Source organism: Neovison vison, chromosome 2 (assembly GCF_020171115.1).
Source record: "Neovison vison isolate M4711 chromosome 2, ASM_NN_V1, whole genome shotgun sequence".
Taxonomy (NCBI): domain Eukaryota; kingdom Metazoa; phylum Chordata; class Mammalia; order Carnivora; family Mustelidae; genus Neogale; species Neogale vison.
The window spans coordinates 227,995,520-228,067,608 of NC_058092.1; the positions used below are offsets into that span (position 1 = coordinate 227,995,520).

Below are 72,089 nucleotides of genomic sequence, written 5' to 3' on the forward strand. Positions count from 1 at the left end.
AAAATGTGTTATTTCTGCAACAAAAATGTTGTTTATATAAAAAAGGAAATATAGATTTTAAACTTCATATTATCTGTCCAGAAAAACGAGATTTTTTTCCCTGATTACCAGACGCAGGAGTTTATAGGTGTCATCTGTGAACACAGGAAATGTGCTTCTTGACCATCAGCAACTATTGATCGTAGGCAACCAGCGCCTTGACTCTATTTTGGTAGTTAGACGGCCCTACGGCTTCACTTGGGGCGTTTCTGCTAAGAAGGGATTGGTTGTGTGGAGGGGTGTGGCACAAAGAGCCCTCAGGAATATAGGCCTCAGAGCTAATGAAGTGCCCGGAGGAAAGAAAGTCTTACCTATCAGCTATGAATTCTCTCCCCCTCCCACCAAGGCCAGAGACCTGAGGGCACGTGACCTAGGAATGTGCATCCCAAGATAATACTACCTTCAGAGAACTCTACTTATAGGTAAGTAACTCTCCTTTATAGGAGGTATCTTTGTGTGGCAGACTGTTTATGGGAGCAATTTGAATTGAACTTTAAATGAAAAAGGCATATCTCTGTAAGTGGTAATAATTTTAGTCATCTCGCTGTGGCTAGGGGTTGTGGAATTCATTAGCACAGATTAACATATAAAGTGGGTGAGATATCTAATAGCAAACGGAGAGGTTTAGGGGCCTTAATTCATCACTGAATGAACAGCGTGTACAGTATTAGGGACTATGAAATTTTTAATTTACACAAAGTGTCCAAGAATATAGGGAATAAATTTAAACCCAAAACAGATAATGGAGCTATGCCCTGCCTGGCTGGCAAGTTGAATTGTTTTTACACTGAGTGAAGAAAGCTAATTATCCCAAGCACAAGGAGACTGCTAAAAATAATAAGATTATAAGGAATAATTTGCTGATATAATTACAACAAAATTGGGTACACACAATCGTCAGATACATGTATTGCTTGACCTGGGTGAGAAAGTGAAATAAATCCTTCTTCTATAGCCTTCGTAAATTTGTTTTTATCATCTCCAAGTGCTGTTTGCACAGGCAGCACAATTTGCATGTGTAATGTGGCTGTACAAATTGACAACAAGTAAATTATTCAAGGAAATAGGCTGGTCGCGGGTCTGAACTATCTCGCAAAGCCTATTCATTTTGAAGAATCACTGAGACGTGAAGCTCATACATCAACCGTTTTCTGACAATCCTCAGACTTATTGTCTCCTAAAATGTCATTATGGCTATTATTTATGAAGCTAATTCATTTATTAATATATATTTAACTCTGACTTGTCATGCACCTTAGCAGACATTCTGTGCACTGCATATTTTTGAATAGATGAAAGACTTTTGCATGCTTTAATGATTACTGTAAGCTGCTACAGATTTATAGAATGCAGCTTTATTATCTCCTTGCATTAATACCTTTTTATAACTTTTTTTTGCTTAAGGCCATCAAATATAAAAGGCAAATGACATATTCAAAAGATTGTATGGAATAAGATTTTCCAAGAGTTTGTTGAATTTTAGAACAAAATGGGTTATCTGTCAGTTAAGGCCTAATTCACCTAAAAAGATGGGTATACACCAATTATGTTGAATTTTCCTGAAAAATATAGGCAGTGGTTTTTCAAGAAAAAAGGAAGAGACGCATAATTCTTTGAGCTATTTCCTTCTCAGAAGACAGCTCCCCCTTTTATGTGCTGAGGTTGGGCAACTCTTCCCAAGAAAGCTGATTTTTAGGCATCCCTTATTACCTGGGGCCCTGCCTACGTACTTTACATTGTCTTTAGTCAATAAATATGTGTTGCAAGAATGAGTGAGTAGATGAATGCCCTCCAGGTTTTCTGATAATGCCATGAATAATATCAGTAGAAACAAGCATCGACCTAGAATTGTATTTTATACATTTCTGCTTTCTGTGTTAGCACTTCCAACCTCTAGAGAATGTGACTCCCACTCTGATTTGGGAATAGACCATATGTATATGCAGTCAAAATACACGTTATTTTTATAGCATGCATAAGAATATATCAATACTGGACGTGTATTACTACTTTGGGTTGTCACTGAATAAAGTCACTAGCGTCTTCCACCATATGTGACCATGGCTACTTGCGTGTGTGTGTGTTGTGTGTGTGTGTGTGTTGGGGAGGGACTGAAGAATGGAAAGGAAGAAAAATACAGTAGTTTGAGATATTCTTCTCTGACTGTGCTTCATGCTGACCATTTAACTATTTACCATTTTTTTTCTAACTTAGCATTTCTACATTGGTGTAGACAGAGACATGAAGCTCTACAGCACCAGCCAAGAGGAAGGGCAGTGCAGGTAAAATACCAGCAGATCTGAATCACCTCAAACCAGACAGATGCTTCATTTTAAAGATAAAGATGATAAGAAGGCAAAGAAAAATGCCATTAGCTAAGGATAGCGTTGACTGTACAAGCTTTAATAATGTCTCAAAATCACCAACATTTTTAGATAATTACAAGTTGTTCTAAAAAGTGCTACATAATCTACGGAGAGAGAAAATAGATTAGTGGTTGCCTAGGGTTCAGGTGAGCTGGGGGAAAGAAGGAGTGACTGGCAGTGAACACAGGATTTCTTTTGGGGGAGAGGAAAATGTTTTAAAATTGCACAAGTCTGTGAATTGACTAAAAACCACTAGGTTGTGCACTTCAGATGGGCAAACTGTGTGGCATATAAATCAAATTTCACTAAAAGTATTTAAAAACTACTGTTTGACATATGCCCAAAATAAATATTTTACCATATACAAACAATATCATGAACTATAAGTAAGAGGAAGTATCTACTTAGGAGAGTCGCTCACAAATGAAACTAAACGGAAACATAAAATTGGTAATCTATCCACAAAAGTGTGGGAGAGAGGTCTGCCTTTCAGATCTGTAGCCTTCAACAAGAATGGTATTTATGTCAAGTCATCTGACCGGAGGGAAATATTCCCTGCATCTCACATGCTGACCTAAGCCGCCGAAGGGAGTCAGGAAAAATCTTTAGTAAACACATAGGGAGATGCTATATGACATTTAGAATTATTGTATAAGACTAACAAAGCATCAAGGACCTACTTTTAAAAGTAATTTTCTTATCTTAAGCATTCTCTTAAAATATCCTGTTAGATATGGAAACCAAACCACACTCATCTATACAAAATATCTTTCTAACTGTGTGACCCTGGCAGGGAAAGTTGATGACGTTTTTATTAGTCATATTAATCACATGCTTAAAAGAAAAAAGTCTCACTTTTCCAGCAACCATAATATTTACCTATTTATACCTTTTAAAATTTCAGTAACTCTAACTTAGAAACTTTAACCCCCATAACCTTCAAAAAACGAGGAAAATGAATAAATGTTCCCTAGTGTGCTATGAACCATTAATTGTACAGACTGAAAAGCTTTAGCCTAATAAGAAACATGCCTTCAGCAGAAATGTGAAAGTCATCTGTGATGCTCATGATTTAATGATAAAAATGTGCAGTCAATTTTCAATGAAGTTAAGACCTATAACCCAAGAATATTTTCACTCACAAATTCTCACAGATACCTGAGGAACTTTGAAAGGTGAACAACCCAAAGTACTGAAATGTCCTCAGCATGAATTAAATAATTCATCTCAAAAGTGGTCTGAAGATAGAGGCAATAGAATTTCTAGCAATAACAGATGATCAGAGATGGATTCAGCCCATGCTCCAAGAAAGCAAAGACATATCGCGACTCTAGCAACAAAATGATTTTATTAGCAAATTTTGAAGAAGTATTGTAATATTAGGAATAAAGACATGTTAATAACATCATTGACCATAAATCTCACCTAAGTTTTGAAAATCAGCTCTTAGTTTAGCTATTAAAGTCCTAAGCATAGGAGTAATCGCTCAAATAAACACATACTTTGTTCTTACTGTGAATCAAGCCTGGGGTAGGCATTCTGAAAGATTCTGGGGGAATATAAAGATGACTAAAACACAGTCCTTGTCCCTAAGGAACTTAAAACCATAAGAAGATTGTAATATGTTTATAAAAAATTTGCCATTATTCTTTGAGTTATTTACAATGAGCTATGTCTTATTTTTGGAATCAGGACTGAGAACATTAATATGGGGTTTTTAAAGGCATTTAAATGCTATCAAATAAGGATAAAGTTTCATTGGTGTTTATAAGAGAGATCCTTCCCAAAGAAAATTTTCAAGGAAGGGTTAACATGAAAGCTAGGCCTGGAAGGATGGCCAGCATTCTGATAGACTGAGTTGGAAAAGGCAATCCAGGTGGAAAAGATTATGCAAGGTAAAGCTGGAAATAAAAACGATATAAAGTAATGTGTTATGGCTTCAGATAAGGGCACATGGAGAGGAGAAAAAAAATGGAACCTTATATTGGGGCTGCATCATGAGAAGCCTCTACCAGGCACTTGGAAATTCAGATTTGGTTGTAAGGTCATGTGTGTAAGGTACTTAGCACACAGTACCAGGTACATTGTGAGTGCTCAGTATATATGAGCTGCTATTATTATCATCCAGGGTCTCCAAAGGAGCTGTGGCTGAGCAAGGGTTGATGGTCTCCTAGATAATCAGTTTAGTGTCCTTTCCATTCTATACATAGACTCTAGATGAGTGTTCTTCAAAGGGTATGTCCATATTGGGTCCAACCCACTTTCAGATGGCCCTTGACCCATCTCCACCCCACAATCCTCACATCCTTGAGAGGCATGTGCGACCACTCAGAAAATTCATTTAGGCAAAAGCCAGGTCCTCTTTCCTACCTCTGCTTCTGAGGCTTTGACCATGTTGGATATTCAAGAAGTGATTGTTGAATCAACTTTTCTCCCCATTGGGTATGGACACTCCCAGATAAGTGAATAAACTGACAGCTCAGCCTATGTTTATAAGTGAATAAACAGGCAAATGGCCTATTCATTTAGTGGCTGACTTTGTCGTCCCAGGACGTACTACTGATATCCTGTTTCTAGACCTGCCAGGTTCCCAGGCAAGGTATTGTCCTGAGAGACCCTTGCCTGTAACCATCTGTGTTTTAACAACCAAGTGTTCTCCTCCTCCACCCCAGAATACCACACTTACCCACAAATGGGTATTGTTAGTGAAAGAAGCCTTGCCAAGTGCCTAACATCGCACCTATACACACTAACATTTAGAATTCCCCAAATGTCAGAATTTTTCACTTCTCCACCCATTGGCTCTGGGTGGTTCTAGCCACTCCTTGTAGCTGTGCTCAGTTCTTGAAAACCCAGAATATAGATTTCAGAGCCACATCATCAGTCAAATTTTTCTTTTCCTGCAAAGAACCAAGGGATTGAGGCCCAGAGTCGTCAAGCAATATGACTTTGATGAACACCATAGTGAAGAAGGAGAGAGGCTTCCGGTTTTCATCTAAATCTTTGCCATCACAAAGGTAGCGAAGCCTGGGGATTAAGAGTAGGGACAGGTCAACTATGGCCTGTAGGCCAAATCCTGCCCAAATCCCAATTTTATTAAGTTTATCAGAAGAGAGTCAAACCCATGTGTTTATTTCTTGTCTCTGCTTTCACACTGCAATAGAAGAGTTGAGCAGTAGCAACACAGGCTGTATGGCCCACAAAGCCTAAAATATTTGCTATGTGGCCCTTTTCAGAGAAAGTTTAATGATTCTGGTTAGAAAAAAATGGCTTTGTCAGTCAAAACTGACAAAATCCTTATTCCTGGGACAACTGGGTGGCTCAGTCAGTTAAGTGTCTGATTCTTGGTTTCCACTTAAGTCATGATCTCAGACTTGGGAGATCGATCCCCACGTTGGGTTCCATGCTCAGCAAGGAGTCTGCTTGAAATTCTCACTCTCTATCCCTCTCTCCCAGCTTGCATGAACACATGTGCACGCACTCTTTCAAATAAATAAATAAATCTTTAAAAAAAAATCCTATTCCCAACTTGGGTGAGTTAACCTCTTTACACCTCAGCTTCCTTATCTATAAAATGGGAATAATGAAAACATCTACTTTATAGGGTTATTGTATTACATACCCAAATATAATGTAGGACCTGTAACATGGTAAGCTTATTAAATGTGAGCAACGATGATGGTGATGGTGAATATATGGGTAAAATCACCATTCATGGGACATGATGTCCCAAAAAGACTTTTAAGAGCGGCTTATTGAAGGCCTATGACATAATATGATAAAATATATATATTATATACTATATATACTATTATACATTATATATAATATATAGATTATATATGTATAAAATGTACACACATATGATGAATATATAAAATATATACATTTAGGTACTAGTGCAAGTAGAACACATATGCACATACACATGTATATATTACATATAATATATGTAAAAATAAAATAAAATACATATACATACATACACATACACACACATATAAAATCCAGTGCCAAAAAAACCCAACTCTTTCTCAGTTTCTAGACACCAAACAACCACCCTCTGATAAAACTGTTTCACCTGATTGTATGACCTTTGCCCTAAAGGTAAAAGAGCCATCTCATGGAGAGTGAGATTAGGTGGAATTTAGCAATTATCGAACAATTGTTCTTCTTTTGCCATCTGTCCCTTTGCAATCACTCCCTGGCTCCTTTCCTTTTTTCCCACCCAATGGTGAAAAGGAATCATTGCAGTAGCTGGCTCCCAGTGCTTTCCCTTCAGGGCTCACTGCCTAATTCTGAGTTCTGGGCAAACAGCTCGAACAAGTCCATAAAGTTAAGGGAAATGAAGATGTTGAAATGATTGTGATTCCCAAGAGCCAAAACTGCTTAAGGATGAGAAGTGGGGTGGCCACTTACCACCTGCTAACATACTATCCTGCTTATTTATTACATCTATATTGCTTATTGTCTGTGTCCCTGTTCATAATCTTACTCCCCCAAGGGTAAGGTTATTTGACTGTTTTGTTTATCAATATATCCAAAAGGTCAAAAACAGAACCCTGCACCTTATAGACACTCAGTAAATATTTGCTGTGTTGAATAAACAGCTCTAGGTTTATAGTCTATGCTGAAGTATGGTCTAAGACAAGGTCACTGATAGCTTATCCTCATCCCATGCCTGGCCCTTGAATTGGATTTGAGCCTCTGGAACTCAAAAGATGAGGCCTTTTGGAACTGTTTCAGGAAAGACTGTGAGACTTTGGGCACCAGAAGAGCTGCCCTGGGTCCCAGAGGGAAAAGTGATAAATAATAATAAAAAGAAATAACCCATGAGATACAAGCAAACTCAAAGAAATGGAATGGGCTTCTGGTTTCTGGTAATCCTCCTGCACATAACAGCTATAAATCTGGAAAAAATATAAAAGTAACTGCCTAAAGTCACTAGAGAGCAACCAAGCATGCAAATACAGGAGTATAGTCTGCATTTGGAAGATGGCAAGACAATGGGCAAGTTTCCCATTGTTACTTTTTTTGTTTGTCTGTTTGTTTGTTTGTTTTTACCAGAAAGCAGGACTCAAACTGTGCCAAATAGAAGTGACTAAAATTTGGATAGAAACCCCGTTGTCTCACTGGCATTAACAGCCAGGAGATAGAGTTCAAGGTAATTCTAGTAACTGGAAAGTGAGGGGGAATAGTGCAAAGAAGAGATCCAAAGAAGGGAGACAATGTGCTCTGAGTATAAACTCTACACAAATCAGTGCTGACACCCCAACCATGAGTACAAGCAGCCAGCCCTGCTAAGGCTAAAGGAACAGAGATTTCTGTTGCTGCTAAATACAAGGGAGACAATTTGGAATGTAAGGTCAGTTAAGATAGCCGATTCCTTAAAAAAAAAAAAAAAAAAAATCAGTGCTCTTCAGAGGAACACAACAGAATCCAGAGGCTCTGCAATGTATCATTCGCAATTTCTTGGATATCATCCAAAACATTTCAGCTCAGGTCATGATCTCAGGATTGTGAGATCAAGCCCTGCATCAGGCTCTGCACTCAGTGGGGTACTTGCTTGAGATTCTCTCCCTCTCCCTCTGCCCCTCACCCCCTTCTCCCAAATAAAGAAATAAATCTTTAAAAAAAATAAATTTAAAGGAAATTTGGTATATGTAGATGTAATATATGTGACAAATGCCATGGGAATATGGGTATATTCTAAAATATAATTTTAGATTTCATATATATTACATATGAATGTATTTATTAAATTATAGATTATACATATGTATATTAAGTAAGGAATAACTAATCATTGTCAACATATGTGTATCTTAAAATAAAGTTTCAAAATATATTAAAAAAAATTAACAAGTTAAAGGGGAAAATAGACAAATCCACAATCATAGTTGGAAATTTTAGCCCTCTTTTCTCAATAATTCATTTTTAAAAACTGATTTTAAAAATTAACAAAAATAGGACACCTGGGTGGCTCAGTTGGTTAAGTGGCTGCCTTCGGCTCAGGACATGATCCTGGATTCCCGGGATGGAGTCCCACATCAGGGTCCCTGATCAGCAGGGAGTCTGCTTCTCCCACTGACCTCTCTCCTCTCATTCTCTCTCTCTCTCCCTGTCAAATAAATAAAATCTTTTAAAAAATTAATAAAAATATAGGTAACTGAAACAACATTATCAACCATCTTGACCTAATTGATGGTTACAGAATATTATCCCCAATATTAGCAGAATGCACAATTTTTAAGTGTATATACAAAATTGAGTAAGCAGACCATATGTGGATTATGCAAGTCCAAATCAATAAAAAAATTTGAAGGTAGAGCATATATTCTGACCACAATAAAATTAAATTAGAAATCAATAGCAAAAATACATCTAGATCACTTCCATCTGATATTTTAGAATTAAGTAACACAGTATGTAATTCATAGATTAAAGAAGAAAATATAGGGAATATAAGAAACATACAGGGAATTAGAAAATATTTTAAACCGAATTATAGTGAGATATTTTAAATTGAATGATAGTGAAAATATAACACATCAGGGGCGCCTGGGTGGCTCAGTGGGTTAAGCCGCTGCCTTTGGCTCAGGTCATGATCTCAGGGTCCTGGGATCGAGTCCCGCATCGGGCTCTCTGCTCAGCAGGGAGCCTGCTTCCCTCTCTCTCTCTCTGCCTGCCTCTCCATCTACTTGTAATTTCACTCTGTCAAATAAATAAATAAAATCTTAAAAAATATATATATATAACACATCAAAATTTGTGGGCTGTAACTAAAGCAGTGCTTGCAAGGAAATTTATAGCTTGAAATGCTTTAATTAGGAAAAAAAAGGATAAAAATATGATTAATGGCCTATGTTTTGGGCTATACAAACAAGAGCAAATTAAGCCCAAATTAATTAGAAAAATAAGAGGGAGTGAAAGAGCAGAAATTAGTGAAATTTTAAAAAAACAACACACACATACAAACAATATAGGAAGTTAATAAGGCCAAAAGTTAGTTCCTTGAAAGGCTTGACATTCTTGCAGACTTTACTGATGGTCTTGTCTTTGCTATGCTGCCTTTTTTTAATATTTTTTAAACCCTAAATCACTTTTTTCTCCTATCCCTACCCATCTGCAGGCTCAGGGTGAGTGTCAGCCTCTCTAACACATTTCCCCAAATTCTGGAAACTGGAAATAACCTCTTCCTTTCAAACAAATACTTCTGTATTCACTTAATGTCATTTTGTATGATAACAATGAAGAACATTTGATATCTTATCATGCACCTGAAATCCCAGCCCGATTCACAGTAACTATGATCAGGAATTAATTTTTAGCCTTTAATTTTTCTTTTCTCAGTGGAACAAAAATATCTGGATATTAATCAAAATCTAAACCAAGAAATTAATCTGTGATACCTTGTTAGGGTAACTGCAAAATAAAATAAGATTCTTGTCAATAAGGAAAAATTTTAAATATAAGGAAGGAAAATGTGAGGAAGTGAACAAGTAGAAATTAACAGGAAAATGATGAGACAAATTTTCTTCAGCATTAAAAGAACAGAGTAGTTCTTAGAATCAAACATTTTTCTGTCACAGTCCACTTTAAGAAATCCAATAAAATTCTAGATTTTCTCCCTGGATTAAAAAAATGAAATCATAAGCATGAGTTTTGTATGTGATTTAAGATGTTTCATGGGTCTCAGTTAAAAATCCCTGGCTTAGAAGTAAAACTAATGTCTGCCATAGATTTTTTTTTTCATAGTAAAACAAAATTCAAACAGATCAAATCCAGTTGTAAATAAGTTGAAAATTCTTATGAGAGGGATGAGGCTAGAAAGTAGAACAAAGATACAAAAGATAAACTTAAGAAATATATCTGGAATATGATAGAAAAGAAAAACTCAAGAAAAGATGACTGATACGGAAAAGATCCTAACGTGGAGACCCAAACAGTGTGAAAAATAGATGTTTGCAGATCAAACAATAGTAAAGGCCCAAAAGATAAGCTAAGTCACACAAGAGTAAAACTATCCCCAATTAAAAAAACAATTAAGTCATAAAATAAGAAATATTCTCATACCCACTTATAATTAAGATACCAGATTTTTCCACTTTCAAAGAGAAAGATAAGGGGCGCCTGGGTGACTCAGTGGGTTAAGCCTCTGCCTTCGGCTCAGGTCATGATCTCAGGGTCCTGGGATCGAGTCCCGCATCGGGCTATCTGCTCTGCGGGGAGCCTGCTTCCTCCTCTCTCTCTCTGCCTGCCTCTCTGCCTACTTGTGATCTGTCTCTGTCAAATAAATAAATAAATAATCTTAAAAAAAAAAGAGAGAGAGAAAGATAAGGCTTGGATTCCTTTTAAAATGTAATATAATTGTTATTTCAGATTTATTTTGAAATTTTTCATATATCAAGAAAAATTTCAAAATAATGTGGCAAACTTTTGCATACTCTCCACTTCATTTAAGGAATAAAATCTTACCAAATGTTCCACCATCCGCCGCACCTCTTTGAATGTATTTCTATATACACATTCCCAGTAGTAATGACTATATTGAGTTTTATCAACACCTTGACTTTCTAAGATAAGTGCACTTACTGTTAGGCAATATATAGTTTAATTTTGCATGCTTTTGAATTCTAATAAATTGTATTGCACTGTATGCTTTCTTCTTCAACTTACATTTTTTACTCAACGTTGTGTTTTCGGATACTCATTCAAGTGGATGAACATCCCTGCTGTTCATTCACTTTCCTTCCTCCAGAGTATTCTAGAAACACATTGCACTTCACTTTTTCATTCTCTCTTCTATGACTATTTGGATTGTTATCGTTTTTTGCTATTACCAAACCATGCTTCTGGGAACAGTCTCATATGTAAATTCATATTCGCACGCTTGAGAGTTGCTCTAGAACAGTGGTCCTAAAAGTGTTGTCCTGCCTCACAACTTGCGCATCAGAATTTCCTGGAGAGTTCAGTAAATGTCTGTGAAGGGGTCCAAATATTTGCATTGCTAACAAGATCCCAGGGGATACTGAAGCCGCTAGAGCAGGACCTCTGTAACTGTAACAAAAAATTCTGTGAAGTTTCAAATAACTTTTGATGAATTTATTCCTAGATATCTTATGCATTTAGTTACTTTGTCAATCATATCTTTTAAAAATAAGATTACAGGGAGCCTGGGTGGCTCAGTGTGTTAAAGCCTCTGCCTTCAGCTCAGGTCATGATGCCAGGGTCCTGGGGTCAAGCTCTCATCAGGCTCTCTGCTCAGAAAGGAGCGTGCTCCCCCCTTTCCCGCCTGCCTCTCTCCCTGTCAAATAAATAAATAAAATCTTTTAAAAAAAATAAGATTAGATATTTTTTCAAATGATTGCTGCTGGAGTAGAAAAACACAATTGATTTTTGTAAGGCAGTCTTCTAGACAGCAACTTTGCTTAATTTCAAATTGGTAAAGGCAGACTACCTCCCTATTTCTCGACTACAGCAAGTATTGAAAGATGCCGGAGTAACATCTAGAGAACCCTTAGAAAAAGATTTGGGCCCCTTGGTCAAGTTTTCACTTAGATATAAAAGCCAAAGGAAGGATATTCTCAGATCACAAAGTTTCAGACTCTTCTGCAGCTTGCTGGAGGCCATACTCCATAATATTAGGATCTGAGTTAGAATTTAAAAAAAAATTGAATGGAGATGGTACTGCTGAGATGAATCTGAGACAACCTCCGTTCACTAAGAAGTAAATCGGAGCTCAAACAAGAAGGCTGCTTCTGCTATCTGGTTCAAGTGACTTAAAAATAGCAATGCACAAAATAGATACATATTCTAGAACATTTCGAACCTTAGATCTAAGAAATGAAGGAGGGGATGGGGCACCTGGGAGGCTCAGTCGGTTAAGCATCTGACTCTTGATTTTGCCTCGGGTCATGATCTCAGGGTCTTCGGTTGGAGCCTAGGTTGGGCGGGCTCTGAGCTCAGTGGAAAGCACCTTGAGAGTCTCTCTCTCTCCCCCCTTCTTCTTCATTCTCTGCCCCACCCACCCCCACCGACTTTCTCCCTAAAAAAGAAAGAAAGAAAGAAAGGGAAAAAAAAGGAAGGGAAGTGGAATCCAGTATACAAAACCTTGTATCTCTCACACAAAGAAGTAACGAGACTATTATTTGTAAGAGATACACTTGGAATCCTAGAAACCAGGGAATGGTGTTACATTTAACCAATGGCGTAGAAATTCAACTTGTTTGAAAAGCATCAAAGGAGATAATATTGTACATGGAATAAAAGGTGTATAGAGAAGACACCACAAAGAGTATTAAAAGAAAGGGGAACATAACTATAGGTAATGATTATAATGAGTATAGTTATATAAATTCCCCATAGGCTTGTATGGAATTAAAAACCTTAATAATATTTTACTTAGGATTTTTTAAACCAAAGCACTACAAACATGATTAGAAATAAAACGATGGTGACATGATGCACAGAAAGTCTCCCGAAGGGAACAGTGCTGCTTGTGGGAGAATGTTTCTGAAGATTTTGCTTTGTATGGCAGAGACCACAGAAAGATATGTTAAAATTGACTACAAAAAAAAAAAGTTTCTAAATCTCATTTATTTTATTTATCTATCAAATACTTATATAGTGCTTATCCTGGGCTAGCTATTATTTTAAGTGCTTTACAAAGGGGAACTCACTCTATTAGGCAGGGTCCTGGCAGGAAACAGATGGCACACTCAAATGGGGTAAATCAAAGTGAATTGAACAAAAGGAATATTTACAAAGGTGTGAGTGGGATTTAGAAAAATGCAGCCGGGACTGTGCAGCCCGCTGCCCTAGCTCACAGCAGCAGGGAGCCTCTCCACCCCTAGGCCTGCCTGAAGGCGCAAGCAGAGAGCACCGTTAGAGATATCCAGAGAGGGGCCCCCACCCCCAACCCCCATGGGCAGGTGGCAGACAATCCTAGCAACCTGGCAGGGAGGGATCAAGAAGAAAACCCCAGCCTCATGTTCCTCCTGCCTCCCATCAGCCAAACAGGTCAGAAAACCAGAGGGGAAAGAGCTCAATGTTTCCAACTTTATGGGTCAGCCTCCAGCGGTCCAGAAGCAGGATGGAGAAGAGTCAGAAGAGGATCAGGGGAGGCAAAGAGAAGATCCTCAGAACATTCATAATAACCCTATGCAGTAGCTACTATTGATGCTATATATATATATACATATATATATATCAATGCTATATATATATATAGCAACTGATGCATAGAGAGGTTAAGTAACTTGCTCAAGATTGCACAGCTGGGAAAGGATAGATCCAGGATTTTAACCCAGGCAGTCTGGCCCCACCGTACAAGGCCTCTCTCTTATCATTATTATACTGTAAGCTTATATATCTTATTATAGTCATGCTCTATTTTTTTTTATTTCTCCTAATACTGTCTGATATACTGGCATTTAAAAGGATGAAAAAAAGACCATTGTAAGAGTCACTTCTGACTTTTTTCTACCACCTGTTAAAGGGCTGGGAGGCATTTTTATGTTATTGTAGACACTTAACTACCAAGACTCCCATTATGATTCATAGATCATTTTGAAAATTGAGCAATTTTCATGATAGGCATACTTCCCAGCAGCTTTTTAGTATACTTGGGAAGATTATAGCCAGAGGAAACACAGGAGGTGAAAATTTGGTCTCATTTATAAGTATTCAGTTATAAATGTGGATTGTGGTTTCGTTAAATTCATATACTTGAAGTCTTTTTAATTTTCCAATAGAATTGTGAGAATCTGGCAATTCTTAATAATCAAGGTATAAATCCTTTCTACTTTTTTTGGTAAATAATTTCAAATATGAAAATAACAATCATGAGTTTAATATAAAAGAAATGTGTTCCAGCAAATAAACTAAAGCATTTTTCTAGAGAGAAAAACATGTTTTCCTGCTGATTTTTATCATCAGCTTGACATTCTCTTGAAGAAACTACCTACTAGGAGGTTCAGAATTAGGAACAAGCACAAGGCTAAAATGAATGTCAAATCCAACACTAGTTTTTTGAAGGTTTTTGTGCTGTCAATGCTTTTTTTATTTTTCCCTAAAATTTTAGCCCTTCTTTATCTACTCTGCTGCCATTTCATACAGCTGCCTTTTCCCCCACTTGTATGCCACATGCTCTATGTCCGGGGGCTCTAGCCATTTCCCTCCTCCCTGGAGCACACCTTTTCATACCCCCATTTCTTTTCATTTTGCTCTTCCTTCTGCCTTGAGCAACCTTCTCTTAAATGTGGTAATTCTGCTTTCCCTTTGGGAGTGCAAATGCTACCTTCTACGGGACAGCTTTCCCACCTCAAGAGCAAAGAGATATTCACTCCCTTCTAAGAGCTTCTAGGGTCTTGCATCCATCTCTCTTCAGAAGCCCTTACTAAATCTTGTTAACTTTACTTGTTTGTATCTCTTTGTATCCACTGAACTGTGACTTCTTGAAAGCCAAGGCTATAGACTGCTAAAGAGTTTTCAAAAAGTTATTGAATGATCAATTGTTACTGAACCAACTAAGAAGAGTTAAGCTCTATGAATCTTGACCATCATACAAGGACCAGAAATCCCTTCAGAATCTATTTATGCTTTTCTTTGTCTGCCACCTGCAGGAAGAAATTTAGAGGCTAGCCAAATAGCATGAAAAATCACATCCACCCTGCTTTGCTTTTAACAATACTAGACTCTATGAGTTAAATACATCTGGTATAGTTCTTCAGTAGGTACATTTTACACTTCTTATAAGAACCAAATTATTAATAGCTTTTTTCGTGTTCAATTTCTTATAACGATGCCCTCAGTAAGTTCACTTAACTTTAAATATACAAAAAAATTATATCCGTACCCAAAATATTAAAAATGTCTAGGTATCGTTTCTCATTACCTTCCTCTGAATGAGTTGTAAAACTAGAATATGAGATGAGCCCATATCATCACAAATGGGGATGAAATTTTGATTTAAAAAATATTCTTCCACACCGTAAGTGTTGTAACAAGCACATCTGTGTTTTAAATTTGTGTGTGAGAACTCATCTTTTTAAAAGAGTGAATCTCTTCCTGGATCTCTTTTTGGGTCTCGGGTGCTTTGTCCATAGGTGTTAATTTCAAAATGCTCCAATCTGAGCTTTCTGTGGGGTCCACTCCACTGCCCACCCAGTTTCTCCAATTATCATTACCAAACTGCTTTAAGTTCCCATTTATACTGAAGCAATCATTTCTTTCCTTTTATCGCCTCTACCACTGACTCCTGACTGTTCCTCCCTTAGTTTATCTCAGAGAAGAACAAAGTGAGGCCAAGTTTACAGATCACTTAGCTTCTGCATGTGGTGTTGGAGCTGGAGAAGTAACAGAAAGTAACAACCTTCCCTTTTCCCAACTTCCCAAGTGAATCTTGGTGGATATGAACACTCAGTAGGGAAGTGTAACCTTAGTCTACTTGAGATGTAGTTCAGTGAAGATCTCTCACGGAGAGAGTCTTTTCATTTTTCCTCTCTGTGGCCAGACTGCTTCCCCACATTACTCAGCAGCTGAGATACTGTATATGGATGGGAGTGTTTTATAATCTACGAAGCACAGGAGGAAAGCACTGTCCTTACCAAAACTACGAGAGAGCAAGGATGTGTGTAAATGTTTTTGAAACTAGATTTAGCTCATGTAAAGAAAAGCATTTCATCAAGACAGCTCAAAATGCAATTTGAGGACTTAAAACTCAGTCATGTTTTTCTTGGTTTCCAGAACTATATTCTTCTTTCCAGAGAAACTGTGGCTTAAAACGGGTTATCTAAATCCTCACTTAAGTGAGCTAAAGAGTTGGAATCTTTTGCTAAGTTATGAGTTTGACTTTCTAGAATGTTCTTTCCCTTCATCTGCCATGTGGTATACATTAATTTTTAATATTAATGTGAATTAAAATTAATTTTGCTTTGGCAAGTTGGAACAATTTTATATCATCCCTTGAGGTTGTTGGAAATGCCTTGCAGCAGAACAAACTAGGGCGGGGAGACACTAATCTAGACTAATGTTGAAAGATACCAAGTCAGGAGGTAGCTGGGTGGTGCAGATGGTTAAACATCCGACCTTTGATTTTGGATCAGGTCATGATCTCAGGGTCCTAAGATCGAGCTCCGTGGAGGGCTCCGCACTCAGTGTAGAGTCTGCTTGAGATTTTCTGTCCCTCTCTTTCTGTGCCTCCCCCTGCTAGCACTCATTCCTTCTCAATCTCCCAAGTAAATAAATAAATATTTTTTTAAAAAAATCAATACCAGGTCAGGATTAATCATGTGATTCTGTGCTTTCTATCATAAAATAGAGTGCTACCAGTGGTTGAGTTGCAAATAATAGTTAATCCCAATGTACTGAAACTAATATTTCATTCCTTAATATAACTCTGAAGTTAATTCTTGTGATGCAACCATGACTCATTTTCTTCTTATGGCTTATAGTTTTTATTTGGATGTTAATAGTAAATGAATTATAGCTCATTTGCCGGCTTTTTAAATTACAGGCAAAAATCTACCTCATGGTTTACTCAAATGAACAGTCCTAATATTTTAAAGAAGTAATTTACAACTAACAATTTACAACAAGATAGGTTTTGCTCTTAAAGAAAAAAGCATGAGATGAATGATAAGTGCTTAGAGCTTTCCTTTGTTCTTAACGTGTTGGCAATTCTTGTCATTAATAGCAATTCTTGGCTTTAATGTGGCAAATTTCATTTTGGACGTTCAAAAGACTTTAGAAGCTTTTTTTTTTGGGGGGGGGGTTATTCTGCACAACATTCCAGAGCCCTGGGTGTTCCACCTCAGAAGAAGAAATGGAGTTTTATTAGGAGTTAAAAGTAGTTTTAGGACCTAACATAAGGCAGCAAACCTTTTGGAGGGGAAATAAAGATTACACCAAATTCCAACGGATTCTTCTCTATCAGCTCTCAGGGAAATACTTCTCTTTGAGCCTAGAGGTGAAAGAAGCAAAGATGACCCTTTCTTTACTGCTTAGGAACGAGATGAATTATTCTACCATATGCAAACCTCAAAATCCTTTTGTCTATGAGTCAAGGGTAGGTCAACATATGAACTATGAGTTGGAAATTGTTGCTCAATGAGTCATATTCTCAAAGTGGTCTTTTTTCCCCCTTGCTGATAACTTGTGTTCTTTAAGCAATAATTTTCTACTGAGAAAACTGTGGGCCCTCACCTCTGCTTGAATGAGGACTCCTTGGAGGCTGAAGTTTTGCTTTTTCATCTTTATGTATTCAAGATCTAGAACCTGGCACAGGGGAATTCCCTCTTTCTCGTTCTCTTTCTCCCTCTCTCAGGTACACGCGCGCACACACACACACACACACACACAGATTCCAGCTGAACCAAATGAATCAATGCCAGTAAATCATGGAGAAATATAAACCCTTCAACTCTATAAATAACATTATTTCTCAAAGTACAGCAATAAATTGAATCAGGGCTAATTACCCCTGTTTCTTACTAATGGTTAATGAATGATACTGCTTATCATCTCAAACAACCTAAGCCTTGCTATTACTTGGGAACCCACTGTAGTTTTCCCATACATCATCTGTTTCCTTAGCAAGAAAACAGTCTCTGCCATTTAAGGCACTGTCCCAGGGAGTATGTCTGTAGAGTCTTTACGCTGGGTTCAGCAAAGACGATTGCTACTATCTCAATTAATTCCCTTATAAATAGTCAACAGATACAGCAATTCTGTGGCTTTCCTATGGCCTTGGCAGACACGGACAAAATGCTCTAGGACAGGACCTAGTCTTATTTTTCCCTTTGCAGTTCGACATGATCTTGTCATTGTTAGTAACAGTTCTGAAAACATCAGGAATGTTGAAGACAAAGGACACATGTGGTGATGAAATGGAGAGTAGGGTTGATTCCACATCTTGTAAGTGGATTAGATGCGAAAGTCAGATGTTGCCAGATTATACTGGACGTCGAAGGCATTGAACTGGCCAAACAAAATAAAAAGAACCCTGCGTCGGCTCTTGCCTATGTAATTTATTCCTGTGTAGTTAACAGAAACATTGCTCTTCCAAATTTCCAGGTTAATCTTCAATTTTGTAATCACATTAATAATTAGTATAAATTACCATAATTAATTGAGAATTAATTAACACAGCTGAGTATTCTTTATTCAAGAATTTTAAATATTGGGTTGCCTGGGTGGCTCAGTTGGTTAAGCAGCCAACTCTTGATTTTGGCTTGGGTCATGATCTCAAGGTCATGAGATCGAGCCCAGCATGGAGCCTGCTTAAGATTTTCTTTCTCTCCTCTCTATTAAAAAGAGAGAGAGAGAGAGAATTTTAAATATTATAGTATTCTACATAAATAAGCTAAAGATGATGATTAGACCTGAAATATCACAAATTGTAGAAACCATTCATCCTTGGATATACCAAGGATACACTTTTATCTTTTATTCCTTTAAGGAGAGACAATAGAGAGGGCATTTCCAAGCATTATTTTGTCATTCTAAAGCTATATTTCTTTCCTAGATGATAGGACAATTATTAGTGATTAGAGTCATAACTAAAAATATTCCCCAAATCCTAAAAATACATAGAAATCATAACTATTGCCTTAATTACCTCAAGGAAATGAGACTGAGAATGGCTCTTCTTTACTAAGATATAATTCGGTGTCATAACTCCGTATCTGGGATATAACTCACATGCCTAGATTCAGGGTGTAATAGGGATGCAGGACATGAATTCCACTCATGACAACACAGTAAACTAGTAGATGTCACTATTTAGCCTCTGGATATGCCCCAGCTGGAATATAATTTATTTAGTCTTTCTAAATAGATTTCCTTCGGTTTGGCTATAAAAACCGTAGCTTATTAATGAGATACCTATCTAAAGAGAAACTCTCCTATATATTAGCACATTCTAGAATTGCATCGAGTTCCCTTGAAACCTAGGCTAAAGACCCATTCTCTTTTTTTGATCCATTTGAAAAAGTGGAAGGGACTGTGAGGTGCCGAATGCTGAGACTGGCTAGGGAAATGAGGAGTCCCTTCCTCATTGATCCAAGAAAGGTATGGTAGCATCCCAGAGAATGACATTAAGACAGAAATCACACTGATAGGATTATGGGGGAAAACCAGACCAGTAAGAGCCTTGTCATCCAACACAAAAGACTGTTCAGCTGCGCTAAGAGAACAAGGATGTGGGGGAAGTTCTAGTTGGGTCCACCTCCAGCGCCCTCCCACTCCCCCTCACCTTCCTCCCACCCATTCTTTAAATACACAATTTGGGAGGCTCTCAAATCCAGATAAGTTGAAGTGAGCAATATTAGGATACTCACGCCAGGCTCCTAGGCCCTCCAGAGCCACACAAAATCCAGTCAGGTGCCTAGTCCCCAAAACCAGAAGCTTTAGATCTTGTTTAGTTCTTGTCAACCAGAATGGAAGATGAAGGGGACAGTCAAGAGAGGGTGACGATTCAGGTTGTCACAGTTGTTTCCGATGAGGCTAATAGCTTGTTGTTGGGAGCCGGGTTTCCACCCTAGCTTCACGACGTACTAGCTCTGTAACTTCACCTCTGTAACTCTGAGTTTTACCATTGATACAGTGGGGCTAATAACAGCACCTAACTCGGAGTTATTCTCAGAATACAAATAACAACAGGTCACATTTACCAAGCATTTACTGTGTGCCTGGCATTGTGCTAGTGTTCTGATATTTGTTATCTGTGTTCATCCTGTTATTACACTCCTCTTACAGATGAGGAAGCTGCAGCTTGGAAAGACCAATGACCTTGACCTAAAAGGTGGCAAGGCCTCGTGGGGAAAAAAAATATCCCATGTAGTATGTGACAGTGCCAGCATTGCTAACCAGTCAAGACAACCATTGTCATGCCCACATATCTATCTATCTATCTATCTATCTATCTATAGATAATATCTATCATATTATCATGCCCACATATCTATCTAAAAGTGTTGTGCCATCAAATACTCCGGGAAGAGCAAAGGGAGGCATGGAACCTGCCATTATCGTTGGGACAGGATAGCCAGCAGCCCCAGCTGGGGCTAAGACAACACTAGCATTTTGTACTGTCCTGTAGAGATTAGTCCATGGGACCTCTTGAGCACAGACCTCAGGTTTCTGCCTTCTGCTCTCAAAAATAAAACACTGGACTGAGAGGGAGGAACATTGTGTTCTAGTCCCGTGGTTGAGTATATCTTGACTGCATACCCAAGCAGAGGCAGGTCAGTCGTGTGATACCCCAGAAGATCAACAATCAGTGCTTGTTCCTACTGATGACTTTTCTCTCAGGAGTGGGCATCACTGGAGAAGAGAATCTCTGCTCCAGGACTTGCGGGTGGGTGTCGGACATGATGGAGCTCTTCCGGTCCTCCCCTCAGCCAAGACGTTATCCAAACTGGTACAGACACGAAGGGAAAAACCGAGAATACTGATCTTATTTTTAAATTCTCTTCATTTCTTAGATTGAGATGAACGACCCATTCAGCTAAAACAGCCAGTGTAAAAAATAGATTGCTTTCATAAATTGAAATTCTCTTAAACAAATAAAGTGCAGAATGCTACAAATCCCAATATGTTATTTTTGCCATCATTTCTCCCTCAGGGGCCGGCCCCCAGAAATTTGAAGAGAAAAAAGCATTCTCGTGAAGATGGGTTGTCTCATATCTTCCATAAAATTACTAGAACCCTCTCTGAGCAATTCCATAGGTGAGCCTTTCATCAGTGACAAAGGAAATTCAGGACACCGAGAAGATGATATTTTCTTATAGAATCTAGCAAGACGATGTGTAAGGATTTCAGATGTGTAGTTCCCATTAAAGTTAACAAGAGTTGTGCTGTTAAAACCTCCTCATGACACTTTGCATTATATCCTGAGAAGTCTGAAGAAGGTGCCAAAGGATCATCAAAATACCAGCCTCACTTTGATAAACTTGTCACCAGGTAAAATAAAATACGTGTATGTTTGCTTCTTTTTCTCTGAAATATGAAGTAATTATGACTATATAAAAACCTTTTACCATAACTAATTAACTAGAAGCTCCTCATAAACTATGTGTCGACAGCACCGTATGTCTAATTATCTTTTTTCGCTTCAGAATTGTGATGTTGAATAATGAAGAAAACATTACCTGATGAAGTCTTTTATTTTATGATGATATCTCTGGAGACAGAGGAGACACAAAGGCTTAAATGCCAGCTTCAATTACATCTTGGCCTTGGCAAGCTTTCAGCTGGTTTTGATTTGCATGGAAACCACCTTATTTTTAAAAATCTCAGAGAGAGGGGATAGAGGAGAGAGGAGGAAGAAAAAGGAAGGAAGGAAGGAGGGAAGAAAGGAAGGAAAGAAAAGGAAGGAAAGAAGCCAGGGAAGAAGGAAGCGAGGGAGGAAGGGGGGGAGGGGAGGGGAGGGAAGGCTATGAGTAAGGAAGGGAGGAAAGGAGTGGGGAGAGGATTATAATAATTAAAAAGTGGCCTCTGTAGCCATTCAAGCACTCTCAATCCTAGGCCTGAGAAACCCTATTCAAATGTAGATAGTCAGGCCGTAGCTGTTTACTTCCAGTCTATTCTGTTGGGCATTGTGGCTTGGGTTTTGCCAATTCCATTAAAACGTCTCTTCTCCCCCTGCTCCATAATGCACCACTCTAATTCAAACCAGACAAGCATGAACTTATATGACAGAAACAGGAAGGTGGGCATTTTTTTCTTTTTGGCGTTGTGTATAATTTTTTTAATTTTTGAAAACCATGGCTCAAATCCATCCCCGCAGGCACTTCTGTGTAGGACTAGACATGCTAAAGGGGGCATTTTCAGTCCTTGCACATTTCCAAGCCTGTGTCCACCTTCCAAGTATTTCTTCATTTCTGTCAGAACTCGGGAATATATTTCAAGCCAAGGGTTGGCTATTAAGCCGCGCTTTCTTTGCACACGAGGCCAACCCTGTCTTTGGATAATCCAGGCAAGTCCATTAAAGTCTGGGAGATCTGCCGCAGGGCGGGATTTGAGGAGTTCTCAGCTACAACTGGGGTTCCCCACAGGCCTGATCTCTTCTCCCAGTGGTCCATTTGTTTGGTGTTTTCATGCTTGCGTAGTCTGGTTGGAGTCTTCTAAAACAGTGTTTCCTACACTACGATGTAAATATCAATCACCTGGAGTCTTGTTAAAATGCAGATTTTACAGTCTGAGGGGTCTGAAGTGGCGGGGGGGTGGGAGGTTGGGGTACCAGGTGGTGGGTATTATAGAGGGCACAGCTTGCATGGAGCACTGGGTGTGGTGAAAAAATAATGAATACTGTTTTTCTGAAAATAAATAAATTGGGAAAAAAAAATAAATAAATCTTTTTAAAAAAAAAAAAAAAAATGCAGATTTTGCTTCAGGATCTCTGAGAGGAGACCCGAAGTCCTGCACTTTTATCGAGCTTCCAAGTGATGCTGGTATTGCTGATCCATGACCAGTATTACTTCGAGTAGCGAGGGTTCCACCCCTGAAACCAAGCTCCAGGACTTCCTCCCCGCAAAATAAATCCTTTCTCTCCCTCCGCCATTCTTGTCTGAAATCTGGGAGCTCACAGGGTGACAATACTAACCAACAATACTCGGTATTGATCTTGGTACACAGGCAACCTCATTCTTGTCTGATGGTTAAATGCTTCCCGTGTGTAAGGCTCATCTTCCCAAGTAGATTCCAAGTTCTGCTTCCTCCTCCCTTCGCCTCCTCACGGCTGCAACAAGGATGAGACCAAGAGCACAGAGACCATTAACTACTTGTTGAAGGGAATTGGGCTTGGAGGGATTGCATTGGCTCTGACTTGTACCATCTCAAGGACACATTTATTTCCAAACAATGTTCATAGACCATGGCAGAGCTTTATGGGATATTTTGTATTTTAAAACGGTTAGAGCAGTAATTCTCAAATAAGCTATCGAGTTCTAGCACTGGATAGGAGACCTTACCCACCACCCCAAGCCCATCACCTAGTCCTCAAACAAGCCAAACAGGACAAAAATACAACCAGAAACTGATTCTTTTTTTTTTTTTTTTTTTTAGTATTTTTAAAAATTTTTTTAAAAAATTTATTTACTTATTGGAGAGAGAGAGAGAGAGAGAGAGCGCACACCTGCAAGCAGGGGGAGGAAAAGAAGGAGAACGAGAGAATCCAAGCTGACTCCATGCTCAACACGAAGCTGGACTCGGGGCTCAGTCCCATGTCCCAGAGATTGTGACCTGAGCTGAAACCACCAGCTGGACGCTTAGCTGACTGAGCCACCCGGGTGTTCCCTAGCAACTATGCTTTATTTTCCTCTTCCCTGAAGAACTCTACCAACTTCCCCATCATTGCCTACTCCATCACTCTGGTCCCAGCTAAACACCTTAATACCCTAAGAAAAAATAAAAAGTATCTTTTCCTCATTAAAAGAAAGTGGAAAATCTTATTTTGATGAATTTGTAATGGATCCCACTTATTATCTCTTATTATCCTCTTCCAGCCAAATGGGTTGAATTTAGATGTCCCTCATCCAACTTCAAAGAAAAATAAGTCATCTGGGTTTTTTTTCCTGCTATATTCCATCTTTGTGTAATACCTTCTGACCTTCCCACCTCTTCTTTGCTTGCCCATTTACACACACATACACACACACACACACACACACAGGTCAATGTAAACCCACTTCTCAGTCAGACTTCCAGCCTCACTACCATACCCTGAGAAGTGTCGCTCTCCCCACAGATCATAGAACTACAATTATATGAGGAATGTATTTGGCCACTCATTGTGTAGTATCGTGTCTCATATTTTTCTTGCTTTTCTTGGCCTGCTATTTAAAATTTTATTATTAGTTCATTTTAGACATATTTATACCTTATCAAAAGATGCTAGATTAAAATTTGCTAAAGAATCCCATAAGACCTATACCTCTGCCCCTCTTTGGGTCTAGCATTCATTCATCCAATCGACAATTTCAGAGCACCATAAAAGTGGAGTGATTGATTAATAACTGAAATAAGGTGACATATACACATACATAATTGAAGATAATACCGGATACTTCACAATCCAAGTACTTTCACATATAACATCTCATTGCCCTTGTGACACCCTTCTAAAGCAAATGGAAAAAGGTAATATATCATGCAAGGCATTTAATTAGTAAATTCACTTTGACAGGGTTTAAAGTTAAGATGTGGGGAAAAAATATAAAGTGGAATAATGTGAAATTTAACTATGACATGTCAAACAAACTCTTCAAGCAGATACATAAAAATACCAAAGAACAATGATTCAAAAACTAAACAACAGTGGGACAATTTATGGCTTATTTAACCAAATCAGCAATCTGGAAAGAGTACCTCTTAAATTTCAACTGAAAGCTTGACAGAGAGTAAGACAGCCTGGCCTCCATGGTTAATAAATTCCATAAGTAGAGAGCAAACATTAAAAATGCCCCGTAGCTCAATGTCTTCAGCCAAAAAGAACTAATCCAATTGACTGAGACCAAAGAAGACGACAGGGATGTATGGTTCCAGAATGTCTCTGAGGTATTCAAAACCAAGTCAATTTAAGGACTTGTAAGTTAATAACGAGGACTTTACACATAATCCTGTACTGTACAGGTAGCCAGTGAAGGTTTTTTACAACCAGAGTAATGGGATTTTCATGCTTAGTGTCAGTCAGAGTGTTAGTAACTGAGTTCCAGACCAAGAGACGTTCCTTGAGCAGTCAATTAGGAGAGTCCCCCAGAATCCCCGAATGTGGGTATAGCGCAGCACCCTAGAAAGTCGGGAGGTCATAAGCACATGTCGAGGGGTGAGAGCAGTGGATGACAGCTACAGGAAAGGCTGGTTTCTTGGGCCTTTAGAAGTGTATTTTGTAAATAATGAAATAGAAAGCCTAAAAGATATGTCAGGATCAAAGATGAAGTGCAAATTCATAATAGAAATCTTGGGAGCTAACAACCTTCAAAGCTACTGTTCTGGGCAATTTATGGGTTTGCAGTAATGGTGAGAACCCAGAAGCAATAAGAGTTTCTTCTTGGTGTGATTCGTCATCGGCTTCAATAGTTAGAGAATATCCGGAGGTTAGGTGGTCGGAGAATGAATTTAAGTTTCAAAGGGGTGAAGGTGACTACTTTTTTTTATACTACATAACGTTAGATGAATATTTTAAATGCACTGATTGAATTCCTTTTTTCAAAAAATTGGTCTAACAGCAGTGTGTGTGTGTGTGTGTGTGTATTTTCACTTCTAGCAGAACTAATATAATGTAATGTAAGAGCTTTACAAATTTGATACTGACAGGTTTCAAAAAATAAAATAGGACAAACAAGAAAACCATTAATTGGACATCTAAACTATACAAATAATGGGTACTTAACACACCTTTTTTCATTCTCATTTAATATTACCATTTAATATTTTAACATTTAATGGTATCAGCTGTAAGCCCAGACTAGGAAAGGGAAGCTCAGGGAGCAGAGTGCGCTGTGCTAGCTCCCGACCCCTCGAACCTCATCTATGGACCGGCAACGCCAACATCACTCAGAAAATTATTGGAAATGTAGAATCTACAGCCCCACCCCAGACATACTGAATCAGCATCTGTCTTTATCACTAACTGTAGCGTTCCAAAAGAGCCTGTCTATGTGTCACTTGAATGTGTTCCCATAGAAAACCTGGGGGAGGAGGCAGATCAGTGATGTGCCCAAGCTCGGGACTTGCCAGCCATCCCTGTCTCACAAAAGAGCAGCAGGCAAACAGCCCCAGGAAGCGTGTACATACCTCTGTGTAGCATAGAGAAGTGTCATACAGTGAAAAATGAAGAAATGAGATGTCTTTGGCTGGCTCTGGCAAAGAGCATGGGAGCTCGTGGGCTCTCAGGAAGATTCACTCCACAAAAATTTACTGAGGAACAATCGCCTATTATGAAAAGAGGACAAGACAGTAGGTTCTGGAGCCAGATTACCTGGGTTTAACTCCAGGCCTGCTTCATAAGCTTGAGTAACTTAATCTCTTTATCCCTTGGTTTCCCCACTTACAAAATGGGAGCACTAACTCAGATGTGGGGAGGCGTACAGAAAGCTCAGTGGATGCTAACGGTCTTCTTTACCCATGTTATGCTGTGGACCTTCTACCGAGTGGAACAAGACCCATGCGCCTTTGCCATCCTGTCAGAGAGCTCGGCTTGTAGAGGAGGAGGCAGACTGTTAGACACCCCCATGAGAAGGGCTATGCAAGGAAAGTTCAGAGAACTGTGGAAACACGGGTAAAAGAGGAGCCCGACTTTATCAAAGAAATCAGGGAACACTGCTATGTAATTGACTTCTCATCGTTATCTCCAGTTTTGGTCAGGAAGGTCTTCCCAGGGGCAAGAACAGTGTTAAACCCCCTACAAGGAAGTGAACACTGGAGACCCGAGAATGGCCCAGAGACCCAGTGTGGAGAGCCAGGTGCTTCTGGCACCAGGAGGTGTGGGCAACCTAGCATCACCCCACTAAAGCACCCAGAAGTGCTGGGTACAGAATAAATAGGTTCTCTTTCCTATAGAGCAGTAGTCATATGAGTGGGAAACCCTCAGCAGCTGGAATGGAAGATGAACCTGGGAAAAGCGGTGAGCTATGCAGTGGTTGCCCCTTTAGGAATTACTGATCTCAGTAACCCCAAAGTTTGGCCAAGAGATGATGAGAACTTGAGCCACAGAAGGTCAGCTATTGGAGCTCAAATGCCCTCTGTGAAGCTGAGACATGGAAAGAATGGTTAGGAAGACTCACAAGCACAGCAGCAGAATGAGGAAGTAGTCTGCCTTTTGGGGTGGAGAGAAAATGAGGGACCAATAGATTCGTATTTCAAAAAGATCAGCTGCAGACTAGTGGAGGGCAAAAGTGAGGTAAGAAGCTCAATGTCCAGATGAGACATTCTGGTGGCTTGGACGGGGCCAGTGGCCGCAGAGCCAGTCCACATGACTGATAAACATGATTAATTCCAGGCTCAAAATTATCGCCGTCGGTGAAGAATGGAACTCAACAAGCAGTTTATAAATGACTCAGGAAAACCAAAGAGATCAATGACAAGGTTTGGGTTTCTGGAAACACAATAGTAGAGGCCAGTAGGATTCAGGTGGTGCAAAATTTGGCAACGTCAGTGCAGGATAACACAGGCCAGGAGAAGGATCACTGGGGTTAGACAAGAGGGATACTTTGCACTTCGGAAAACATCCATCATGGCCAACCCTGAAGGGAAAGAGCTTCAGAATAGCCCGGGGTCATGAAGGGGGTGGTCTTTGGGCTCACCTCTGGAGCTGAGACTTAGAAGAAAATTTTGGAAGGGACTGAGAATGCCACCAAAAGTGTGAAGTCATCGCCTCAAAATTGTTTCAGGCTAGGAGACCAAGTATTTAGCTGAGCCTCTCATATATCCATAGAGCTGAAAGAAATGAGAGAAAATAAGAGAGAAATGAGAGAAAATAAGACCCAATCTGCTCCTCAATGTGTGGTTTGTGGACCAGCAGCATCAGCCTCACCTGGACATCCCACCCAGGCCTTCAGAGAGAGGATCTGCATTGTCCCAGGGATTCCTACACACATTACAGTTTGAGATGTGCTGCTTTGTGAGACCATGTCATTTGAGTCATCTGTGACTGAGAATATGAGATATTATTCCAAAATGGAGTATGTGAGGATAGTTTTGAAATATTCCAATTCACCTCAGGCCAACCAACATCATAAGAGGCATGGCCACATCTAGTCCAAAAGAGTCAAGGACATTGTATTCTTCCAACAAGTAAGAGTTGGCTAGGGTTGCCTGGGTGGCTCAGTTAGTTGAATCTCCTACTCATGATTTCAGCTCAGGTCATGATCTCAGGGTTGTGAGATCAAGCCCTGCATTGGGCTCCATGCTGGTCATGGAGCCTGCTTAAGATTCTCTCTCTCCCTCTCTCTCTGTCCCTTACCCCTCTCTCTCAAAGAGAGAGAGATAGAGAGAGAGAGAGAGATTGGCTGAACGCAACAAAACAGATCCTTAGAAAACTGAAAGGGAATGAGTGCAGAGAGACGCAAACTGGAGAAGTAGTTAGGGTAATAATTTCTGATTTCTTCCTCTCCCAGTTAGATGAGGAGCCAACTGACATCAACTTCCAGTTTATGATGTAGCCTTAAAATGTTTATAAATATTTTGGATTTAAATTTTCATCACAATAATATTTTTGCCCTGAAGTGACACTTTTTTTCCCCATCAATGCATTAAAATTCTTCGACATTACTTCGAAGCCACCATTTAGGGTATCTTTTACCCATTCTATAATTAGAGTGATCACATGACATAGCTATAGTTAATTAGTGGTATTACCATCCCTCCACTTGGTGGATATATACTGAACATCATCAGTGCTAGACACCGGGATACGAGGGTGGACATAAACTGATTTGGTCACTGCTCCTATGGTTCTTCAAGAACATCAGGTTAAATATAATCATCACATTTCTAGACACTTTCTTAAGTGTTATTAATATGAGAACTCTGATTTATTTTTGAAATAACACCATATGTGATAGGCCCATAAACATTTATATTTGCATGTCTCTTGTTGTTTTGCTGTATAAGAACATGATGAATGGATCAGAAACCTCTTTTGTGCTATATTTTTAGGAATACTTTCCTTCAACTTCAATATATTTCTCCCTGTAGTGAAAAGCCTTGAGAATCCTAAGGGATGGCAATTGAGCACATAAATATGTAAAATTCTCATTGAATTAATAGATCTGCTTTGTTGTTGTTTTTTTCTTTTTGGCTTATTAGCATATAAAAATCTGGCAAGTTATCTAAAACTCTATCACTTGGGTCTCTTGGGGGAAAATGTGAGAACCAAGGAGTACAGCATAAGCTTCAGCTGTCTTCATGTCTCCAGATAGCTCTGTTCTGTCTCCAAGGGCTACAAAGATGATTTGTCAACTTAACACCAGCTGCAGGAGCTATGGAAGAAGACTGACTTCTCTTCCAGCTGTAGATGTGCAGAATGGCATGCAAAGCCAGAAAACAGAAGTGAGTGGAAATTTAACCTCACCACCTCCCACCACCCCAATGTAGCACCAACACCACACACACAACCGTCCCCTGCTTTCCCTACTTCCTGTGACCACCCTGTCCTGGCCTCACGTTCCTTCATTCCCCATCACCAATCACATGTGCTGATAGGTATTCAGCTATTTTTATGTTACAGATCACTTGTAAAAGCAACAAGAAAGCCTAGCTCCTTGGCCAAAAGGCAGGTAGAACTTTGAACTCTGTATCTAGGAAGATAAGATAATAAAACTAGGTGTTAATTATTCCTGGATTAACTCAGGTGGAAAATAGAAAAATAACATATTTTGTGTTTTACCTTTGTCTTCTCCCTTCCCCAGTCCCCCTTGTGGACTGATCATTGTCTCTGTGGAAGGGGGATAGTCCACAGAAGGGTTTGTATTCCCAGTTCCTGGTGCCCAGAAACTGATACTGATGAGCTCAGTATCATTAGGGACTCCAGAGTTCATGTGATTGGGAGATGAGAACACATTCCTGAGCACATTAAGATGGTGGGAGGCTTTTTTGAATACCTCATTTCTGCTAACAGAGGCATTCCATTCTTGTCTTCCCAAGGTTGACCTTTTGTGTCCTTCGCTATCTATTTCCAAGCATTGTCAAATACTCTCTATTCTTCCCTTGAATTCTATTGTCCAAATCACCACCTTCCTTTCCATTTTCATTACCACACCACTGATCCAGACTGGTTCTGTCTCCACTGTATTACAGCACTAGCCTTCTAACTCTTTCCTGGGGTCCACTCTTACCCACAACAATCCATCCCCTGATAGTGATCTTCTGCAAAGGCCACCTTGTTCTATTACTTACTGGCTCAAAAATCCTAAGAGAAAGATGGTTCTGCACAGTTTAATCTAGCTCTAATACATGGAAGAACATGTAGCCCATAGATTCAGAAAGACCTGGATTTGAACCCCATCTCCACCAATTACAAGTTCTCCAACTTCCCTAATCTTCAGTTAAAATTTTTTTTTGCTGTTATTAATATGGTAAAATATATATAACAGAAAATTAGCCATTTTAGTCATTTTAAAGTATACAACTCAGTGACTTTTTTTTTTTTGCATTCATCATCATCACAACTCCCCGAATTTTTCATCACCCTAAACAGAAACTTTTTACCCCTTAAGCAATAACTCCCCATTCCTGTTCCTGGTGTGCCATTCTCCTTCAGTGTTTTGGCCAACTCAGAAGCTCTCTGAATCTCATTGCTTAAGTTTTTACAGAGCTCAATCTCCAGCCACTCTCCCTTTCCCAGAGATGTGAGCATGGGGGTGGGAGGAGGGCAGGGGAATAGGGTTGAAAGTTCCAGTCTTCTAATCATGGCTTAGTCTTTCTGCCACAAGCCCCCATCCTAAAGTTGTCTGGGAGCCCCATCTTAAGTCACTTCATTATCATAAACTCAGGTGCTGCGATCAAAAGGGGCTTGTTATGAATAACAAAAGACACTCCTACCATTTAGGAAACAAGGGTTCTCATTGTCCTGTGCCAGGAACAGGGACAAAGACCAAATATTTGTAATTACACCACAGCAACCCATCACCACTATATTTTTCCAAAACTTTCATCCTCCCAAACAGAAACTCTCTACCCATTAACCAATAATTCCTCATTCCCTGTCCCACCAACCTCTCATCTACTTTTTGCTCTATAAATTTACCTATTCTAGATATTTCATATAATGGCAATTATATCGTTATAATTATATAACATAATTATTATAATTATATTATAACATAATTAGTACATTATAATTATATTATAGCACAATTATTATATTATAATTCTATTATGGCATAATTATTATAATTATATTATGTTAAATATAATTATTATAATATAATTGTAATATCTGTCCTTTTGTGTCTGGCTTATTTCACTTGGTATAATGTTTTCAAGATTCATCCATGTCAAGGGGTCCTTTGGTGGTTCAGTTGGTTGAGCATCCAATTCTTGATTTCAGTGCAGGTCATGATCTCAGGGTCATGAGATCAAGCTCCACATCAGGCTCCATGTTCAGCAGGGAGTCTGTTTCTCTCCCTCTGCCTCCCCTCCCCCCCTTACTCCCATGTGCTCTCTCTCTAAAATAAATAAACAAATCTTTAAAAAACAAAAGACATTCATCCATGTTGAACCTTGTACCAGAACTTCATTTTTGTGGCTGAATAATATTCCATTGTATGTATATACCATATGTTATTTATTCCTTCATGCGTTGATGGATGCTTGAATTGTCCATTTTTGGCCATTAGGCTGCAGTGAATATTGGCATGTAAGTCTCTTTGAGTCCCTGTTTTCATTTTTGGGGGGTACATACCGATGGGCAGAATTGCTAGGTCACGTGGTAATGGCATTTTTAGCTTTTTGAGGAACCGCCCAGCTGTTTTCCACAGCAGATGCACCATTTTGCATTTCTCTTAAGCAACGCACAAGATTGCTTTTGCTATTTGGACTCTTTTATGGCTCCATACAAACTTTAGGATTATATATTCTATTTTTGTGGAAAATGCCATTGGCGTTTTGATATTTGATAGGGATATCACTGAATCTGTAGATTGTTCTATATTCTGGACATTAAATTTTTATTATGTTTATGATTTACAAGAACTCTCTCCCATTCTGTATGTTGTCTTTCACCTTCTTGATGCACAGTTTTAAATTTTGATGAATTCCAATTTAGCTATTTTTTTTTCTGTTGTTGTTCATGCTTTTAGGTCATATTCAAGAATCTATTGCTAAATTCAAGGTCATGAAGATTTACCTCTACATTTTTTCTAAGAGTTAATGGCATTAGTTCTTTTATTTAAGTTGTTGATCCATTTTGAATTAATTTTTGTAAATGGTGTGAGGTCAGGACTCAACTTCATTCTTTTGCATGTAGAAATCAGTTATCCATTACCATTTGCTGAAGAAAGTGATTTTTCACCATTAAATATATTTAACAAAAGTCAATTGGCTATATATGTTTGGTTTTATTTCTGTACTTTCAATTCTATTCCATTGGTTTGTCTATCCTTATGCCAGCAGCACATTATTCTGATTACTGTAGCTTTATAGTAAATTTTGAAACTGGGAAATGAGAATACCCCGACTTTCTTCCCCTTCAAGACTGTTTTAGCTACTTAGGGTTTCTTATAATTCTATATGAATTTGAGGACCTGTCAAAAAAATTAAAAGTCTCTTAAAATTTGGGGCACCTGGGTGGCTCAATGGGTTAAGCCTCTGCCTTCGGCCCAGGTCATGATCCCAGGGTCCTGGGATCGAGCTGCTCATCGGGTTCTCTGCTCAGCAGGGAGCCTGCTTCCCTTGCTCTCTCTCTCTACCTGCCTCTCTGCCTACTTGTGATCTCTGTCTATCAAATAAATAAATAAATAATCTTTTTTTAAAAAATGTCTCTTAAAATTTGATAGGGAGTGCATTGAATCTATAGATCACCTTAGGGAATATTGTTCTCTTAACAATGTTAAGTCTTCCAATCAATGAACATGGATGTCTTTCCATTTTTTTAGGTCTTCTTTATTTTCTTTCAAGAATGTTTTTTAGTTTTTACTGTACAAGACTTTCACCAACTTGATTAAATTTATTCCCAGATATTTTATTCTTTTAGATGAAAATGAAATTGCCTTTCTAATTTCCTTTTCATTGCAGATATACAGAAACACGGATTTTTTGTGTATTTATCTTATATCCTGAAATTCTGATAAGTTTGTTTATTAGCTCTACCAGCTTTCATGTGGATTTCTTAAGATTTTCTCTATATAGGATCATAACATCTGTGAACTTTCTACTTCTTTCTTTCCTATTTGGATGCTTTTTATTTCCTTTTCTTTTCTAATTTTTCTGGCTAGAACTTCTAGTAAAATATTGAATAGCTATGGTAAAAAGTGGACATGATTGTTTTGTTCCTGATCATTTACTTTTAAAATACCTATTAAGTTGATGATATTAGTGCCTTCCTAAGAAGACAGGAGAGAGCTTGCTTCCCTCTCTTGTCTTCTCTTCCCACCTCTTGAAGATATGATAAGACCACTGTCTACAAATCAGGAAGAATGCGTTCACCAGAACCAACAAGGCTGGAAGGGTCTTGGGAAGTCCTGATCCCAGACCCCCCTGCTTTCAGAACTGTGAGACATAAATTTCTGCGAAGCCATGCAGCCTATGATATTTTTCTTACAGACCAATTCCTACCCAGATTACGATAAATCCTTACACTAACAGCCTATTTACCTCAATTCCTATTACCCAATATAGCATGTTCAACTTTTAACCAAAGACATGCCAAAGGTAAGAACAGAAACACAGTCTGAGGAGACAAAGCAAGAATCAGAACTAGACTCAGATATGAAACAGATGTTAGAATTATCAGAGAGGGAATTTAAAATCACAGTGATTAATGTCAATGGTTCTAGTGGAAAAAGTAGACAACATGTAAGAACAGATGAGGGATGTAAGCAGAGGAGTTTTTTTAAGGTGGTAAAGTTCTATCACCTGATACACCAACAGTGGATACATAGAACTGTGCTTTTGTTAAAACCCACAGAACTTTACAGCACAAAGAGTGAATCTTAACATAGGCAAATTTTAAAATATAATTTAGGAGGTCACAATGAAATATATGGAATATGGCCAAACAAATTACAGCTGTATGAGACAAACTCACTATCACAGCAGAAGGTTACAGAAAATCAATGGGAAGAGCCTAGGGAGAGCAATGTAGTAATGTACTAGACTTGGAGACATAAGTGTAAGCTCATGTTTAGCTTACTATAGGTACAGATGATTACACATAGGAATATTTACAGGTATACATATATACATGGTTTAGTGTACATATACATTTTGTTGCTATGGCAACTAAGAGGTGTCAGAAGCAATGACATCCCAATAGCAATGAGCTCACCAAATGCCCAGATTTTGGTTACATTCTCCAATAAAAGGAATCAGGGCTTAGAGAAATGGCTGGTTCTAGAACTGGGGCAGGAAACATACAAGAGGACTCCAGAGCATCTCAACATTCTAGATAGATCATGCAATTCCTCTGCATAGTATATCTAGTTTCAGTTGTTTCCTCCAGGATAGAACCAGCAAGAGCATTTGTTTCCTAGTCCCCAGAAAAAGAAGTAAGTTCCACACTCAAGCAACAGATCCGTGGACCACTTCCTGCTTTCTACACTCTCTTTGGCAAGGATTTTTTCTCCTTTTTTTCCTTTCTGGGCAGTGTGACCTCACATTCCATCCTTCCCTGGCTCCATTAAGAAGCTCTCACTTAAGACATCTGCTGAGGACAGCCCTTTGAATGTGTTTCAGATTTGGTAGTTGAACACTTGGATATCATCCTCTCATCACTGGCTGTATTCACAAGGGGAGTGAGGAACAGGACTCTCTGTCTTAAATTCAGATGAAAATAGCAGTATGTTGGGCAGAAACTGTGGGAGACTACAATAATGAGCCCCCTTGATTATAAATAAGTGCCTGGCAGTATTCTGTGCATTGCAGTCATGTCCGTATATAAACCATACCTACAAGGGGGAGAAGATTTCAATTCTAGGGCTCAAAGTCTATTGTAAACTGCATAAATGAAAATTCACTTTTTAAAAGATTTTATTTATTTATTTGACAGACAGAGATCACAAGTAGTCAGAGAGGCAGGCAGAGAGAGAGAAGGAAGCAGTCTACCTGCTGATGCGGGGCTCGATCCCAGGACCCTGAGACCATGACCTGAGCCAAAGGCAGAGGCTTTAACCCACTGAGCCACCCAGGTGCCCCGCAAATTTACTTTTACCTATTTTTCCTACCTACTGGAAATGATTTATAACCACATGATTTGAGAGTTATTAGGTGTGAAATTTTAAATTCTTCATTTTGCAGATGAAGACACTGACGTAGAAAGCTGTCTGACCATTGTGCTGACATTATACAAAGATTTCATAAAAATGCCATTTATGCAAGAAAAAAACTTTATTGTAGCTGAGAAGAATTATGTAGTCTTTGTAAAGTCCTAATAAACATTGGCTTGAATAAAACTTTACATAGAGCCTTTGGATTAGAAGAGATCTAGAGTGATCTATAATTTCTCCACACTTAAGCAAGAAAACAGAGATATCTTCATCCTTTTCCTTATCCCTGTTTAACTACTGATTATAAAAACATGAATGGGATATTGAAGCTTTGTGACATATTTGGGATTTTCTAAGAAAAGATACTCCATAAAAGTCCATTGTTCCAAAAACAGGTACATTAAGGAATGATTCTTTATGTTGCAAATAAATCCTCTACCTCATAAAATTAATCAGTCCAAGGCTTACTCACATAACAGTCTATCTGGTGTATATAAAAATTATTTGCGTCAAAAAAATTATTTGCATCAAAAAATCCTAGGTAGGCTCTATGACATTGAGAAGGGAAGTACGCTAGTACCTGGGTATAAATGTAAATGTTAAGAAACTCATTAACCCGATAGGATGCAAATTCTCTCCTGATTTATTTATGTTTCCTTGAAGTTTAACTATTTTTTGAGAAATTCTTAAGATGTTTGCTCAGCAAGTCCTATCTGTGCACTTGTTGGTCTGAGAAAAGACATAAAACTGGAGTTTCAACAGAGTGTATTCATGAGGCACAGAAGAAGCTGAAATCTGTGTTTTATTGTCAACAGAGTTAAGCAGACGCGTGATTTTTATTGCACAGAAACTCTTTCCTCAGATCCTTGCCATCAAACTGTCATGAGACCTATTTGATGCCATTGTGGGTCAAGACAATTACTGTTACGTTTTTCCTGAACTTTGATGAACTAACCGTACTATAGACCTATCAAATTACATGTATATCATCAGGGGCATTTCTCAAATATTTTGTACTTAAAAGAAGCTTCTAGAAGTCTAGAGGTTGATAGCAGAAGCTCAGTACTCTCCTAGACATCTCATTACCCTGCTGTCTCTCAGAGACACAAATGGAGGTCTACTCTCCCAGGATCTGGGACAGATGAGGTCATGGATAACAGGATCTCTCCCAGGTGAGGCGTTTCCTTGAGACTCTGGTGTGAAGATGATAAATGGGTGTACCATCTGGCTTCAAGCAAATGACAAAGAACCTTCACAACTCATGAATGAATGTGTTCAGTTTTGTTACGGATCTTTACTCTTGACCCTGTAGATTCATGGATAAAGGAAATTTACATTGTTTCTGACATTTCAAGATAAAAGTTCTGAGGATACTTTCTGTACCGAACTTCCTGCTTTTGTAGACAGATAGGGTGTGGTTTTCTAAAAATACAGAAGACTGGCATGCATGACCCAAACTTTCCACCACCCTCCTTCTCTATTATAAACAGTACGCACAGCCAGACCACAATGAAGTCACGTCACTTTGAGGTGACTATTTCTTCCACTTTCTTAGCAGATTATAGATATTATTATTTTTGGTTTTGCTCTTCCTCAATTGCATTTACCTGTTTGGAGAGGGAAGGGGGACATTTTGAATACCTGAAACCAGGTCTGGGGCTGGAGGTCAAAAATGTGCTACTCCTCCCACCCCATCTGCAAACATCTGGCAGCCCAGATGGGAATTATAACAACTCTTCATATTTTCATAACTGCATTATGGAAGATGTTTGCTGGTTTCCTCCTTGGTGAGTTTAATTCACACCAATACTTTAAGGAAGATTAGAAAAAGGAAAAAAAAAAAGAGGAATGAAAGAAAACATTTATGACAGCCCAGAGCTGGGTTTTCATGCTTCCATTGAACAAAAAAATTCTGAGATAATTATAGTATATAACAGTTCTTTAAGGCTTATTTTGTAAATCAAATCAACTATGTATTGTTTTCTGGGCTGACACTCAATATGCACCACAAAAATGCTATATTTTTAGCCCAGATATAGGTTTTATGTTTTTCCTCTAAAATGATTTTCATCAGCGTAGAGGTTTTGTAAAGCCAGTGAAAATGAAACATGGGGGAGGTGCTTTTTTCTGCTCAGTGTTCTCATTCAGCCTCGCTTGAGATCCTGACATTAAGAGATGCCCTAGCTGTTACGTCACCAACCCTTTCTAACAGTTGCGCTAAGGAGTAATAGCCTTATTTTATTTCCTGCCTCTTCTCCGAGATGACTTTCTAGACTATCGTCCAGATTTGCACAAGGGAACGAGTCAGGGACTCCCGGACAGACTGTCAGCTCCTCACTGCAAACAGTCCTCAGGGAGTAAGCCCCGGAGTCACTGATCCAAAGCTGGACAAAGCCTAGAGTCACCAGGATAGTTCGGTCCATATGCAGAGGTTAAGCAAAGGACAGAGTCAGGTCTCACCTCAGGACTAATGATGTCACGTTCCTGAGGAACAGACCCCATCATGCGAGTGTTATATGCAGTAGGGTTCTTGTCCCTTTTATTGCTAAAGGTATTCCTAAGCATCTGGAATAGTGTTTGGCACATAGTGGGAACTCAGCAAATATTTACTGATGAAAGAATAAGTGTCACCCCCAGCTTCTTGATCAAGATCATCTGCCAACCAGGGGTCATACTTGACTTTCTCCTGTGACCTTACATCACCGGGGTAGGCAGCATGAGTTAGCGAGAGAAGCACTCAGATCTGCTTCATAATGGTTCTTTATCTCAACCAGGTAACTTTATGGCTCTATTTCCAAGACCAAATAACTGAGGGTCTCAGCTTTCTCATCTGTAAATGAAGATAATATTGGACCTACCTATTTCATAGGGTTTACTGCATATCAAAGTAGATGTGTATGGTAAACCCTAAGTGCTATAGAAATACTATTGCTAGCAACAGATGGACCGAGATGTGGCCATTCTATTCACAGAGATGTTGGCTGCAGGAGAGTTGAGGCAGGAACTCTGTGGCAAAAGCAACTACTCCTACGTGATGAAGGGTGCTGGCCAAGGACATGCTGGGAACCGTGACCCGGATTCCTCCTGCACTGACCTAGCATGGCAGAAGCCAGGGAAACTAATGCAACCCAAAGCTTGTTGGGGAGCTGCCCATGAGAAGCAGAAGGAAAACAGTGAACTTAGAGGAGGCGCTGACCCAGGAACAGCCCACTGGCCCCACCATGCCCAAACCTCATGTTACCTGGAGTGTTTGACTTTTATTTTTTATTTTAAGAATCATCCCTTTGAAATATGAGAATAATTTATGGAAAGGTACAAAATGTCCAGTCACTCCCATTCTATCATAAAGTAGTTTTACGCCTTTGTTGGCTCTCTATATCTAGCACAGAATGGTGGAAAGGGTGAATATGCAATTCGATAGGATATGGTGGGGGACAAAAAAGTTATATAACCAAGACTGAGGAAGCCAGGGGCAACTTTCTTCAAATAGACGGTTGCTCCAGTGGGGAGAGAGGTGAAGCTTCAAGGACACCTGGGCCCCAGACTCGGGGATACCAGGGGGCAGAAGAAAGTTCCGAGGAAGAGAAAAAGCAGTTTCTTGTCACTGCTCTCCCATATCTTCCTTAGGACCAGTTGTGAATCAGGAGGGAAGGTAAAAGGCTCTTCCTTCTTCCTCTCATTTCACTTCCTGTTCCTGAGATCACAGCCCAGATGGATAGGATTAGTAACATTTGTAAGTGGCCTTTCCTTTTTTTAACTAAAACATTCAGAATAAATAACATTTCCAATGGCTCAAAATTCAAAAGGCACAAAAGACACCTCCAGAAAGCCACATTCAGTGGACCGGGGATCCTTCTGGAGCCGAATAATCCAATACAAACAAGCCCGCATCTCACACAGACTTTCTCTTTTCCTTAGGTTGCTCTTTTTAATGTTCAGGAGCATTAAATTAAATTGGCTTTGGGGCCTGCCTGGGAATCTGACAACCATTTATAACATCTTTTTTTTTTTTTTCCCTGAGAGAAACTGTGTTCTCAGATCCACATAATCGACCCAAAGGTAAATTTCTAGAACCAAGCACATTCGTAAGTTGGAGACTTCCTGTTTTGATCTATATTAAGCAGTGCTGAATAAGCAGAGATACGAAGAAGGAGGAGGTGAAAAGTGAAAACTGCCGGTCTATGCTAGATTCAAGTTTGCCGTGATTTTTTTTTTCCTCCCCAAAATACCTACAAGATGGGCTTTTTAGAAGCCGACATTTATTGGGCCAAGGGTTGACAAGAAGTGAGAGCAGGAAGAAACCTTCTTGTATTATCAAAATGCTCCTTCTTTGGGCTGAACAGAAGAGATCTCCATGCAAGGGGTTCTAAGGCTGTCCTCAAAAACCCCTTCCAACTGGCTCACAGCTGTCAACAGTTTCTGCATCCATGGATGGAAATCCATTAATGCCAGGCTCTCATATGGGAAATACTTTAATAAAATAAGGAGCCGAGTGTACGCATCTTGCTTCATGTCACTAGCTGGTATCTTCCAGGATGAAGTTCGTGTTGATTGTTTCTATGTGACAAAGTCATGCAAGCGTGGGTGTGTGGATAATCATTTCCAGAAACATCAAGGATCACATTATGTTTGCAAACAATCCAGTGTGCCCAGGTGGAAAATGTCTCATCCTGGGGGACATTGTGGTAACTCACTACACTTCACCTACACAAATAACCACAGGTTTATTACAAAGCCTGTGTATGGACTTAATGAATGCCGTTGGAAGGATAAACATTAAGATTTCTTGCCAATAAGAGGAATTAGTTCAACAATAAAAGGGAAGTAAGTAAATTCCCTCTGAAATTTGTTTGGACCTAAAAATTCAACTCTTCCTTTCTTGACCCAAACCTGTAACTCAGTTTTTGCTGAAAAACAAATCAAACAAAAAAAGAACATTGTTATTGGTATCATGGATGGATAGTTGTGTGCATAATTTTCTGTCCTAGCAAATTTCTTGAAGGCAGAACTGCTACATCTCTCGGACAGAGACACAGAGAAAAAACAGATACAGGACATTCACTTACATTTGAATTTCATACCAGGTCATTCTCATTATTTTACCTTCCACCACACTTGGAAAATGGATTGCACATGGTAACGTTCTCCAAAGTTGTCTGTTAAATTGAAAGAGAGGGGCACCTTGGTGGCCCAGTGGGTTAAATCCTCTGCCTTGGAGCACCTTGGTGGCTCAGTGGGTTAAGCTGCTGCCTTCGGCTCAGGTCATGATCTTGGGGTCCTGGGATCGAGCCCCACATCGGGCTCTCTGCTCAGTGGGGAGCCTGCTTCCCTCTCTCTCTCTCTCTGCCTGCCTCTCCGCCTACTTGTGATCTCTACCTGTCAAATAAATAAATAAATAAATAAAATCTTTAAAAAAAACAAAAAAGCCTCTGCCTTCAGCTCAGGTCATGATCTCAGGGTCCTGGGATCGAGCCCCGCATCGGGCTCTCTGCTCAGTGGGAAGCCTGCTTCCATCTCTCTCTCTCTCTACCTGCTTCTCTGCCTGCTTGTGATCTCTGTCAAATAAATAAATAAAATCTTAAAAAAAAATAAATAAACTGAAAGAGAGATCATGTCAACATGTCAATTTATCATTATTATTATTAAATGTTATTATTGATTTTATTAGCAGTAACTAGGTGCTAAGCTAAGCACTTTTCTAGGGGCTTTACAAATACCTTATTTAATAAGCAGATGAATAATAAATATTATAAAACAGTTTTCTCTTCAAAATTTTAGATCTCTATGCTATCTTTTTTTTTAAAGATTTTATTTATTTATTCGACAGAGATCACAAGTAGGCAGAGAGGCAGGCAGAGAGAGAAGGGGAAGCAGGCTCCCGCTGAGCAGAGAGCCCGATGCGGGGCTTGATCCCAGGACCCTGAGATCATGACCTGAACTGAAGGCAGAGGCTTAACCCACTGAGCCACCCAGGTGCCCCTAGATCTCTATGCTATCTTTATTCACAGGGTCAACATGATCTGAATTTGATTGCTATCAGAGTAAAGTTTTATTTATATAACATTTCTTTGATTATGAAAGTAGTACATATCAAGTAAAATAAATAGGACAATACAAAAAAGTACAAAAAAGATAATTAAAAGGTAGCCCCCATTAACATTTCCACCAGATGCATATTTTGAATCCCAGAGCTAACGAGCTGCAACTTCTGCTCATTGTATCAAAATAACATCCCAGTCCCCAGTCTTCCTCTCTCCTGTCATTCTCCTTTTTTCATGCCTGTCATTGCATTGATCAGTATCTTCGATTATTTAGCTTTCATTTCTTCTCTGTCTCCTGCTACTAGAATTGAACCCCATTCATCCCAGGAGCTGGGTATACAGTTGATGTTCAAAAAGTGTTTATTAAATGAATTTATATTCCTCCTCTGTTGTGCATAGGTTCACTATGATCAGTTTAGTATGATACCTTACAGCATTGTGTTTTTGGCATATGCACAGCCTCTGAAATTATTTTACTGAAGATTACTTAGCTCAACATTGAGAAAAGTTAGAATGTTACCTAAAACTGGATGACCACGATATCCAAAAAACTCTGGAGAGATAAAAGTAGTTCTAATAATGCTGCAAAACATGTTCTCAGAAGTGCCAGTGAGGTCTTGTTCATTTAGGATTTTAATGGATTAATCCTTTCCCTCCTGAGAATATCATGGGCAAAAACTTGACAATGCAAATCTTTAGTGAGAACCTATTTAACAAGGTCGATAGAAAGTGTCATCTTCATGTGCCCTATAAAGCCAAAGTTCTGATATTTCCCCCACATGTTTATTGGATAGAACACATTGTTAGGTATGAAAAATTCAATATGCCAAAGGAATTCAGAATACTAAGGGAACATATAAGTAGGAGCATCCACTTAATAATTTGTTTCTGGAAAAATTCCTTATCATGGCCCTAAGACACACCAGGACCCCAAAAAGGGGCCTGGTTTGGCATGTGGATTTTCTTTTTCTTTCAATGAAATTTAATCTCTTCATATATATTACCACAACATGGTTATGAAGCAGATAAAAAAGAGGCTAGTATTGCTCCCATACTAGAGAATGGGAAGCCTCTAACTCAACCAATGTTTCTTAAGTGTCTTTTGCTTGCCCAGTTCATTTTTTTTTTTTAAAGGGGAGAAACCTAAGGCTTTTTTTTTTTTTAATATTTCATCCATTCATTTGACAGAGAGAGATCACAAGCAGGCAGAGAGGCAGGCAGAGAGAGAGGAGGAAGCAGGCTCTCTGCTGAGCAGAGAGTCCGATGCGGGGCTCGATCCCAGGACCCTGAGATCATGACCTGAGCCGAAGGCAGAGGCTTAACTTACTGAGCCACCCAGGCGCCCCTGCTTGCCCAGTTCTATGCTAAGTAAAATGTGCCTAAGAGGGAGTTTGGTTTAAAGGAGCTTTAGATACAGTTTGGGAGATAAAATGAAATGGCTCAAACAACTAGAAAAAGAGAGCTAATCAAGTGGCACTCATTATTTATGGATGTCCGAGTTTGGAGATGGGAGAGGAGGATATGGAGAACACGGAGAAGTGGCATTTACAAAGATGGAGGGGAGATGGGACGGTAACAAGTGCAATGACCATTACAAAATCATGTTCATCACGTGTTTGCTATTGGCAGGTACTACTCTAAATGCTTTGCATAAACTCACTTAAAGTCCCTACCAACCCTATGAAGTTGATTCTATTATGATCATCATTTTGCAGATAAGGAAACTGTGAGCTGCAGGGTGAAAAAGTTGCAAAGTCACGAAGCTGGATAGGATTAGGGAGAGACTGACACAAGCTCATCATGAACCTGGTCTGGAAATTGGGACTAGAGACAACTAGCCCAGCAGGAGAAAAGATTCTAGTTGAGAATTTTGAGAACAAAGCCATCCAAGTTATGCAGAACTTTGAGTTTTAGTTTGTAGTTCTTACAGTCTTTGGATTCAGGACCCCTTTATAACTTGGCTATTGAAAACCCCAAAGAGCTTTTGCTATTGGGTTATATTTATTGATATATAACATATAGAAATTAAAACTGGGAAATTTTTTAAACATTAAAATGTTTAATATTAAAATATTAAATGACAATAATAAACCCATTACCTACAAAGTAAATAGCTTTTATGAAGAACATCTGTATTTTCCAAAATAAAAAAAGATCTAATGAGAAGGGTGACATTATTTTACATGTTTACAAATTTCTTTCATGCCTATCAGTAGAATAGAAGGCAGTTGGATTCTAATATCTGCTTCTGCATATAATCTTCCTTGTTATGTTGTTTTTGTTGAAGCCTATGAAGTAAGCCTATCTCCACATATCTGTACATGTGGTCGGGAAAGGGAAGAGTAATTTTTTTAAGTTTATTTATTTTTAAGTAATCTCCACACCCAACATGGGGCTCGGACTCATGACCCCAAGATCAAGAGTACATGCTCTCCCAGCCGGGCCAGGCATCCCAAGGGAGGAGTATCTTAATAGCCTTTTCAGATAATTGTGGATAATCTCTGATACCACCCTAAAACTTGAAAATTTATAGTTTCTTTACCTCTTCTTTGTCTAGACGTTTATTACCAGAAAAATTAATCTGATTTACATGTCCAACATGAAGAGATTTAGTACTAGTATCAAAATACAGAAAACCTCACCCTAAGAAATTCCTTCATGCCCCTTTGCACTTCCCTCCCCCTCTTCCTAGCTTCATGCAACCAGTGATCTGCCTTCTGTCCCTACAGTTTGTCATTTCTAGAATTTCACATCAATGGGATCATTCATAACCTTTTATCTTTGCTTTCTTTGATTAACCATAATATTTTTTTTATATTTGAGTTTATTCTTCATTTAACTTTTAAAACACTACTATAGTTGAATATTAAAACAAAAACAATAGCAAGTAGTGAGCTATGATTATAGTCCTTCACTCATTCACTACTGCACATAAAATGCCAGCAGTGTTATTCACTGGCCCCATTAAGAGGTCTGACACTGAACACCACCCCTGGGATGATGTTCATCATCCTCATATGCTTCCCCATTGTAATGGCGCCGTCTTTCCTGATTTGGATCAAAGTCCACCAGTTCTACCTGGTCCATTTCATCAGTCTCTTCTACTTCCTTCCTCTCAGGTAGGAGTTTTTCCAGCAAAGAGAGTTTATCAGGAGACAGAAAGCCATTCTCAGGAAAATTTACCTTAAATTCGATGATGAGGCGACCCTTCTCATATGGCCTACGATAAATTGGCGTGCCTTCATTTAGCACACACTTGATATCTCCATGCTTAACAATTTGACCTGGATGAGAGGTGATGACAATGGTTCGGTTGTCAAGAGTAGATATTGGCTTTTGAAAACCGCACAGTGCTTCAACCAGCTGTATGTCCATACACATGAAAAGGTCTTCTCCTCGCCGAGTAAAAACAGCATGGTCCTTCTGATCTAAAACAATGATAATATCTCCTGGTTCCAGTCCTGGTTCTTGGTCTCCCTCACCATGGAATGTTATCTTCTGGCCATCTTTCATGCCTTTGTCAATATGAACTTCTAGAATCTTCTTCTCTCGAACTATCTTCCTTCCATTGCAGCTTTTACATCTATCTTTAGGACTGATCCGTTCCCCATGGCCCTGGCACTCCATGCACACAGACTGAATTTGCTGAACCATTCCAGGTCCTATCTGATGAATTCTTATTTGCATTCCAGTACCTCGGCAATTGGGACAACACTAACCATAATATTTTTGAGATTTATTCATGTTGTGTTATTACTACATTTTTCCTTTTTATTGCCCAGTAATATTTATTGTATATATATACAATAATTTATTTATACATTCACCAACTGTTAAATATTTGGGCTGCTTCCAGTTTGGGGCTACACACAGCAACACTGCTATGAACATTTACATATACATTTTTAGGCAGATGTGTATTTTTATTTCTCTTAGGTAAGTATCTGTGGGCAGAACTGCTGGATCAAATTATCATAAATATATGCTTAATTTTATAAGTCACTGACATTCTTTTTTCAAAGTAGCTGCACCATTTAGCATTCCAACCCCAATTACATGAGAGTTCCAGTTGCTCCACATCCTTACCAAGGCCTGGCATGGGCGATTTTCATTACTTTACCCATGCTGGTAGATCTGTAGTGGTTTCTCATTATGGCTTTTAGTTTGCATTTCTCGTATGACTAGTGATATTGAACATGTTCACATATGCTTACTGACTCTCTTTTTTTGTGTGAAGTTTCTATTCCATTCTTTTGTTCTTTTTAAATTAGGTATTTTATTATTGAGTTCTTAGAGTTTTTTTAGATATTCTGGATATAAAGGATTTTTTAGATGTATATATTGTAAACATATTTTTCCCAGTTTGTGAATTTACTTTTAGGTTTCTTAATTACATCTTCCAAAGAGCAGAAATTTGTAATTTTGTATTTGTTTTTGGTAACGTTTAATATCTATTTTTTTGTCCACTTTAAGAAATCTTGGCCTAACCCAACATTCACAAAGATTTTCTTATATATTTTTTCCAGAAGTTTAATCATTTCATAACCTACATTTAGCTCCATGACTGGTTTTAAGTTTTGTGTATGGTGTGAGAAAATGGTTAGGTTTTATTTTGTTTTTATGCATTTATTCACTTATTACTGCACTATTTATTGAAGATAACATTTTCTCTAATGAATTACCTTGGTATTTTTGATGAAAATTGATTGACCATGTAACTGTGGAACTAGTTCCAGATTCTTTAGTCTGTTCCTTGATCTATTTTTACATAGTGCCTAATTGTGTTCATGATTTTAGCTTTGTGATAAGTCGCAGAATCAGGTAGGAGTCCTCCACTTCCAGTCTTCTATATCTAAATTGTTTTAGCTATCTTAGGGCCTTTGATTTTTTATACAAAGCTTATAATAAACATAATAATTTCTTTTTAAAACCCATTAGGATTTGGTTGGGACTTCATAAAATCTGTAGATCAATTTGGGGAGGTTTGCCATTATAACAACATTGACTCTTTCAAACTAGATGTCAACATGCTATAGTCTGCAGACCAAATCTAGCCTATTCTTATATTCCCTCAAGCTAAGAATGGTTATTACATTTTGGAAGGGTCGTTTAAAAAAAAAGAAAAAAAAAACCCTCCCTATGACCCACAATTGCACTACTGGGTATTTACTCCAAAGATACAAATGTACTGATCCAAAGGTGCACATGCACCCCAGTGTTTATAGAAGCAATGTCCACAATAGCCAAACTATGGAAAAAGCCTAGATGTCCATCAACAGATGAATGAATAAAGAAGATGTGGTGTGTGTATATATATGTATATATACACACACTGGAATATTATGCAGCCATTAAAAACCAAAATCTTGCCATTTGCAACAATGTGGATGGAACTAGAGGGTATTATGCTAAGTGAAATAAGTCAATCAGAGAGGTACAATTATCATATGATCTCATTGATTTGAGGAATTTGAGAAACAAGACAGAGGATCATAGGGGAAGGGAGGGAAAAATGAAACAAGGTGAAACCAGAGAGGGAGATAAACCTTAAGAGACTCTTGGGCTCAGGAAATAAACTGAGGTTTGCTGGAGTGGAGGGGGGTGGGAGGGATGGGGTGGCTGGGTTATGGACATCGGGGAAGGTATGTGCTATGGTAAGTGCTGTGAATTGTGTAAGACTGTTGAATCACAGACCTGTACCCCTGAAACAAATAATATGTTATATGTTAATTAAAAAACAAAACAAAACAAAACAAAAAGGAATAGTCCACAGTGACCTATGTGCCCTGGAAAGCCACCAATATTTACTGTCTGGCCCTTTATAGAAAAAGTTTGTCAACCTCTATTCTAACTTTTTAATATGACACATCTGTCCATTTATTTAAGTTGTTTAATTTCCCTTCAAAATGTTTTGTAGTTTTCAGTGCCTGGGTCTTACACATCTTTCACCAAATCTAACCCTAAGTATTTCTCATTGTGGACCACCCTTTAAGAACCATTGCCGCAAGCAGTGGGGTGCAGAGGGCACTAATAGTTGGCTTTTTTTTTTTCCAAGTCAGATTAAATGCAGAAAAATACCCAAGTATTATTTTAAAGATACGGTGAAAGGACCCACAGAGGCTAGAAGCTGGGAAAATGAGAGGAATCCGCCATATTTAACATGAGGGGGCTCGAGACATGGGTTAGAGTGAGGGAGAGAAAAGCGAGTAAATTCAAAAAACATTTCAAAGGGAGGAAAAGCAGGATTGGTAATGGATTGGATAAAGAGGATGAAAGGAGGGGGAGAGTCAAAGACAACTTCAAGGTTTCTAGCCTGTGATGTTAAATGGCTCGCCCATGGTGATTTTTATTTGCTTTACTTTTATCATCTGGATGCACAAATGGGATTTTCCCACATCTAGCTATTGTAGCTCCCTACATTCAGATTTACCATTGAAATTACCTGCTATCTCTTCACACCCTGTTAGTGAACAGGTAGTATTTTGATGGATGTTATATGATCAGAGAAATCCCGGGTCCTGGTGGCATGTGGAACATCACTCTCTCTAAATCCTTGTTCTAATTAATTACTCCTTAATATTCAAAATCGTTCTTAGCCATGTGGTAACCCAAGAGAACATTATTTTTCCCACCTTGTTTGTTCGGAAATCATCAGTCCTTGAAGATATTTATATTATTTATGACATTTAAATTTTTTTTCCTCCATTTTCCCTCCTTGGGCTTTCTTTTGAAGTCACACTATTAAACCTCCTTAAAAATATTTCTGTGTGTTTAGTTAACAAAAGCTCCTGTAAGTTGAATCCATGCTGGGAAAAGGTTCAGGTAAGCTCTCTATATAAGCTTACAGACAATTGTGTAAATCTTCAGCCATTAAAGAGAAAGGAGAAAAAAGCCACCCTCATTACACTGCTGTCATTTACTCTTCATCTCCTGTCCTCTTTAGCAGCATTAAGATGGGATGTAAATTTGCCAGTTAATGCTGTTAGAAAATGGATGGTTCAAGAAGGGCAGGAATTAGAGATCAGTATTAGGTGCAGATAAGCTCCTTTCCCTCTGCAGTGGCGGCTGTTTAACATTCATGGGAAAATCATCATCAAACAGCGTTATCACAGTTCTGTTGATGGCTGAGGAACTTCATCACTATGATAATTTTTTTTATAGCTGTGAGCCAAAAAGCTCCCTTTTATTTCTGCTGTCTAGAGCTGTGATAGAAGCTTGTTTGTATGGGGAGGAGAGAGCCAACCCTGGGCTCCCGGGCTGGGTTTGATTTCTTCTCCCTCCTCCCCAGCTCTCTCCTTGTGCATGTTGCTCTAAACAGTCCTACTGATAAATATATATATATATATATATATATATATATATATATATATATGCATATATATATATATGCACACACACATACACATGGAAGTCCTCCAACAATCCTTCAAAGCATAACAGATATTTTTATGATCGGTAATTCAAAGTTTGACAAGTGATGCTGTTCTGTAATGAAACTGTCATCCGTTTTATTGTAAGCAAAATGCCAACTTGATAAATGGAACGGGAGGGGAAGAGAGCAGAGGGCTGGGAGCAGCCCAGTGGCGGGAAAGCAAGCCTGACTCTGAATACCTGGAAAGCAAACTATTCAAAACCGTCAGAGGATCCCTCAATAGCACATTTCTTATCCACAGGCTGAGTCCTCAAAGCTCTTCGCCTGCAATTATCCCTTTTTGAGGCTCAAGTAAAGCAGGCTGGAGATGGGGTCTCCCGTAGCCTTTTCTTAGCTCTATTCTATTTTTGTGTTTGGAGTGTTTGGGGGACAACACCGGTTGTATTATTCTAAACTTACTGAGTTTGCTGGAGAACACACAATCTTCGCACTTGATGTTTCCCTGACATGTTTAGACGGCTTCGCGCGTATGGGAGATAAAAATCGGGGTTGTCACTTGCAACATAGAGAGGGCAAAAACGTGAGTTGTATTCTTTGGAGGTAGATAAGGAAACTCTTCAAAGAAAATTTGAATTTATTAAGGTGCTGAAGCTGATGCCTCTTTGCAGCTTTGACCTCATTTTTGGAGGCTTAACTGCTCTAAGTGACTTCCTCCGCCTTTTGGGATGATGCTAGAAAGCGTGGGGCTGAAAAGCAGTTTTGTAGTCAGACAGAAAGGGACTGTAACTTAAATGGTGGGAATTTGAATTCAGGATTGATGTAACTACTTCAGTAATTGACTTTCGATGCCCCCACTCCTTCGCTTTCTTTCCCCGAGAGCAGACTTCCAGGCCTGCCATGATGGGCTGGATGATGCTTGAAGCTTGGAGATAATGACTTTTGTCCACCGGGCTCAGCTTAAAGGACCAAACTCATTTCCCACAAGACTAGAGTTTGAATCCAGTTAGGATCCTGGAGGTGAAAGGCTGGCGCCTTATCACTTAAGTATAGCTATTTAAACATGAGTTTAAAAGAGATACTGCAGGATGGAGGGACAGTGTTTTTTCTGTAAGGATAATCTTGGGGAAAGCTGCCTGACTAGTCCCTGAAGATCAAATAGCCCTCTCCATCCCCTAATAGCTTTGCCCACCTCTGACTTCTCAAGATCAAGAGCCAAATGATGCTTCCTCACTCCAAGATGTTCTGTCCCATGCTTTTCTTTTTTTTTTTTAAGATTTTATTTATTTATATGAGGGGGAGGAGCAGAGGGAGAAGGAGAGGGACAAGCAGACCCACCACTAACTGCAGAGGCAGGCTCAGTCCCAGGACCCTGAGATTATGACCTAAAGCCAAAGTCCAATGCTTAACTGACTGAGTCACCCAGGCTCTCCCATTCCATGTTTCTTAAATAGAAAGGGAGAGAGAGATTCAAGGATGTGTTTAATTTCCATAAGCCCTCTGCTTCTTGAGATGACTATATAGGTTTAATTCTTTACTGTGTGAGCTTCTCTTCATTGGTGAAACATAATCCCAGGGGCCCTTACAAGGGAGCTATTGGATATGTCTGATACGCATTCTTCTCACCGGACCCCCGAAGCACACAGTCCATGGATGGCCCCTATCCTGCCCTCTAATGCCTACTCAGTGAGTGACGCCCCTCTGGGAACCCCCTCTCTCCACAGAGGCTATCACAGCCAAAAGAAATTCCCAGTCTGTCTTCTCTCGGTTAATGGAACCCCCACAGCAATTTCCACCGCTCTTTGCTAATTTATCATCTGTCTCTCTCCACTCTAATGGAAGCTCCATGAGGGCAGGTGTGTGGGTCTTTTCTCTCGGTTTCTTTTGTTGTTGTTGTTGCTTTCTCCTGCTGTTCCTCCAGTGCCTAGACCAGCTTGACGTGTGGGACGTGTTCGAGAGATATTTGAGAAATGAACGCACTCTTGTCTGGAGCTGAAGCAGGAGCAGCTTCACAGCATGACAGCAGGAACACAAGGGGGTAGACCGGGCTGGTCAAGAAATGCCAGGGGAGCAGAAGGGATCAAGAAAGCCCTTTGTTTCCCAGCTACTTGAAAGAAAGATGGACATTTGTTCAATTCTGAAGCTAGGCCTAGAGAAGCAGATCCACAGAGAAATAAGTTTGGCAGTCTTTTATAATGGTAAAACTGAGGAGAGAAAACCAGAGTGGGAATTGAGGAAGTTTCTTGTTACCAAGAATTGTAGGAAATAATGTTTATTGCCAATGGCCCTTTCTAGCCTGTTCTTCCTGTGGAAACACAGGTAATCAATTCTCCATCTTGATTACAGAGGTTGTACAACTCTAAGCCATGAGTCATAAGGGACCTTCACTCAGAGTAGATGAAGGAAGGGCTTCTGGGGAGGCCAGCAAGGAGGAGCAAGGGCACCAGAAACCTCAGGAGGCGTCGGGGCCATCATCCTGTCAACCTACCAGAAGCTTGGGCACAGATCGTACAACCCACATAGAGAAGGCAGACTACATCCAGCAGCCACGCAAGCACACATTCTCTAGTTTAATTCCTTTTACGCTAACAAGTACACAAAATGGCCTCAAGTTCATAAGGACAAAACACAACGATGGTAATTTCATCTGACTTGTTTGCCAAGACCTCAGCAAGTTTCTAGTCTCCACCCCCTGCACCCAACCCTCCCATCTACCTCATTATCTTGAATTAGCCTTATTTTTGTTGGAAATACAAAAAAAATTAATTAACCTTTTAGTAACTAGAACCCATTACAGGGGCATCTGGTGTTCACAGTATGTAGGTTATGACTCAGTTACTAATTACAGTAATTTTTACCTAATTTTGACTTTGGAGCTAAAATAGTTCGTCTCATAAGAATTTCACTTCAGCTTTACTATACGTATCTGTGCGTGTGAGTGTACATGTGTGTGGGTGTGCGCGTGTGTGCATGTGTGTGCGTGCAATGCACATGCCTTTGGCAAACCTATAGGATGGGTCGGTCTGGTGCCAACCCAAGTTCATATAAATTTTTATTTTTTCAGATTTCTTGTGGCTCTCAGGACTTCCACTGGAAAGTGCGAAATTTATCTTACTCCATCAGAGTTTTGCCAATTAATAAATAAGAATAATAGGGCTCATTGTTTTCATTGATACTCTCTATTGTGGTGTGGGACATCCCGTCTGAATCTGTCTGTCGGCCTTCTGAATCAGCTCAAAATCAGAAAATACCTTATAACATAGAAACCACTCTTCCATCTCAGGGGTACAGGGAGGGAAACAGGGGATTCTGGCAGGAATGGCTGGTAAGCACTTTAGGCCAAAACCCACTTTCCAGAATGCAATGCTAAATGAACTTCTTCACCTGCTTCCTCCACTATGCGTTTTTTTTTTTAGGAAGAGTCTCGGCATTAAGAGGTCGTAGGAGTGTGTACCTGGTTCTTCGCCACAGGGTTCTGAGCCAACTGTTTGTTCCATCTGCCGTCTAATAGGTATTAACAAAATGAGCTCAGCGGCTCCCCTGATGTTATAGGAGCATTGTGCATCCCCGCCTACACACACACACACACACACACACACAACAATGACACTGCTGAAGGAACGCCTTTTGGAAATCTATTTTCTTTGTAGAAGCAATGGATTTGTTCTGATCCATTTATACTCTCTCCCCCTCCATTGACCCAGCACAGAGCCATGAGCTGGGTGACAGGCAGCTGGTGGCCAACAACAAATTAGTCAACCCTGTTTTAGGGTCAGCCCCTGAACGCCGGTGCTAAATCAACTAGCCCCAGACCCCAGGGGCCACACAGTGACGACACACTAAACTACACAAGTTCTATCGCATCTCAGAGCTGTTGCCCCACCCTCCCACCTGTTACCTGCAGGAGCCCATATGAGGTTTTCTGCCCTTCACACCGCACCTCATTAGTCGCAGACCAGCCGGGTCGTGAGAAAACATCAGAACCTATCTGTCGCCTCCAACAATTCACCCAACAGATCCTCCATTTCCTTTGTTACGCTATGAATATTCTGCAGCTTCTCCAGTTTTATCAAGAAGCCTTTCCTTTGGTTTCTCTTTGTTCTTCTCATCTAATCTCTTAATGGAAGCTGCTAATTAAATTCCTATAGCCATTTTTTTTACAGTGTTTTGAATAGCAAAGTCTGTCAACTGCAGAAAGTGTATATTCTTATCAACACGCCTGTTGCCTGGAGGAGTGAGAGCCTCCCTGACAGATGGCTGCCCAGGAAGGCCCAGCAGGCCTCACATCTGCAACACCTGTCCGCAGCAGCGCACACGAGAGCAGGGCTGCACAGAAGGGCCTGTTTGGGTTCAGTAAATAGAATCCAGGTTGCTAGAGTGTTTCCGTGAATCTCAAGTGGAATTTGGCAAGTCTAAGCCAAGTTTTTAGGCACGAACTTGTTTTTAAGCATTCTTTGATGCTGTCCCACTCACGGTCGCATATCCCTTTAAATTTCAGTGGGATCCGCTCTCTAGAGGAAAGTTTCAAAGCAGCCTAGTGCATGACATGTTATGTCAACCATCTTTTATGGGACACAATGTCACAAGTCATCAAACTGAGTCCCGTTAAATTAATTGTTGCTGTCCAGTAGAAAGTTTCAAGGCCTTTACGAACAATGTGGCATGGAAATTAAAGATGCGCATGCTTTCCCTAAAACGAATCCCACTTTGACTCACATACAGGTGGCTAGCTTGACGATAACTTACCTTGTGAGGGGCTAACGGAAGGGTGATCCACCAACACAGAAATCAGTGCCAAACCAGTCCCTGTGAGGAGACATTTGTCCTTGATCAAGTGTTGATACCTGCCTCAAGCGAAAATCCATTGGTTCTCTCAACACGGACTTTGTCCATTCACAGCAGGTGTCAAGTACTGGGTATGGGAAATAAGGTACTTGTCATAAGCTGGCTCAAAATAACAGGCGAAGGGGCGCCTGGGTGGCCTCAGTCATTAAGTGTCTGCCTTTGGTTTGGGTCATGATCCCAGGGTTCTGGGATCAAGCCCCACATTCAGGCTCCCTGCTCTGCAGGGAGTCTGTTTCTCCCTCTCCCTCTGCCCCTGCTTGTGTTCCCTCTCTCACTGTGTCTCTCTATCAAATAAATAAAATCTTAAAAAAAAATAGCAGGCTAAGCACACACGTCTATGCCATCCCAGACCACACACCACAAGTCAGAGGTGGGATGTGTGTGTGTGTGTGTGTGTGTGTGTCTTCATAAACAGTGCTGAAAAATAACAAAGGCTAACCAGGGACCTTGCAGAATTTCCAAAAAATAGAAAGAAGAGATCAAATAAAAGGGGAAATAAACCTAGGCCCACCAAAAACTACAGCTCCAGAGGGGAAGAATTTCCACTGCCATAGAAGCAATTCTGCAAGAGCTCCGAGTACAGAGGCAAAAGACAGAGGGACTAAGAGTTGCTGGTATGCTTGAAACTTAACTGGGGATTTTCTCCATGGATCTAAGAAGTACTTCCGTGTGTGCACCAGTATGTGTGAGTGACGGGGGGCCTTGCTGCCTGACTCACGGCAGTGAAAAACCTGATGGTCCATCAGCAGGCGAATGGGCCACTGTGATATTCTGCAGATCACTGCATACTGACATGAAAATGTCTCCAAGACATGACATTAAAGGAGAAAGCAAGTTGTCGAAAGACACAGAGTAAAACTAAAGATTAAATAGGTAGACAAGTTAGATAGATGATGGATGGGTGGATGGATGGATGGACAGAGGGACAGACAGACAGATAGATAGCAAGAGTACATGTTTGTAAAGCACAAATAAACTTTTGGGACTTCATCAAAATCAAAAGCTTCTGCACAGCAAAGGAAACAGTCAGAAAAACAAAGAGGCAGCCCACCGAATGGGAGAAGATATTTGCAAATGACAGTACAGACAAAAGGTTGATATCCAGGATCTATAATGAACTCCTCAAACTCAACACACATGAAACAGGCAAACATATCAAAAAATGGGTAGAAGATATGAACAGACACTTCTCCAATCAAGACATACAAATGGCTATCAGACACATGAAAAAATGTTCATCATCAATAGCCCTCATGGAGATTCAAATTAAAACCACATTGAGATATCACCTTACACCAGTTAGAATGGCCAAAATTAACAAAACAGGAAACAACATGTGTTGGAGAGGATGTGGAGAAAGGGGAACCCTCTTACACTGTTGGTGGGAATGCAAGTTGGTGCAGCCTCTTTGGAGAACAGTGTGGAGATTCCTCAAGAAATTAAAAATAGAGCTTCCCTATGACCCTGCCATTGCACTCCTGGGTATTTACCCCAAAGATACAGATGTCGTGAAAAGAAGGGCCATCTGTACCCCAATGTTTATAGCAGCAATGGCCACGGTCGCCAAACTGTGGAAAGAACCAAGATGCCCTTCAACGGACGAATGGATAAGGAAGATGTGGTCCATATACACTATGGAGTATTATGCCTCCATCAGAAAGGATGAGTACCCAACTTTTGTAGCAAGATGGATGGGACTGGAAGAGATTATGCTGAGTGAAATAAGTCAAGCAGAGAGAGTCAATTATCATATGGTTTCACTTATTTGTGGAGCATAACAAATAGCATGGAGGACAAGGGGTGTAAGAGAGGAGAAGGGAGTTGGAGTAAATTGGAAGGGGAGGTGAATCATGACAGACTATGGACTCTGAAAAACAATCTGAGGGTTTTGAAGTGGCGGGGGTGTGGGAGGTTGGGGTACCAGGTGGTGGGTATTATAGAGGGCACGATTGCATGGAGCACTGGGTGTGGTGAAAAAATAATGAATACTGTTTTTCTGAAAATAAATAAATTGAAAAATTTTTTAAAAAAGAGTCCATGTTTGTGAATGCCAAGATAAAAGTCTGGAAGGAGACTTGCCAAATGGTTTTTAGAATGTACCTTCAGGACAGAGAGTGATGGCACAGTTCAGGTGAGGGGGATGGGCACTGTATCATGTTCATGTAGTGCCTGCAAAACTCTTATGAGGTCATGTTCATGTGTCATGTATATGATTATAGACACATAGAACAAAACAAGATGGCCAAAACACAGGTACGGCCCCCTCCTTGAAAAGCTTATATGGGTGTGGTGAAAAAATAATGAATACTGTTATGCTGAAAATAAATAAATTTAATTTTTAAAAAAAAGCTTACATGGAAGATAAAGGCAGGGAGGAAAAATATGATTGGCATTTCACTGAAACAGGTGCTTTGATAGAGAAATTTCATGGTGGTTTGGCCACCTCCCCCAAAAGGCACATAGCCCAGTCTAAATCACCAAGGGCTTCCCCAGAGCAGTGGTGCCTAAACTGAACTCTGAAGGCAGGGTAGCTCTGGTCAGATGGACAAGAGCCCCCTGGGCAGGGAGGGTCCATGTCAGGGCACCCCATGTCCCTCCCGGGTCTGCTGGGCAACAAAGCGCCCAGCCTCTCACTTGAAGAAGCGGGGCGTCCCAGCTGCAGACCTGAGGGTAAGGAGCCATGGGGGGGAAACAGCCCCTCCAACTAATTCTTCCCGCCCAGTCTCCCTTCTTCCAGTAAGAACCTGGGAGTTAGGAGAATTGGTCAATTGTGTGGAAGAGACTATGAAAAAGCTCTCTAAAGGTGGGCCCCCAGTCAGAGCTCTTCCCTCACAGTCTGGCCTGTCAACCACCCCCACGACACCCTCACTCTTTCCCCGCTGACCAGGTATCCAGATGTTCCTTGCAGGTGGCCAAGCAGACACAGATAACAACGAGAGAGCGGGCGTTCCTTTCTCCCTCCTTTTTCCCTGCCTTCCACAGACATCAGCCAATATGAGCCCCCTCCGGAAACCTTCACCTCCTGAGGTCTAAAACCTTTCTGAAAATGTATAAGTGGGGGTGCCTGGCCGGCTCAGTCAGACAGCATGTGACTCTCGATCTCGGGGGTTACACGTTCAAGCCCCACGTTGAGTGTAGAGCTTACGTTAAAAGAAAATTCGCAAGTGCACCAGTCGTTCCTTCAAGTCGTGTGGACTCGACGTGATGAGCCTGGAGTTACCAGGCTGCAGTGGGAAAGGAAAACCCTCAGTGAGGCAGGAGATAAATTGTTCTCCCTGGAAGCAGTAGCTCATCCTTGCTCAGAAACACGATGACTTTCCTATGTGTTGCTCTTTCTTGAGTCAAATCCTGGAATCCAAGGAGAAAGGTTGTGGCTCTCTGGGCCTGGAATGGCCCTGGGGAAAACAGACAGTCTGAGCCCAGGGCCCCCTCAAGAGAAAATGTGGAGAAGCCTCACCGGCAGTCAGATTCCTAGGGCTGCCGTCGCAAGTTACCACAAACCAGTGGTTTAAGATGAGGGTGAGTTATTCTCCCCCAGTTGTGGAGGCCACAAGTCCTAAGCCAAGGTGTCTCCTTCGTACTCAGCACCTTCTTGATTGTGTCCCAGCTCGTCCTAATTCTTCCCTGTGTCTTTCAGCCTCTGGGGGCTCTGGACGTTCCTTGGCTTGTGGCTACATTGCTTCAGTCCCTGCCTCTGTCTTCATCTTGCCTTCCCCCTGCTGTACGTGTCTTCTCCTTTTCTGTCTCTTATAAGGACATATGTCATTGGATTTGGAGGCCAATTAGATAGTCCAGGATGATCTCATCTCAAGATCCTTAGCTTAATTATCTCTGCAAAGACTCTTTTTCTAAATAAAGTCACAGTCATAGGTTCTGGGGGTTATCATGTGGACATATTGGGGGGGACATAATTCAACCTACTACAGATGTCCAGTCAGCTTCCTTGGTTTTCCCAAATCCTTTGTTCTCTATTGTTTCCACCAGGTTTGAAGTCAATCTTAAACCCCCCACGTGGCTTGCCATCTAGCTAGAATGTTGTTTTAGGTAGAAAGGGAACGGTGGAGGTAATACATGGTGTGGTTTTACAGATGAGATTCAGTATCCTCCTTATTTTGACGGGAAAAAATGGCCAGAAAATTTCAGTTGCTTGGCCAAGGTCACAGTTAGTGACAATGCTGGGACTAAAATCTGGAGGCCCTTTCCACTACTCCATGCTCTGCATACAAGATTCTAGGTAGCTGTGTTTGACCTTAGCTACAGCTACAGACTGGGTATCAGGCTGGCCATAGGTGCTTTGAGGAGGAAATGCTAAAATTGCAAATTTCTTGCAAATTTCTTATCCAGTAGCAGGACCTTGGAAACCTACTCCTGTTAGGTAATACATAACCAGACTGACTGACTGACTGACTTCCTTCCCTCCTTTCCTCCTTCCCTCCTTCCTTCCAGGGTTACTCAAACTGCTTAGTACTTTTCTCCTTAGGTCTTAGCATGTCCCAAGCTTGTCCTCTTTTTTTAAGAGGAAAAAAAAAAAAAATCACCCCAAAGGCTATGAAAACAAAACATTTGAGCTCAGTTAGTTTGCTCGAAGAAGTGTTACTGAGGCCTTTAGTTCGGCCTGGTAAGCCAAGGAATAAGATAGCACACTTCAAAGACTGGGCAGTATTTGTCTTGGGACCTGAATTAGGAAAGAATGGAGGTGGGCGGGGAAGGGGGTGCTCCCTTCGGACTCACTTACAAGGTTTGACTTGATTAGGAGCGCTGGGTGCCTGTGAATGTCTGTTATGTAATACATACCCCAAGCAGTTGTAAAGTCATTCAGACAATTGTCAAACTCGAGAAGTTCCCAACTCATGAATATTGCAGATAGCCCATTTTCTTCACCTTCGGTTCAATCTGATACCTTTGAATAGGCTGGAAGGTGTTGGGGACTTTATCGGAGCCAGTGGCGCTAAGCTGAAAGGAGGTTTGAATGGGTGAGGGAGTCATTCAAAAAATGCTTTTATTTGGTTTCAGAAACACTTTCTTTGTTTTGATGTGCTCAGAACATCATCTATTTGAAGTCTGGCTCCACCAGAGTTTTTATCTCCAAAGCAAGAAAAATATGGTAATTTTAAATAAACAAGCCACCGCAACAGAATGCATTTTCTTCACACACACAAAAAAAATTTCCAAGAGATTTGTGCATTTTGAACATGGGTAATACCTATATAAAATTCTAAATGAATGACGCTAAGCCGTAGTCCCACCTTCTCTTTGTTCTTTATGGAAAATATTCACGTCTATCCAGCCAAATTAACATATATTATCACAAATGTGTCATTCTCAAGTTTCCTGGGCTCGGCTTATCACTCGCCGTTCTTTTTTTTTTTTTGCTCATGACTGTCTTTCTGAAAACAAAACAACATTATTCACACCAATAAGTGTAACAGGCACAATGGAAGAAAACACTGGAAGCAACTTCTTTGTACTTATCAGGGGTGACCTCTCACTCTTGGCTTTTCCTTTCTTTGCCTCCCTAGAGTCACCTCTCTGAGAAGACACTGTAGGACTCAATGTTCCGTTAGTGAACCCTGCACTCATTTGTCCTCTGCAGCTCCTTTGTGTTCCAGAATTCAGTGTCCAGGAAAAATCTAACTCCTGCCTTTATTCTGCAGTTGAAAACCATATATCTTGTTTAAAGAGAAATACTCCATTCTCTTCACTGTCTTAATTCATATGTGGTTAAAATGGCGAGGGAAAAGAAAAAAACCTCAGAAGATGGTCTCCTGATACTTAAATAAAAAAAAAAAAAATAGTCTATTTACTTCAAGCTCCATTTGAAGCCAAGCCCCTTCAGAGAATTTGGCCAGACCGAAGAATTGTGTATAAGATTGGAGATAATTATATTTGCATGCATTCCCATATCTGGGAGTGAATGTGTGTAATAAACACCCTGATGTATACCAGTGAGAAACTCAAGATGGGGTTGTCTGGAGAGATAGGGGGAAATATCTCAGCCCACTCTGAATTCTAATTCAGGCCAGGAAGACAGTCTCCTGGAAAGATTCCTGTTATGTCCAAATTTAGGACTCAGAACCAAACAGCCAAGAGATATGTTTCAGAATGTTCTGATGTCAGTGGGATACTAAGGGTACAGACCTTCCTCAACTTGTAATGGGGTTACATCCCAATAAGCCCATGTAAGTTAAAAATATCGTAAGTCAAAAATGCACTTAACACACCTAACCTCATAGTTTAGCCTAGCGTCTTAAATACCATCAGAACACTTACGTTAACCTACAGTTGGGCCAAATCATCTAAGACGAAGCCCGTCCTAAAATCAAGTATTGAATGTCTCATGTAATTTATTGACTACTGTCTACTGAAAGTAAATTAGAGAATGGCTGTGTAGGTGCAGGATGGTTCCAAGTGTGTCATTTGTGTACCCAGGAGATTGTGTGGCTGACGGGGAGCTGTGGTTGCCGCTGCCATCCAGCAACACAGAGTACCAACCAGTATATTGCTGACCCTAGAAAAGATCAAACTTCAAAATTTGAAGTATGGATTCCACTGAACGCATATCGGTTTCGTACCATTGCAAAGTCAAAAAATCTTAGGTCAAACAGTCCTAAGTTGGGGACTGTCTGTATTACTTTTAGACTCCCCATTTAAGACAACTCACTGCTAAAAATATCTACTGATTTAAATGAGACCTCTTTTTTTAAGATTTTAATTTATTTGACAGAGATCACAAGTAGGCAGAGTGGCAGGCAGAGAGAGGTGGGGAAAGCAGGCTCCCCGCTGAGCAGAGAGCCTGATTCGGGGCTCGATCCCAGGACCCTGAGATAATGACCTGAGCTGAAGGCAGAGACGTAACCCAGTGAGCCACCCAGGTGCTCCTAAATGAGACCTTTACCAGGAAGTTAAAAACAATACAGGAACAGGTTAAAGTCTTCTGTCTTACTATGATAGATCTCTTTGTGTTACTCAAGTGGCAAATACCATTTATATACGTAGTCGACTTTTCATGGATTACAACAGTAACATGGCATAGCTTGACCCTTGCCATTTTTGCAATAGAAAAACTTAGGTCCAAAACAACTTACTCATTTTTGCCCGCTGCTTATATTTCTTATAAACTTTTCAGTAAGTTCATTTCTCATATCAATATATCACCAAGAGTTAGAGGCTGTCCGGGTCAAAAATACATTTAAACCATGACTATCATAGACACACCAGTGACGAAAAATCCATTTTAACCATGACTATCAGAAACCTGAGCTTTGTCAAGTATGACTGAAACAGACAGGAACTTTGTTGTATGCTGGATTTTTATTTTGGTTTTGATTTAAACAAATGCCCTCTTTCTCCAGCAACTTAACAATATGTGCAGATGACTTACATATTGCACATAATATGTAAGTGCCTTGCATATTCATTTTTGTTCTAAGAGAAATTCAAGATTTTATCATCCATTTTGGCTGGGATATTCTGGTCCTCTCCTATCTTTGCCAGAGGTTGGCTTGTAAATCATCTATGATGAAGAGAGGGTGTGTGCAAACTCCCTCCAGAGCAAGCAGGTAAATTATCTCTTAATTCTACTCAGTCACCGCGGATCAACATTTATTACTCTCACTCAGAATTACAAAGTTGGTTCATGCCTGGATGCTTGTTAAGCCCATGGTGACTCAAGAACCCTAAACCCCACCAGGCATTGACAAGCTGAATGTCTGTAAAATTACTCTGAGAACATAAATCTTCATGGCTTGCAGATTAAGACTCACCTCTTAGTGGAGGCATTTTCTAGTACAGAGTGTTAAAATCGGATCACCTTTGTTGAAGCATCAATGTTCCTACATTTTCCATCTAAGCTATCAAGGAGACAAACAGACACGGGGATATATTTTTGTTTGCTAGGACACGGTACAGCCTGTACCCGTATCGGGCAAACACAGAACTTTTTTTGAAAATGACTTTCGGTGTAAGCCTTCTGAAATAAGGCTTTGGGGAAAACAAGAAGGGGAAAAAAAAAAAGCTACCTACTCCGATTAAGCTCACAAAGAGACTACAGTACTTCACATTATCTTAGGAAAAACAAAAGCCCAAAAGCACAGCCCACAGCCTTTCCAGTCAAGTAGACAGACATTAAAGTACATTAGCACTATCATTTGTATGTCTATAAATATCAATAAAGTATGTGATTTGGCTTCACTTTCACACAAAGAAGGAGGACTATCCTTTTCAGGAAATTTCATGGAGACACTCACCAACAAAAGTTCGGTAACTTAATCTTTGGAAAGCTCAATAATGCTAAGTTCAAAATTGCAGGTTTTAAACTAATGTACCTGATAAGTGACCCATTACTGGGTAACCCAACCTTCCCAGTCCCGGTTATCTGTAACAGAGAAGAGTCTCCCTAAAACAGAACTAATGTGTCCACATCTACATTAATCTCTGAAGTCAAAAAGAGGCATTCTTCATAGGCTTTATCTGTTTCCAAATGTCTGCCTCCACCAGAAGTGATTTCGTACTCCTGAGGCAGCTATGCAAATGACTCCAATATCTTTGTCCGATAGGCGCTGTTTCTTACGGATCTATGGCGTACTGTCCCACAGACTACGCTTTCACAGCTGACGGGTAACAGGATTTACAGACCCTGAGCCAAATGGGGGTGTGCCTCTGTGGCTCCTAGACTGTGAAGGACCTGAAGGCTTGAACTGATATATGTGTGTGTGTGTGTGTGTGTGTGTGTGTGTGTGTGTGTCTGGAGTGAGGGGGAGGGCAGTGTGCCTTTGTCGGTCTGTCTGTCAGTCAGGGGTGCAGGCAGTCTGTCAGAGATTTTCCTCTTCTGTGTCACACTGCTTCCAACTTTCTCTCGAGCACAAGTTTCTTCTTGCTAGGTGTCATGATGCTAATAGACAGGATTTGTAGAGCATCCATCTGTCAAATTTATTCGCGCAGGGCCACTTATCACTGCTAGTGGCTTGGAACCTCTATCTTTTTTCTCCTTCTGAGTTGCAGACCTTATTTGCAGAGCTGAAATAAACATGCTCCCCAAACCATTCATTATTCAGTAACACGTTAGGAGATAATGTGGAAAAGGTAAAACATATTCAAGATGGCGCGCTTTCCCACCTCCCACCTATGGTGACGTGAAGAGCAACTCCAGTAAATATATTTTTACTCACAACAGCTTTATATGCTCCAATTCAGACCTAAGTAATTTTCCTTTTTGGAGCATATTTTTTTAAAGCTGAATTAAGATGATCTCCGTGGGATCCAGCAGATAGGATGAAGACTGGCTACCTTGAACCTGGGCTACCACTTCTTTCCCTGGCAATCTTGACTGGTTCTGGCCTAGAAATAAAATTTCCATGAAGGAGTCTACTGATGCACATGAATTTACATACTGGACCTTACAAGTCCAACAGAATTAAGTTAATTAAGTACAACCTTTGACAAAAACATTCAAGGCAAGTCTTTAATGTCCCTGCAGGGGGAATGACAGTAGCCTGCTGCGTGGAACATTGGTTTTCTTTCACCAACCTCTCAACCTGGGATAGTTCCCAAGAGACAACACAGGAGGAAAGAATGGGATAAAAAAGATAATCTCTCAAAAACAGGGGTTGTAATTTTTTTATGAGACCCTTTTAGTCCTACAATTTCTCGAATTCAGAGATTGTGTCTATGAAACAAGAACTCTCCAGGATTCAGCAAGTTTTTCCCTCTTATAGTGACCATTATAATGACCATTCACAGGAGACACTTTGTTATTAAAAGTTTGGCTAGCTCCAGAGTTTAAAAAAAAAAAGTAAATAACAATCTCTCTTTTACTCAGAACGGTTTAAGAATATTAAACTATTCCACATTAAGACTCATCATAGATGTCAAATATGGATTACCAATTTTAAAAGAAACTTAAATTAAAGATACCAAATTCTAAAACTATCCAGAATAAAAGTCACCTAAATTCAGGAATTTGTGAATGCAGAGTCCATCAGTTAACAGGACATAATCCTATAGCTGCAGAAAATGTGTAAGATTAAGCTGACCACGTGTTGAATTTATTAGGATACACCTGGGGAAGTTGGCCTTTTAAACAAATCTGAGATTTAGGTTTATTATTGTAGCTCTTTCTTTTCAGTAAAAGTGGAGCATGGGAGGTGAAAAAGTCTAATGCAAGTCCTAGAGATGTAACGGTGTGGAGGTGATAAGCACAAGTAGACACCAGTAGGTAGCAGAAGTCACCTCCACAGCAGACGCTCTCAAACACACTGATCATCAGGAAGCCTCAGGCCATGTTGAAGCACAAGGTTGTGGACTCCACTCTTAGGGATTCTGATTTAGTAGGTTTTTGGTAGGACCCAAGAATTTGGTTTTCCAACAAATTCAGGTGGTGTTGCTGCGGGTGGTCTGGGGACCACCTTTTGAGAACCACTGCCCTAGAGTCAAGTGAAGGTTTGCTTGCTTGCTTCTCAGTTAACTTGATCAGGTTAATGTAAATTCAAATAATTCTGTCCCTCAAAATCCCCTTTATTCTCTTGGAAATACAGGTTGACCAGCCTGATCAGATTAACAGATTTTTGTTTTGTTTTGTACCATCTTGATATGGAATCATAAAAATTTTACCCTATGACCATGTAGAGCATTTGAGCATTTCAATAAATACATGCGGTGTTTAAGCCAGATAGACTTGGATTCATATAAAGCTTTGTGCTTTCCAGCTATGTAACTCTAGGCAAGTCATTTAGTGGCTCTAAGCCTCAATCCCCAGATTTATGAAATGGGGTTAATAATATAAACCCCAATCGATTGTTGTGAGGGTTATAAACATAGAGCCCTTACTTTAATGCACATATATAGTTGGAACATAATATTATCTACTTGTCTCGAAAGATTCAATTCCATAAGATTCTACCAAATATGGAAAACTCGAGATAACTCAGAGAACTATAGTTGTCTCAAAAAAGCCATGGAGTTTGAAGTGGCGGGGGGGTGGGAGGTTGGGGTACCAAGTGGTGGGTATTATAGAGGGCACGGCTTGCATGGAGCACTGGTGTGGTGAAAAAAAAAATAATGAATAATGTTTTTCTGAAAATAAATACATTTTTTTAAAAAAGCCATGGAGTTTGCTATAAAGGTTAAAGTCCTCAGTATAAAATATTACAACATTCCTAAAGTATTGATTAATTAAAATATAAAGGTTGACTTAATTTTCTGATCAACAGAAGTTTTTTTGAAGCTCCTTCTTGCTTCTACTCTGGCTGAAATTCCCTTTAACTCTCCCGCCTTATGAAGTAACATATTCTCTCCAAATAATCTTTTATGGTTGTGTTAGGTCCCAACACTGCTTCAGAATCATCATTGACATTGTAGTCAAAGAAGGTAATGGAAAGCATATTGAGTAAATTGTGATTCTAGAAGATGGCCTGGGTCTTAGATATGTATATATATTTCCTAGTATAAATTAAACTTCTTATGGTGGCTTCTTCACCACAAAAACAAAACAAGACAAAAATCAAACAAACAAAAACCTAGAGCACAGGAAAAATTCTAGTAAGTAAGCTATTTAATTAGGGAGGGCTTCATAAACTGATGATGTAGTGATATTTCACAGGGCACTGGGGCAAGAACAAAAGGAACAGTTCAACTGACATTATGTGGGTTGCTCAAGCGATGACTGGTTATGCTGATCATGTAGGAAGTGATGTTTTGGTACCTCTTCCTCCAAATTCATTGACTTAATGTGCTTCAAAGATGGACACTCTTTGATGTACCTCTTTATGCTGAAGCTCAGATTCCACTGATCTCTTCATAGCTGGGGTTCTTTGGTCACCATTATGCATGATCCAAACATTAAGGTAAAAAGCCCTAGTTCCCCGTCTGCACTATGGAGGCTTCCAAAGAAGAAGGCTTGCCTTTAAAGTCTTTCTCAACAGTGCTTCTTTTGACATTTGGGGCCGGATAATTCTTTGTTGGTGGGGACTACTCCCGTGTACTGAAGGGTGTTTAGCATCTCCCCGGTTTCTACCCACAAGATGCCAGTAACAACTTCTTCCCTAAGTTAAACAAATCACAAATGTCTCCAGAAATTGCCAAATGTTCCCAGAGGGACAAAATTGGGTTCCCTCCCACCAGTTGAGAACCCTAGCCTCAAAGGCCAGTCCTAAGTTTGAATAACAATGGAATATTTCTTCTTGCTGTTCCCTCTGTTTTTAATTAGCGTGGAAGTGACCTGAGACTCCTCTGGGAGTCTGGCCCTTTCTCTCTTCCTACTTTTTTTTTTTTTCCCCAATTTATTTATTTTCAGAAAAACAGTATTCATTATTTTTTCACCACACCCAGTGCTCCATGCAAGCTGTGCCCTCTATAATACCCACCACCTGGTACCCCAACCTCCCACCCCCCCGCCACTTCAAACCCCTCAGACTGTTTTTCAGAGTCCATAGTCTCTCATGGTTCACCTCCCCTTCCAATTTACCCAAATTCCCTACTCCTCTCTAACGCCCCTTGTCCTCCATGCTATTGGTTATGCTCCACAAATGAGTGAAACCATATGATATTCTTTTGATTAAGCAAGCAAAGCAGAAGGGCACCTGGCTGGCTCAGTGGGTTAAAGCAAGCAAAGCAGAGATATTTTTCCATCCCCACAGTCTCATAGAGTAGACTTATGTTCGCATGACAGATACAAACATATTCATAGTAGAGCTTGTAAAGCTAGTCACTTAGGTAATAGATGATAAAGGATGGGTGGATGGATAGACAGACAGACAGATAATTTCCAGGATTTTCTTTTCGACAACACACATTTCTGAAGGGTTCGCATTTCTACCATGCCCAGTCTAGGCAAACTTCCCCACCCTGGATGTTCAGAGCATGACTTTACCAGTTCCATGAAGTCCTTCATTAACTGGAAGTCAACAAGAGAGCCTTACTAAGCACTTAGATGTGAAACATGTTCATAAAATAATTTTTATATTGAGAATAATGAAAAAAATGATTTATGGGCAACACAATCAAAGTGACTCAAGGTATTAATTCCAATTATGAATTTTCATCATCATTTGGTGGCATAAGAAATAGAGCTAGCAATGAATGCTCTTTGTTTTTTTTATACATGTGAGTGTATACTGTAAAGAAAAACTAAGCAAAATTCTTGATTGGGCATTATTTTATGATTATTTCATCTTTTCTCACCAAGTATAACTCAAAAAATATGAAGAAATATACATTCATGCCTGAAGTACTAGGTAGTATGTCAGAGATGTATGGGAGGAACTGCTACCCTTCGAGGGCTTACTCACAATCTATTTGAGCAGATAACAGACATGGATACCTGCAAAAGAATGAGAAAACTACTATTAAAAAGACCAGTGTGAGCTCAGTGTGTGATAGAGGAAAAGGGTTTTGGAGAAGGAAGTTCCTTGAAGGCCAGGGTCCTCAGGAAAGGTTTTCTGAAGGGCACTGCATCTGGACCCACATGGTTGGCTGTATTGGGGCTGCTTCTCACTGTGGAGAAGCTGGGATGTAGAAGTGAAGAGCGGCAAAGGACAGCTGGACACTGGACACAGAGTTCTGCGCATTTATGACCACGACCAAAGGGGTATTTGCACACAGTCAACTACTACAGAATCATAAAGGCATTAAAATATGCTATGTTCTGGTTAACTGCCATTTTTCATATCATAGTAAAATAGGAAAGGAATCTATGAACAGAAATAGTGACATAAATCAGAAGTAATCTCAAGATTGAATTGTTCATGTCAGTGAGACCATTGCCATAGGAAAGTCAGACAAGCTAAAGGAACCATGAGCATTTCTATCCCTTTAGTAGGTTACGGATCTCATCTCTTCCCTTAGGTGGTAATATCTGGGTTCACTCGTTAGTCACCAAACATCAAACGAGTATCTACCACTCACTAGATATAATCCTATTATTCAGAGAGCTGGGGTGGTAGAGGCAAACCCAACAGATGAGGCCTCTATTCTCGTGGACCTTGTTTTTCTCATGCAGACAGACTGATAATCGAGCAGCAAACAATCAGGCAGTGATGCTAGAGAGTACTGTGGCCAGTGGAGAAAATTAAGTGGAATGACAGGCTCAAGCAGAAGCCCATGGACTGGCCTACGACCAAATCCAGCCCTCTGTCCATTTTTATTATCACTGTGAGCTAAAGTGTTTTTCACATCGGAACGCCAACCGAGTGAGATACTATCCTCCCAAAAAAGAATTCTATTCTTCTCATTAGTATACCTAGAGTGCAAAATATTATATTCAACTGACTTATTCTATTTTGAATTTCATTGATAAAAATTGGTGCAGATTTGTCCTCCCTCCTGTCATTCACATACCCATGTAACATCATCAGTTTGCCTCTTGGCCTCCTATGCATCTCTTTATATAAAAATTCAGCCTTTAAAAAAAAAAAAGCAAATCCTACCATTTGTTACAACATAGATGAACATTGAAGACATTATGCCAAATGAAATAAGGCAGACACTGGACAAAGGCTACATGACTTCATTTACATGAGGCATCTAAAATTTAAAAGTCAAACACACAGTAGCAGAGCATCAAATAGTAGTTGCCCAGGGCTGGGGGAGGTGGAAATAGTTGTTGCTCAACAGGTATAAAGTTTTATCCACACAAAATGAGTAGGTTCTAGAGATCTGTATGTACAATATAGCCATATATATATATATATATATATATATATATATATATAGCTAGCAATATGATATTGTGTACTTTAAAATATGATCATTCTCATGTTAAGTGTCCTCACAAAATACACACACACACAAAAACACAAGAACATTCTGGAAGTGAAATATGTTCTGTACCTTGATTGTGGTGATGGTCTCAGAGGGATAAGCGTGTGTCTCAACTCATCAAAAAGTATACATTATGCATTTAAAGTTTTTTGTCTATTAATTATATCACAATGAAGCTTAAAAAGCAGTTTGCCCACCCGTGAGTTACAGACCAACAGCGGCCGTGGCAAAGAAAGACAAAGCAGAGTCGGGGCTCAAGGAGTGAGGGGAAGCTCTGACAGGTATTGACATTGGAGCTGAGACCTAAATGACTTCTCCTGCCACCCACCAGCCCTGTGACCTCGTGATCGCCCCTTCCTTGTTTACAAAACTTCTGGGGTGAGCTAGGCCATCTTTCTTCCCTACCCCCGGCAGCACTGTTCCTTCATTGACCAACATGGCGCACCCCTCCACTGTTGGCCTTCCATCGCCCATCTCTCCCCACTTCGGGAGTATGGAGCAGAAAGCAGTCCCAGCAGGAGAGACGTTTTCAATTCTCCCTTTTTGTACCCATGATACCATTTGCACAAACTCACCAAAAAGCCCCATAAATCCGAGTTCTACAATTAACCCCCAATACCTTGACAAGATATTCAGGAAATGGGTGGAAGTTTCTCAGAGCACAAGGCCAATGCCTTACAATCTTCAAAACACTGCTGAAAAACAGCCCACACTGGCTCTGAATTATTGTAGTCTTTCAAAGTCTATACAAAGTAATATGCAAGGAGACAAAGCTATTTTACTAGGCAGACAGATATTCCAAATTACTGGTTCTTAACAAGCATGGTAATACATCAGTCAAAAGCAATAAATTTAAACTTAATGAAATCTCAATTTGCCTACAGTGCATTTCACTTTGACATTTTCTATATTGCCATGGTGCTTTGATAAAGTTTTTTAAAATGCAAAGAAAGTGTCTGTAAGGCTAAAGGCCAGTCTTGGTGCCATTGTGGCCAAGGCAACATTACAGTACTTAACTTCCATCACTCCATGCCCCCTGGCAGGCAGAGCCCCGGCGCTAACACAGGTTCAGTTTTCATTATCATCGTATGATTATGCATTTTACTGCATTTAACTGATAATACAACTACCAGCTCACCTTAAAAGAATTAGCTTGGAGGTTTCATTGCTTCCCAAATGGAATTCATTTGACAAACAAATGACAATTAGCCTGGTCTCCCTGTTCTGCGTCAGGATGCTTTTTGATTGAACCTAGACCAATTTACAATTTTTAAATGAGTTTAGACATTTACATTTAAAATGTCTAGAGGAAATTAGCCCTGGGACATCCAACAGCCAAAATGCTTTTTGAAGTTGATTATTATTTGATCTAGTACCCTCTACCTGTACATTTTGTTCCAACTTCAAAGTTTGGGAATGGAAATGCCACCTCACCTCAAAGCACAGGGAGAAACTTAAAAGCGGTTTTGCTCATTATGTTATGCAAAGGAGCCCATATTTTAATATTCGTTTAATATGGTTAGTTAGCTTTAATGACACCAGTGTGACAGTGTCATAGTTTTGGAATCTGAAAGCACTGATTGAAGTTTCTGGCCGCTGCTTCTATTTTTCCGCACAGAAAGGAAGCGTGCCCTTTGAAGGACAGACCCGCTCCTGGGTGCGTCCATTCGGGTAAAGACTAAACTAAACGTGCTAACTTCTAGATGAAGAGTTCACCTGTCCCAGGGAAGAAAGCAAAAAATCAGGATATCAGGGACCCCAGAGACAGTCGAGTATCATGTTTCAATTCTGCGTGTTTTGTGACCCCGCTTGAGGACTGGAAATTCCATTCTAAATACGCTGGACAGATAACCCAGCCATGGAAACTGGCACTACTCTGAAACAAAGCCCACTGATTTCTGGTTGAGAACATATTCTGTTTATTTATTATCATTACTATTGCCATGCTGTTGCCAAAATGACCAAATGACATCCCTTGGTCCACTCCACATTGTGGAATGGCAAAAATAAAAAATGGTGAGAGAAGGACCACAAAGATGTATTATAGTATGTCATCCTACCTCGGGCTAATCCCTCCAAAGACCTGAAAGTCAGTATTATCCACAACACATTCAAAGAGACGTTCTAGAAAAAGGGCCCTGCGACCAATGACTGGGGAGCTGGCCAGTCCATATCTGTGTGGAATCATCATGGCTTCCCTCATGTCATTCTTGGGAGTTCCCCACAACAGTCTGAATCTCTAGTTTTGTCTCGGGCTATAGGATGCACACCACATGTTTTCAAAATAACTTGGAGTTCAAAAGAATTCCCAAATGATAACACTGTATACTCCCTGCACTGAATTAATGGTTTTGAAGCCTGTTCTCTGTGGAAATATTAGGTCTGAATTAAGTGACCCGGCCTCTCAGGAGACCCCAACAGGGTCCTGAGGCAAGAATGTCAGGGAAGAGTGAAGTAGTCCAGGTGGCCAACGTACAAAATGGAGGCAGAAGGCCTTAAACCTACTCTCCTGACTCTGAGTCCCCTGGTCTGACCACCACCTATGGTGAAAATGGGGATAAACAGAAAACAAAATAGGTCGTTTATTTTCATGAAGGATGGCTTCAGTCAGCTGCAGAAAAGATGAAACTTCCTCCGGGTCCCTGCACTGCTAACCTCTGGGATTTCCTGTCAGCTCCCTTCCCCCACCCAGCCTCATTTTCCTCCAGGAGAACAGAATTCAGAGCGTCCTTGGAGTAAACTCTGTTTTCATTCCAAATTTAACACACCAGCAACACATTTTCCTCCCATGCACAAGGTCGGGACCAGGCTAGGGACGTGCCAAGTCCTCCTCTCAAAGGTTTTTCATTTTCCAGTTCTTCCTGCACACTAGGAATGTTTATTCCTGTCCCAAGGGCCTGGCAACAAGCCCCTCACACAGGCAGCCTCCCCAGACTGTGGCCGGGAGGGCACCCTCGCTGCCCGCAGGGCAGGCCGCACAACTGGCAACCTGGAGACTTTTGTTACCTCGTGCGCCCTCTGCTGGCCGGACCGCCGCCTGCGTGCATGGGAGCCTGCAAACTCCCAGGGAAGGTTTTGCTTTTAGGTTGCGTCGGGTTCTCCCTAAGCCACAGTGAAGCATTTTAGTGTGTTTAGAAATAAAACAGTCCCTTCTGCAGCTTCTTAGAAATGCAATTTTCTCTATGCAGTTGTCTTTTTGCACCAGTTTACTCAGCCTCCTGTTTTTAAGCGTAGCTGCATGTTTTTTAAACATGGAGATCATTTGTCAGAGTGAAAACCCTGAAGAACCCGAACATCTCTCTCTGATGTTCACGTGCTATAGGAGCCCTTGCCCCAGCACCTATGAACTGGCCACGAGAGGAAAAATGATACCAAGACGGAGCCATTCCCATCATATGCTCGCAGCCTCCAACAGCAGAGCTCCTAGGGGGTTGAGACCATAGGAGAGACTGCAAAGCCTCTTCCGACACTTAATAACTGTGTGACATTGGCAAGTTAAATAACCTCTTCAAGGGTCCATTTCCTCCTCGGTAAGATGAAGCTATGATAATATTTGCCTCCTTCAGTTGTTGTAAGGACGTAACATATATGAATAACTTAAACTAGTCCTGGGCACCTAGAGACAGGTCAGTGTCCCATGGTATCACATGCAGGGCACAACATAAGACTTCTAAGTTAAGTGCCCGTGATAGAATAGACAGGAGTGGAGATTTTCCAGATTTTTGTTTTAAGGATTTTTTTTTCTTTA

The 72,089-nt window shown here is 40.0% G+C and overlaps 1 protein-coding gene and 1 long non-coding RNA gene across 2 annotated transcripts; one reads left to right on the plus strand and one right to left on the minus strand.

Annotated features, from left to right (window-relative positions):
* Window positions 1–377: 377 nt before the first annotated feature.
* Window positions 378–21,274, plus strand: LOC122899028. Its single transcript, XR_006383088.1, has 3 exons — window positions 378–461; window positions 2,254–2,321; window positions 21,034–21,274. It is a non-coding gene; the product is annotated as an uncharacterized LOC122899028 (long non-coding RNA).
* Window positions 21,275–44,185: 22,911 nt separating this feature from the next.
* On the minus strand, window positions 44,186–45,083 carry LOC122899029 (dnaJ homolog subfamily A member 1-like). The gene has a single exon (XM_044236683.1). It carries the CDS (start codon window positions 45,058–45,060, stop codon window positions 44,338–44,340), a length of 723 nt encoding a protein of 240 aa, XP_044092618.1. The 5' UTR covers window positions 45,061–45,083; the 3' UTR covers window positions 44,186–44,337.
* Window positions 45,084–72,089: the final 27,006 nt, after the last annotated feature.

Excerpts from the sequence above, each read along its gene's own strand:
- LOC122899029 (XM_044236683.1), bottom strand. The coding sequence starts at position 45,060 with ATGCAAATAAGAATTCATCAGATAGGACCTGGAATGGTTCAGCAAATT.